Source organism: Stegastes partitus, unplaced genomic scaffold (genome assembly GCF_000690725.1).
Source record: "Stegastes partitus isolate 25-593 unplaced genomic scaffold, Stegastes_partitus-1.0.2 Scaffold641, whole genome shotgun sequence".
Lineage (NCBI taxonomy): Eukaryota > Metazoa > Chordata > Actinopteri > Pomacentridae > Stegastes > Stegastes partitus.
In genome coordinates, this window is record NW_007578372.1 from 150,419 (window position 1) to 222,507 (window position 72,089).

The following is a 72,089-nucleotide window of genomic DNA, read 5'->3' on the forward strand; positions in this document are numbered from 1 at the left end:
TGCTCTCGTGCCATTATGTCGTCAAAATCTTAATTTAAGACAAATAAATGTCATTCCCATCAGCCTCAGGTGGATTTCAGTGCTACGTTTTGGAATGCTAACATACCAAACGTAAAGAGAACATCACACCAACCCACATTTTATTATATCTTCTAGTACATTGGTGTGAGAAGCCTCGCAGATTCACTTTCGGGTCTGCAAACTCTAAACTCCTGTAAACTGGCCAGAACACATCTCTGGCTTGTTTTTGTTGAGACGCTGCAGACGGTCGATCGTTTTCAAGATGTTTACGGAGAAGCCGAGATCTTTAAAGTGTTCATGTCACTGAAGGTGTATCTGCGCTTTGAAATGATAAAGAGCATCAAACCTGGTCTTGTAATACTTTATTGATCTCCTGTTGCTCTCCACTTCCTACAGTTCATATGTCGGTGCGCCGTGTATTCTTAGCCGCCGGAGGGGGGGGGGGAATCTGTCTGCTCCTCAAGGGCACGGCGGGGCAGATGTTCGCAGACGCAAGAATTTGATCATGACCCTCCAAATTAAGCAGCGGTGTCCCCACTGTCTCCCACTTCTCACATTGGTGATTTCAACAGCCAGGGAAGCCGGGACAGTCACGGAATGTCATTAGCCTAATGGACGGGAGCGCAGGATGGCAAGAATGAATGATTGCATTATGGTGCCATTTGCTGCAGACTGTACATTGACATAAATAGTGCAAACAAACAATAACTGTCCATGTGCCCATTCTACTGTATTGCGATGCCTCGCTGTGTGATACATGGGTTCAAGCTGGGGTCTGAGAGAGAGGCAGAGATGCTCTTATGCGCCCTTGTGTCAGATTGAGTGGGGCGGGTGGGGGCTAAGTAGCTGGGAACTGGATTTAGACACAACTCCCCGATCCGCCTGGACCACTCTGCAGGAGGAGAAAAAAAAAAAATAAAAAATGAGCAGATAAGAGAGAGAGGGAGAGAGACAGCGGGAGAGAATGCACAGAGAGGGAGAGAGCACTCAGCTTTTCTCTCTTTCCAAGCCATCTTGTCAAGAATGCTTGAATGGAGCCATTATGAGACCCAGATCCAACTAGTATGGGACAGTTTAAATAACACGGATAAAAACTACTTTTCTAGCCTGACATTTTCTAAAGCAGTGGTTCCAAAAACGAGGGGTTGGACCCCCGCAAGTGGTTGCAAAATTTATCTGAAGGGTTCAGAATATACCTCAAAGATAGGAAGCATGAAAAAAGGGAATTAATCTCGCAGGAATACAAAGTTCTGTTTTCAATAATCTTCTGTTTGTTTGCATGAAATCCAGTATATACAGAGTGACCTCCAAAAAACGCCTGAGACGGAGAAATAACTCTTCGATTAAAGTACTCCCACACAACTGCTTTATTCAGCCTTCTGAACCCCAAAGCCTGCCAGCAGGTTTGAAAGGTGTATTGTCTTTAAAAAAAAATACACAATTTACCACATTAAGGAACTGTAAAAAGAGAAAAAAAACATTTAATTTCCAAGTGTTTGTCATTTCGTCTTCATCCAGCGGTTCAAATCTAAGCTTAATATCGTGATATTTCTTCTTTTCTCTACGTCTTGTTTATAAAAAATGCCCAAAAATAATAGGTTGGGGGAAAAAACTAAGTCTGAAAACCAAACATTTCGGAGCTTCTCTGCACAAGTTAGAAGCTACAACCAACAGTCACGAGACAAACATTTGGAGGCTTTTCGGATGAACTGCAGGCAGTGTAGACACAGATTAGAAATGTAGGTAGCAAAACATCTATAGTATGTAGAGACGCCATTTTTCTTTCTGGTATTGGCATCACCTTTGCACACAAAGTGTTACACGTTAATTCCATTTTTTCTTTTAATTTCTGTAATTTAATGAAGAGAAATAAGAAATTCAACTTTCATCTTTCAATGATTTATCACTTTTAAAGTTATTTTCTTGCCTTTATAATATAGGACAGTCGAGAGACAGAGACAGGATAGTGAGGGAGAAGAATGAGGGAAGGACTTGCAGGAATGGGCCATGAGCAGGATCTATGGCGGCTGCATCGGGGACTATAGTCCCTGTTCATGGGTCGCCAGCTCAACCAGGTGAGCTAAAGCGGCGGCCCCAATTTATCACTTTTTACCTTTATGACACTGCATAGAAGACATTTCTGAGCTCTCTCTGTACTTTTATCCATAGCTGTGCTGTTTCTTTAGAGGTGCAGGACTTTGTATTGTCATGAAAAATGACCAGAAACTTCTTGGAGTTCAGAGGGTTGAAGGTTAAACCCATTTTCGAGCCACTGATCTAAACAATGAAAGTACCTATTCAGTCGTGAGCGCGCTAAAGTCACTTTGCCACTCAGGTCTCGTGCTTTTTTTTCTCCCCCCACTTGCGCTGCTTGATGTTGTTCATCTCGTCTTAACAGACTCTAAATGACCTATTTGTATGAAGGAAATAAGCATATTTGATTTGTCAGTATTTTGAATGAAGTCATTAAGTACCGAAGTCATGGAAATTATGCTAATTGTTATTGATGCTATTCCATGATTGCCAAATAATTACCGATGATATGCTGCTCACATCATCACATTTACATGCTGCTCTCTACATCGGCTCGTTAGCGACGGCGCCGCGATGCCGGGCCTATCAGGATCCGCTCGCGCCACCTGCACACTTTCGGAGTCTGGGAGGGGACGGAGCGTCTGCGGGGTGCCATCACGGCTTTGGCCCAAAAGAGCGCCATCATCGCTGCCTTGTCACGTCGAGTCAGTCCCGCTTCGTCTCTCCCGCTCTCCCTCCGTCCTCCTATTTTCGGTCAGGTGATGCTCGCTGAAAAAGCCCGGCCGTCTGCATCCGGAGCCCTAACGCTCCCTGTCAGCTGGCTGTCCCCGCGGCCACAGCGGAGATTCATCTTTCTGCTGATGTCCCTTCTGTGTGGCAGAGAGTTGCCAGCCCCAGCATTCTTAAAGGCCTGCCATGGCCTGCAGGTAAGTGCGTCAAGGCAACACTGATCTGTTGGTAAACGATCAAAAAAAATTAAAAAAAGGCCAAAATTACCCAACGATCGGCCGTCTGGAATCCGGCGCCGATCCGTCGAGAAAATCCACACGAATGCTCGCACATCATTACAGACGCTGGAATCTTTTAGGTTTCCCTTTTTTGTTTTTCTAATTAATACGCCACGTCTTGGGCACACTCGAGGTAATTAACATTGTTTTTTGCCAGCAACACACAGCAGATGGTGATTGAAAATAGAGGGATGAGTCGCTCAATCAACCACCATTTGTCTGTAGCCATTAATTATCTAGCGAAGAATACATTCAGTCCCCAAAGTTGATAGTTTGGGGGGAAGAAAAATACTGTCCTTCTGTTCCTCATTACTCTTTAACAGCAAAAACTGCTGAAACTAGAATGCCGGATAGGGAGATTGCGATTTTAATAGCGCTGTCATTATCTCCTCCCATAAGGTGGCATACGATAGAAGGCTTGTAGGAAAAAAAATGGCGCCGAACAAAGAAGCGTTTCAATAATTGAAAGCCAAGCAACATCTTGTGGTTCTTTCTGCTTAGATTCATCAAAGACCACTTTCAGAAATGAGAGGAACAAAACGGCCGGTTTTTTCATTCGAGACGACGGGTCCGGAAAGCGCCGCGGGAATTTTTATTTTTTATTTTTTTGCTGGTGATCAAATTAGAGCCAATGGGTCACGTGACTGCTGCGAGAGAGCACCAGCGGCCATGTGACTGAACCAATCATCCCGGGGTTCGTACATGCAATCTGATTGGGATAACAGCCTCCCGCCCGCAGCCAGCGCAGCTATGATATCATGACGGTCCAAAAAACTTCCAGCTCTGGCAAAGTCTCCGCTTCCAGGAGCTCCGACTTCTGCCTGGCAACAGATTAATGGCGCGCAACTCCAGAATATGAAAGGTTAGAAGAGGGACAAAGAGAGAGAGGGAAGGCACAGGAAGAGGAGAGGAGTTTGGGGGATTGAGCAAAGAGAAACCTTGAAGGGACACTGGAGGCAAGAACTCGGCGACACAGCGTCGCATCCCGGCGTCACGTCTTTGATGTTATTTTGTCTTTGCCAATAGCTCCCTAATCCCATGTCTTTGGCACACTTTAATCTTGTTGTTATTCTCTCTGCCAGCCTTTTAGTCAGAGATAATCAGTGTCAGCTAACTTTAATTATTGTGATTGAATCCGTGATAAATGTTGTTGCTTCAATGTCAGTTGTCGTCTATTCATACAGGAGGGGAAATTTGCACTTGTGCTAGCTCGAGAATTAAAAAAAGAAGAACAAGAGAGAGAGAGAGCTTGATAGTAAATTACCAGTAGGATTGCTCATGTTCCACCTCACAGGCTTTAATTAACTAGTCTCAGGTAGTCTAATCTTATTATCGAAGACTGCTTTTCCCACACTCTCACTGACGCTTATATGATATCGAGACGCGACGGGAGGATATCCTCGTGAAAGAGCTGCCAAAACCCGGGCAAGGTTTTTTCAGGTTGTTCTCTAACGCTCGGCCACCAAAAGCGTTTACGCATTCTTGTCACGTGGCGGGGGGGAAACAAAAGGCGGTATAGTAAGTGCCATTTTCAGGGATTTTCAACACGGATCCAAACACAGCAGCCGCCGCTAGATGCCAAGTAAAATACAGAGCTGCACAACTCAGCGGCGGCAACATCTCGGTGTTTGTCCCACAGAGAGCCCCAGCCCCATCAAACCCCATTATCTCCAAGGCTACCACTTACTTCCAACTGGAGTAGAGATAGCTGCTTATCTCCTGGTTAATAATAAAGAAGACACATAACAGATAAAAAAAAAAAAAAGAAGAAGAAGCCATCCTATCGTGATGGAAAGAGAGAGGTGGAAGTGGTGGGGAGGAGGTAAAAAAAAAAAAAAAAGGAGCCGACAGGGAGCGGAGAGATTTCCAGGGACAGTTTCATTCTGTGGAAAGGGCAAGCAGAAGGAGACCTCCCGCTGTAATGCGGCAGCCAAGCCGAAATGAAAGCCAGCCGCTCTCTTCTCCGGGGCTAAACAGCGGCCTTAATAAAAAACACAATCAGACCCCCAACCTTAAACTTTAATGCACATTCTTCCCATATTTCTCTTTGCACCAGGAGTAAAAAAAAATGGTGGAAGCTCCTGGTGTGATCCCAGCTCCCAGGCTAGCATGTAAAAAAAAAAAAAAAAGGGGGGTTGTTACAGTCATAATGAAGCCCCATCGAATATCAAGCCACGCCATCAAGTCGCTGCAGCTCTCCATCGCGTTAATGAAATTGTTCCCCCTAACTTTTTTAATTAACTTGCATACTCATGGTGTGGAGTCAAGTTGTGGACACAGACAAAGACTACAGTGTTCTCTCCCAGGTGATGTGAATTTCAAAGAGGGAAAAGCTGCTCTGAATTAAGCCGAGTTTCTTTATTAGGCGAGAAACTTCAGAGGAGACAGATGTGCTGAGGACGGCCTCGTGTCACTTTTTTTTTTTTTTCTTCCTTCTCCTGCACCAGTCAGCTTTCATTCAACACTTTGATATATATATATATAAGCACAGGAGGAGTGGGATGATAAATTTATTGTGAATCCACATTGTTGTTTTTTTTTTTTTTACAGCATGCATTGTTTTCAGAAGTTTTTAAATCTCCCATTTTGTGTGTGTAAAAAAAAAAAAAAAAAAAAAAAGCTTCAAGGATGTCTCCTTGATAGTAATCAGAGAGAGCACAAATCATAATCATTCGTCGGCGCTGAGTGAAAGTGGTACAACGGTGCTTGATGAAGGGGACATTCATCACAAGGGAAAGGAAGATAATAGGAGATGCCACGAAAAGAAGAAGAAGAAAAAAATAAAAAGGTTGTTGTTTTTTTTTTTTTGTTGGTTTCTTTTTTTTCAAACACATTTCCCTTTATTGGCATGGTGAGGCTGATGAGAATTGCACATAAAAAATAAAATTCACAAGAAAGTCGTACAATAGGTAGAACCACAAAGGCATTGGTAAGGACTTGGCAGAAGGCAACGTGGATAGGACACAAACAGGTAACAACCCATAGCGACCCCCCCCTCCCATCCCATCCCATCCCCAACACACACACACACACACACACACACCTCCAGAAACACACACACACCTGCCTAAAATCACACACAAACACACATACATTTGCCGATAAACATATTGTCCTTCCAAAAGAAACATGATTACCCAACAAACGTTTAAGCAGTGGCAAAGTCCTCAGTGGGTCACGTTATTAAAAAGTCCGCCACAGTTTGAAATCTGAACCAGAAGGTGTTATAATATATTGCTACTCTAGGCAATTTACAAAGCATTTTTTCTTTTTTTTTTCCTTTTTTATTATTATTACAATGATTAAAGCCACATCTATCAAATGGGACACGACACCATTACCCAAACGCTACACAGACAGCAAAAAAAAAAACAAAAAAAAAAGTCTTAAAACACAGGTAAAGGGTTTTTTTTCTTACTTTTCTTCTCTTTTTTTTTCCCTAAATCCTTTCCCTCGACCAATTTTTGCCTCTTTGCATCATAAAAAATTAGCCGTTTTCTTGTCTCCGCAGTCAAACTCCATGAAAGGGAGCCTGTGATCAGAAAAAAAGCTTTTTATACAAAAGATTTTTTTTTCCCCCTCTTCCTGTGATGGAAGCTTGGTTCTCTCATTACTTGGCTCGCGCTTGGAAACGGGATATTAATTGAACCAGAAACCGCAAGGTTACCTTTTATGTCATGTCGACGGCGCTGTGATATCTGGACTGTGAGTCGGGTTTAGGGGGGAGGAGGAAGGTGGTGGTGGCGGCGGCGGTGGTGCTGATGGAAAGTGGCGCGGCATGCGATACATTGTTGAGTAGTTTTTTTTATTTATTTATTTTTTTCTCTCTAGGCTTATAGAATGTCATTTAAAATCTGCCAGTTAAGACAGCTGAGAGGCAGATATCCAAAGTGGTACCGACTGTCATCCTGGAAATAGCCATGCACTACACAACAAACAGGTTCAACTCGACACGTTTTTTTTTTTCTTCTTTTTTTTTTTCTTAAACACACACACAAGGGTGGAAGTTAAAGAGTCGGTCACGTTTGCACAGATGTCACAAGGTAATGCGTGCATTACAATCACAGAGACTCAGTTACATCTTTAAAGGGAAAGAGGGAAGTAAGGGGGGGACGTTGAGTTTTTTTGTTGTTGTTTTTTCTTTTTTTTTTACCGCAAATATGTGAAATGAAAATGCCGAGACACTGGAATGGAGTCATCCTAACTACCAGCGACTGGGTAATGGGTCAAGTCCAAAAATCACACAACAGTAGGAGCTAAAATACAACTCTGAAAAATAATTTATTGCTTTTTATATAGTTTTTTTTTTCTCCTTTCATTTATATTATTATCATTATTATTATTAATCATCTTGTAATTATTGTGAATAATATTAGTAGTATATATATATTTTTGTACATCAAATACAAGATCTTTAAAAAATTCAGGAAGGAAAAAAAAAAAGGAAATTGTAAACTTTTGTTTGGCATTCACATAATAATCAAGCGTGAGTTGGAGCGATGACAACACGTGTTTTACAGTGGTACAAAGAAATTTCCTGCAAAATCATTTTATTGCTTCATGTTCTGCGGTTCCTATGAAGAAAAAATAAAAAAAAATAAAAATAAAAAAAGAAGTTAAGGTTGCAGATCTGACTGATCGTGGAGACAAACGACTAGAATGGCGGATGAGGGGCTGGACTCATTAGCTGAATGTTTCTGATTGTTTCGGAAAGGCATAGAAGGTAATATTATCCCCACCAAAGCATTTATTGTACACCCTGTCCAGTGATTGCAAGTTAAATAACACAAATCGAAGGACACAACATAAATAGCAAATAAATTTCATGAGGTACGCCATGTGAAATGGAGTCCATAAATATTTTTTTTTTCTGATTCAAATATTAAAATAAATAGATAAATACGCGTTTATACTGATTGAAAAGATTCGAATGCAATTTTTTCCTCTCTCACTGAATCAACCAAGAACCATACAAAGCAATGAAATCAAACTGAGTTATATATATATATATATATATATATATATACTATATATATAATGATTGCTTCAGAAATAATTAATAAAAAAATGGGGTAACTTCTTCTTTTTTGTTCTTTTTTTTTTACAATCATGAAAAACACGTTAAAAATGCATTTTACACTGTGTTGTATAAGCAAAAAACACTGATTGAGAAACTTTATAAACAGAGAAAACTATACATGGCTGACTGTTTTTGTTTTTTTTCCCCCAACAAAATAACTTAAAAAAGGACATTTGTTCACATGCTCCCTCAAAATGAGCAATCGGACACATCTTTTTTTTTTTTTTTTTTCTCTTTTTCTTTTTACAATCATAGCATGTCTTCTAAACATCATGTAGGTGTACAATATGTTTACAGTATTGTAATTACTACAGATCGACATTCTGAATTAAGAAATTTTTCTCCTCATTTTTAAAAAAGGCTGCGTTTTACAGTGCATAGCTGTAACAAATAAAGAACTTCGATATGTACATAAAATAAAAATATTCCTTTTTATAGTATTTGTAAATACACAGCTACATTTCTCCTTAAAATGTAGACAACAATGTCACCTTGAGAATTTTTACCTCCGAGATACAACTCCCTATATTTGTAATGTAACACCAGATCCAAACACCAGATTCCAAAGAAAGAAGAAAGAAAATCAACAGCAAAAGAAAAGAAAAAAACAACAAATCTGGCTGAACAAGCTGCATGTTTTCACCCCCAAAGAATTGTGGGTATTGTAGTGCTTGGAGAAAAACAACAACAGAAAAAAAAAATCACGAGTTTTTCTTCTTCTTCTTCTTCTTCTTCTTTCACTGATGTTGTACAGCAGTAGAGTGCACCCAACACGTGCACCAGATTCTGAGGGTTCACTGGCTTTCCCAGAATGCAATGTCTCTTCCCAGCTCTTCAGCAGCTATGTTCATGTAAACTTTATTTTTGATATATTCATTTATATTGATATAGGTCTATAGACTTATTCTTATATACTCTATGACAGAGTGTAAAACTTCTGGTAGTCTCGTCGTCAAAAGAAGCGAGAAACAACAGTGAGGTATCAGAAGTCCCTCTTTGTGACAGACAGCAGGTGCCACTGAACTGGTTACCTTCTCAGGCTGCGCTGGGCCTCCCTCAGCAAGCTGTCAAAATCCATGGAGTCATACTTGCTTTTTGTGGAGGCTGGATCAAAGTCGTCCGAATGGGAGTCTGAAAGGGGCCAAGCAGGATTGTGGTTAGTGTTGGGATTGCTTTGAAAACGCACATAAAACAACAAGCTTCACCTTCTCGGAGGACTTTGTGGTCAGAGAACATTCCCCCCACCGGTCGGCCACGTGTGGCTCCGCCGCCGTTAACCTGACAGCTGCTCAGATCTGCATCTTTCTTGTGTTCGCTGCCGACAGTTTGCTGCCGAATTCCCACAAAATCTCCACAAAGTTAATGCACAACCCCGAGTCAGGCTTAAAGGTAAAATATTACAAGGGGGTTATGCGCCAGACTATTTCATGGTCTGCTGCAGTGAATAGTTGAAAAATGTCCCAACCCCTAACTGCATGTTTCCGTAGCAACCTACAATAGAGTTCAGACAGCCGGGGTAGAATAAAGAGGTTTTTTTTTCTCACGTTGGAGGCACCAGATATGAAACTGCATCCTTGTGTCCGTCCATCTCTCATATGTCCTGTTTTTCTTGATCAGCCCGATAATACATAAAGAGTGTCTTATCTGTGCCAACAGACAGCTTCACAAATTGGGCCCTCAAAGGGCCCAGCAGCAGCACACTCCAAGAGCTTTGAGAAATGGGAATGACCATGGCAGCCGGGAGACGCCAGTTGTGATCTAATGCAATGGCCGAGGGCTGGATTGTGTCACGCTGCACACCTTGAGGGATGAAAAATACCCAGGTGCTCTACTTAAAACTAATGGACAGTGTCTCTGGAAAAAAAGGGGGGGAAAAAAAAAAAAGAGCAGAAGATGGGAAGAGGTTTGGATACGACACTATTAAAAGATGCTCCCTTCCTCTCAATCTCTTTATCCTGCGCTATCAATACGGGGGCGACCGAAATAGCCGGTTCCTGACAAAGAGACGCTGGAATGAAGGCCTTTCCATTTCACTGGACTGATTAGTCAATCTCAGTATAATGTCTATCCTCAAGGCTTTCGGATTAGCAACTGTTTCTCTGTGTGTCATGTACTCTTTTAAAAAGGTTAATGGCTGCAAGCATGTGCTTTGAAAATGTATAGTAACTGCTCCGTTTCTTCAGAGGAGTGCTCTTTTTTCTCTCGAGTGGCCCCTTGACCCTCTTGTAGCGATGCATTCTACATTTCTGACCCCACGCACCGCCGCTAACATGAGTCAATACGTGTCGTCGTTAGAATGGAAGACGGAGATACGTGGCATAATGGTGAATATCTCAAAAACCACCGCCTCTATCATTGTGCAGCTCACACAAGAGGAGAAGTTGCATTTTTCTTTCTTCGCATGTCCAAACTGGTGCATCACGCGAGGAAAAAAAAAAAAAGCCTTGATTTCACTGATAGCGTGCATTATTTATCAAATGCGTCATTCAACCTTCTGCTGTGTCCATTCCAGTTTGGATTTCTGTTAGAGATTTATGTATCTGAGCAGTGTAGGAGCTAAGCATGTTTCCTCAGAGGACTGGCTCGTGATAGATGAATTCAACCTGCACACTCGCAGTCAGAAGTTGGACCAGCGGCGTGTGCAGGTAGCCGCCCCTCCCTCGGTGCGAATGACCGGCCCCGGCGCGCCCACGCCGAGGCTCGACATCGTTTCGGTGCCACAACAGCTGGCAACAGATGGACCCGAACTCTGGAGGGAGGAGGGGGTTTCTGGGACTTAACCTTGCTCCCACCTTCCCTTCCTCTTGTCTCGTCTCCCCGTCTTTCTCCCGCTGCGTCTTTCTCCTCGTAATTTCATCTCTGCTCCTGCCGCCGCTTCTCATTGGTGCACTTAAAGTGATTCCCACACACGGGCGCATGAAAACGCACCCATGCTTTTAAGCGCTATCTCCTCTCACCGCTAATGCCTTGCTTCTCATATCAACAAAGTAGAAACAAGCATCCCATGTCTACATGAGTAATGGAGCCTGCCTCGTTTTCTTTAAGATACGGCGGCGTGGAGGAAATGGCGCTCTATTCTCGGCGTGTTCACACAGCGACCTCTGAACTCTCTTTGCCCTCTTGAGCCACAAATGCCTGGTGGACACATTGGGGGCTGGAGGAGTTGTTATCAGCGCAGAGATGGGGATGTTTTGATCTGGAAGCATCACTCAAGGCTTTTTTTTTTTCTCTATCCACCCCCCCTTCCACTCCCCTCTTTTCACTGACAACTCTTCCAGCCACGCAAATATACCGCATGACTGCAGGGGGCTGATGGAGAGAACAACAAAGCTGCACTTACCCAAGTCTGTGTAATGTGATTTGCAGAACTGCTTTTGTCCGCCAAAGCACAGCTCGAACTGAGGCTCGTTTGACCTGCGTAAGGTGTGTCCGTTCTCAAGGGCGGCGAAGGCGTCACAAGTGTAGCGGTACGTGATGAAGCCAAAATTGTCCCTGGTCAAGAATAGAAAGCGATACGTCAGAGTGCTGCTGTGGGGGGCCTTGTCTTGGATGACGATCATGCTATTTATATGCAAAAGAGAATCAATAAAGGTGTATCTTTGGGGGCTCTGTAGGCCTACAAGTAGATGAATCAGGAGACACTCGGAGACTGCAAAAGCTCCGTCTTTGTCACTTGCTTTAAGTTCAGCAGATTTTTTTATTTTTTTTCTATCCAGAGATTACAAATAAGCGCCTCCGAGCATATAGATGCACATGCAGAGAAAAGCCCGGGGGCCTTACCCGTCGTCCCTCAAGTTCACTGCACATTCTTCTATTTCGCCAAAGACTTCAAAGCGGCGCTTCAACTCTGTCCGGGTGCAGTCGGACCTCAGTCGCCCCACGTACACCACCCGTCTCTCCTCCTGCTCGTTAAAGAGGACAGACAGAGCATGGGGGGGAAGAGATTAAAAGGGGGGGTCTGTTTTTTCCTTTTCCACTCTCTTTCTTCACCAAGCCCTAATGAATTGGTCTTGATCACTCCTGTGGATACTGCCGCTGACTTTGGGCCCCCTGTTTTTGTCCCTCTTCCCCGTCTGTTGTGTTCCTCTGTGATTGGTTCAGCTCGCTTCCTCTTATCTGATTGAGTTGCAGTTTGGAAAGCGCCTTCAATCTGCCTTGGCACTACAATTCCTCTTTCTCTCCGCAACTCATCAACCAGAGGCAGAGTGATTTTTATCAAATGATGCCATGTCTTAAGTTTGGGGCTGCTTCTTCTTTTGTGAAGTCTAAAAATAAAGCTGTGGGGGTGACTCAGCTATATATCAGCAAAAGCCTGTTTCTTTCGTTTCCAGCTCGGGAGACGCGACACGCAGCAACAGCTAGGCTGCTAAACGGAGGGCTGCTAATATAAGGGTATTCATATCCAAGAGAAAGGGAGCATTAAGAGCAGGAGCAGCGAGCCACGGGGCAAAAAAACACGGATTTCCTTGAACCTCAGAGGACGCCGGGGTCATAGTGGAATAATTTAGGAACAAACCGCGGCAGGCTGCAATTATAGCTTTTGAGTAGTTTAATTGCATCTGCTAATCATATAATACAGTCGAGGCCTGGGGCTATAGTGTATCACTGGCGTTATTTATTTATTCATTCATTTACTTGCCATTACTGGGGCAAGTCCATCGAGGCCAGGCGAGTTCTGAGTGCTGTCTCGAGGGCGGCGCTAACGTATATGTAAATCAGTTGCCCACTGCTAATCTCAAAGTTCACCTTTGCCCGCTTGACTCACAGCTGAGAAAAATACAAATTAACTACAGATTACTGTTTTTATGCTCTATCTTTAATGCTTGTTTGGAAAAAATGAGGGAAAAAAAAGAAGCTGAATGAGGGGTTTAGTTGCTGACAGCTGATAAATAGGTGGTCTTTTCTTGACGGCACCCTGCGGACTGCCGGTGTGACGGCGAGAATGAGCAGACACAAGGACGACGCCTTCACACGCCTGGTCTTCCAAACCTCCGTCTGACAGCTTGAGGTTTTTACCGCTCGTAATTGTTCGTCTCTCCATCTCCGAAAACGTACGCACGCCAAGCCGCGTTTGCATTACTGCATCATTTAATGTGTGCTTTATCAACGGGTGGCGGCGGTGGCGTCACCCCTGCTGGAAACCTGAGTAATTTCACACTGAGACAAGGAGAGCGGAGATAAGGGAGAAACGTGATATTCACCGAAATCAGGCTTGAATTTTGAAATAGATACAGAAAAAAAAAAAAAAAGGGAAAAGATCTCACCGGGATCAGTGGCCGTTTTTATCCTCTCCACCCTTCTTGCTCTCCGAGTTTCTGTTTTCCACTATTTTAACATTTTACCCCCGTGGTGTGATTAATAAGAGTCGACAGTGTTTCCAGACGACGGAGACGTTAAAAATACACAACCCAGAGATAAAGAGGAAGGGCCTGTCGCCTGAATCATTCAGGAACTCACTTTGTATGTATTCTTTCAGTGGAGACACACTGTGGCACATGGCGCTGGGCTGGAGGCTGCCTCATCCCAAGTAATCTATGTGTGTCTGTGGGAGATTTCTGTGTGTGCCACAGCAGTGATTACATGTGGTCTTTTATCAGCGCTTGTGCAGGAAGACGCAAAGTCATGCATTGAAATAAAAAAAACAAAACAGGGGCGATGTAGGAGGATAGAGTTGACTCACTATTGCTTTTTGCTTTTGCCTCTCTCTCTGCTCGGCCCGTTCGAACTCCCGCTTCTCGTAGTCCCGTCGGTACTCCTCCCTCTTCAGCCTCTCGTGCTGGTACTCCTCATAGCTGTCGTACCTGCGCAGGAGAAAGAAGGTGGCATCAGTCCCTCTTCTTTAGGAGCTCTCTGTTTTCTCACCGGTGACGGCTCGCAAAGGAAAGGGACGTGTTAATAAAGACGTCTTTTTCGCCACCGCTATGATTATGAAACCCGCGAGCTAGGCCCGCGGGAGTGCCGGCGAGCAGCGCGGTCGGGGAGCCAGGCAGCTGCAACTGTCAGCACAACTTCACATGTCATTACTTTCTGCTTAGTTAGGGCTTCATCAAGAAGGAAAGTGCAACTTTCTCTCCCCTCTCCCCCCCACCACCGCCACCGCCGCCACCACCCAGGACCAGCTCAAGATGTGTCCGTTAAGTTTCCGACTGATGAGCGACTCTCTGGCTTGTCGGGTGTCATTAGGCACGTGGTTGCCAGATCAGCTCGGAGTGCTGGGATGGTGTCAGTCTCCCTCTCTGTGTGTGTTTCTGCACCGTGCCAGTGCTTGTCTGCATAGGAAATGGTCCCCTCTGCAGTGGCTCATGGAAAACTACAGAGGCACTAAGTTGAGTAAGTGTCATTATACAGCGGGGAGCGTCGACTCACGAGTGCGGCGCTTCAGAATGATTCCTGTTGTCACTAGTCCAATAAAACATGATCAATTAAACATATTTGCCCTGAGTGTTTGTCTCGAGGCGTCCCGTGCGACAACGAAGGGAATCACACAGAAATCAAACAGTTTCTGAGAGCTGACAAGAAAAAAAAAAACAACTTTCCACCGCATTGCTAAAACGCACTCTCCCGTGCGCACAGTCATTAATTCTTTACCAATTTTTTTTCTCAGGCGGCTGCTAAAAATAAACATTTGTCCTAACCTGAAGCGTGCGACTAAACAAAGGTTAATAACACATATCAAATTGGAGATTAAATACTTCAATTTGAAACAATCACCTTGGCCTGCGGCTGAGAGGAGATCGAGACTGAGGGTGGGGGCTCTTGTGAGTCCTGGAACGAAAAGCGTTTAAATCGGTGTTGTGACGAGACCTGAGGGAGAAAACAGAGAGATGTTAAATATCAAACACGCAGGAGTTCTGTTCGTCTTACAGTCTAACATTTTCTATACGCTGTTGACTGCTGCCTGCTTGGTGGTGAATTTGTTTTTGGCTTCGAGAGCCTAATTAAACTTTTTTTTGGATATACACAAGACCCATAAAAATGTTAGAAAGTGGGTTAATTAAAAGCATTGCATATTCTCCCCCAGCCCCGTCTTGATCTCACCCCCTGGATGATTTGCTGCAGAACTTTCCTGACACACCTGAGCCAGCATGCACCGACTATCTATGTTGTATGAAGAGGTGGTCAATAGTGAGGGCCCTGGTGGCCTGACTGTGGAGCTTGTTCCCCTACACTCGGTGAGCTTATGATGCTTAATTATTGAAGTGTTGCTGAAGAAGACCTGAATAATGGAGGGAGAGAAGTTTGGGAAGCTCAGCGAAGCAAAGGAATGCCGGTTTGCAAAGATCGAGGATCTTATGCTGTAAATCTTTGAACAGAAAGGAGAATTATTTTGCTAAAATTATGTTTATCTTTTCTCGCATGAAAACATTACAAGCTGTCACTTCTGAAGCCGAATCCCCATCGAGCACTTTCAGGAAGCCTGTCAGCGTCGGATTCTGATCGAATACCTCGAGACTATTACTGGATAATTTGTGAGCAAGTTGGTGTGGAGTGAAGAACCAATGCCTGAACAGAATAAAGTGATTCTATTGGCTCCGTGGAGTAAACTGACCTTTCAGTAATCATGCAAACAAACTGAGTCACTGCAGTGGAGTCCTGCACTGTGAGGCGCTCAATGAACTACAACTGACAAACTCAATTTATTCACATCCTTCTCGGTAACTACAGTTTGCCTCTGTTCTTCTACCAAAAAAAAAAAAAGAAAAGAAAAAAACCAACAGAAACCCCCTTAGCTCTGATCAAAGGGAAGCATGGGAAATGTAGTTCTCACGCAGAGCTATGATGATAGGAGTCTTTTTTGAGAGGGGTTTTGAGACTACATTCCCACAGACTGGATCTAGCTTTCATCTCTGGGGATGTAAAAGAGGAGGGTTTGCCACTCAGTAAAAACAACAGCTGCCGCTTAAAACAATAGCCCCGGCATCAAACAAAAAACGGGAGCATGCAAGGGAGTGAGTGAGGAGGGGGTGAGTGTTAGAAAGACACTCAAATAAAACTCCCTGCCTAGAGATGAAAACTCATACTGTTCAAAAGTCCAGTGCCTCTGGCACCTTTCATGTTCTGGGTTTCTTTTTTTTTTTTCCTTTTTTGTCCATTGTGTGTTGGTTTAGGGAGATTTCACCCAATCTTTTTTTTTTTTTTTTTAAACCCATTTTCAGTTCATATCAAAGCGCCACCAAGTTTAATGGAGTAATTTAAGTAGTTTAACAACAGCAGACATTGTGGTGGGAATCTATTCCAGCATAGAATAGCAGGAGGTCGAGCTCATCCTCAGGATAATTGCCAGCATTAGTTTGTACCGTTCTATTCTAGCCTTATTTTAGCTTATTTATTTTATTCTAGTGTTGGATCATACTTATATCTTATTGCTTTTCTTCTTTTTAGGTGCTGCATTTCTTATGTTATGACTTTTTTCTTTTTTTTTTGTCCGCAATATCTGGCACAAGAATTTCCTTCGGGGTTAATAAAGTTTTATCTTATGTAAAAAGTGAGGCTCTGGTGTCTCAGGACTAGTTCCTGAGCTGTTTGTGTTTGTGGTCACTGTGAAGACTTCAGACTTCAAAGTTGGCCGTCACGGCAGGAGGGGAGATACGGTTTCAAAATGAGGATTTTAGGAAAACTGCATCATTCATCTCATAGTTTTTCCTCTTTTTCAGTTTATATCTAAGTGTCTCCTGCTTTAATAACAATTTGTGGAGGCGAACAACTGCAGACAGTGTTCTGAGTGACCACACAGGAAGGAAGGGTTCAAAGATGGCTGTCACAGGAGGAGGGGGTTTCTGAGAGTTACAGACACACCCTGTTCGATGCTACATGACCGTCTGACATGCAGCTCGGACAGATCATAAATCCTTCTTAACAGTCTCCAGGGTCTATCCTGTCTCACACCAGCTCTGACGACTGATCAGGCCTGTTTTACACTCCTAAGCTAGACCCCCTGCCAGCTCCAAGCCCTGTTTAAACTGCATGCCTGGGGAGCAGCCAAGGTTCAGCCAAAAAGAAGTGGGAGAGAGAGAGCAGACTTACCAGGAGGAGGGGCGTCTGTCAGGTGAGCTGGAGAGAGAGCGCCTGCGGTATCGCGAGGAGGAGCTGCGGGAGCCGGAGTGGGAACGAGAACGGGAGCGGGACCCGCCGCTGGTCCAGCAGAACGGCCTGCTGGGTGACAGGAGGAGGGAGGACGGAGGGGAGACGGAGCCTCGTGAAGGGGAGCAGCTGGATGGTGGGGAACAGGAGGGAGAGCAGGGGGCGCAGTCAAAGAGTAGGTCCAGAGGGGTGCCCTCCCACGGAAAGAGGAAGCGACTCTCGCGGCCCTCGCCCAGCTCCAGCTCGTCGTGGAAGGGCAGAAACCCCTGGTGCAGGTAGCTGGAGCCGGGCAGCCTCTGGGAGTAGTAGTCATCCTCTCCCCCTTGGAGGGACTGAGGAGCTGAAACCTTGTTCGTTTTGCTGCTCGGTTCTCTCTCCTGGCCACCCTGGCTATAGAGGGCGTGTAAGGGGTGGCCAAAGTGCTTGTTGAGTTCTGCTCTGATATCCTGGTCGCACAGGAGCTTCCGGCTGGTGGCAGAAGGATGTTGTTGGTCCCTGTCGGTAGTCGCCTCTTGTGAAGGGATCTGAGTGGTTCGTGTTAGGGTCTGCTCCCCTAACCCCTTGTCCCGGCTCGCTTCTCCGTCCACAGAGACAAGATTCTGCTGCTTAGCAAGAGGACCGGGTGAAGCTGATGATGGAGAACAAGAAGACGATGAAGAGGATGGTGGCATGGCTGAGTCCTTACATTCGACATGCCTGATCTCCACTTTGCCTGCAGTAGGCATGGGAGCAGCAGTGGCACCTGAGGTGAATGTCATTTCCACAGCTGTAGTCATGGTAACAGTGGCTGTGCCCCCATCCTTCTTAGTGCTAGCGGATGCCTGGCAATAGTCATGGTCACTGTAGCCGCGGGGCGTGGCCCGCTTATTGTTGCCAGTGCTGCGATGCTCCTCAAGGCCGCCCCCCACTGCGTGTTGAGTGACGGAGTAAGGGAGGGTGGTGGACGCTTTGCTCAGCTGGGCATAAAGCTCAGTCTGTTCGGGACCCTTCCTGGTGGGGCCCCCGCCTGAGGCACCTGGGGCCGGGGCCAGAGCGCCGGGGCCCAACTCACTCAGCCTGGCTCTTTTGCATGTCAAGGCCGAGGAGGAACATGAAGACAACTTGGTTTTGAGAGATGCTTTGAAAGGATTCTCTTGACTGGCTTTGTGTGGGGGCGTGGTAGGTGGTGTCAGACCTGCACGGGGAGGAAGAGACACAGGTTGGGTGGGTGGGGAGAAATAAAATGAAAACAGAATCATAATGCAAACCTCCCCCCCCTCGCCTCCCTCTCCCCCTTCTCCCCTCACTCAACTATAAACTCCCAGGTCAGTTTATGGGCAGTCGACACAGATACATGCCTGATTAAAATATTCACTTTCACTTGGCCTAATCCTGATCTCTATTTTATTGCAATCTTGACAGATTAATGTAATGCTTGGTGTAACTTAATATGGCGGCGCTGTAATACGGATGACTTGCCATTCTCTTCCTCTCTGACCTTGAAAAGATCCCTTTTCATGAAAAAAAAAAAACATAACATAACCCCGTAGAGGACAAACGCAATGCATCTGATGGGAAAAAAATAAATGTATCACATCTCTGCCCGCCTCACACGAACGTCTGCACGGGACGACGGCCAATTCGTCGGAATAAGACCTTTTTTTTTTTTTTATATCGGCCCGAAAGAACGATCACGACGCCGTGCATGTTTCAAGACGGTCCAGCGCCATCTGTATTTTCTGCAGGAGGATACTGTACAACGTTAGAATGCCTGGCGATGCTGCTGTGGCGAGGTGTCATGGAAGCAAAGGAAATACTGGCGAACGGGTTGACATTCCTCTCAGATGGCATGTCCCAACTGCTTGTGCCCCCCCTATCCCCCTCCCCATCTCGCTCTTCCCTCGCCTCCTACAGATTTACAACCAGACAGATGGCAGTTATATGGGAAGTCCTGAGATGAGCCCACTTTATAGCATTGTTAATGCACTCACACAAACAGCCGCCGCCATTACTCTCATTCTCCCCTTTTCCTTCTCTTCTTCTTTTTTTTTTTTCCTCCTTTAGTTTAGTCTAGTATTCCACCCTTTTTCTCTCTCCTCCTGTCTGCCATCTTCCCCCGGATCAATCCCTCTTTCTCCCTCCTCTGTCTCTCCGCATCTCTTCCTCTTTCTGTCTCGCACAGAACAAATGTGCCCACACACACACACACACACAGGCACGCTCGTCACTAACAGTCTCTCACTGGAGTCAAACTCAGGCACTTTGAAACACCTACGCGCTCCCCTCTTCTTTGCCATTCTTATAATGCACATCATTCTTCCCTTGCCGGTGAATTACACCAAATGACAGTTATTAGTATCAAATCCAGTGTTGGAATATGCACCAGAAAGACAGGCTGACAAAGAGAGCGCGGGAGCCTGATACACAAATGTGCAAGTTTCTGAAATCACTTGCTGTGTTTGGGATGCCTGATCCAACGGCTTATCATCCTACTTATTATCTGGATGTGTCTGTAAGTAGGACTGCAAGCGCCCACTCCCCTCTTCTATCCCCCCCCTCCTTTTTCCTCTTCCTTCCCTTCAGTTGCGATAGTGAGACAGACATATATATGCATAACGCCAATTAAACGGGCTTTGAAAAGCAGAGAGGACAGGGTGAGAGAGAGGGAGTGGATGCAACGCCTAAAGAACTTCTGTTTCACCAATGAAGCGCCATCTGTCCAAAACAATGTGCGCATGGGGTCATAAACTGGGAGCCATTAGCAATGGGGGTGAAATAAATCAGAATTAGATAAATATGTGCCTCTCAGTCAAACTCGCTCGTGATGGATGATCGGCAGACGCTGTTCATGCAGAGAAAACGATGGAACGAGCGAGCGAGATGGAGAGAAAGAGGAGGGTCTTATCATCTTCCTTCTCGTCCAGCTGTAAATTGCGAGGAGACCTCGGAGCGAATAACAACTCCGGGCTTAAAGAGTTGATCCGGCAGTAAGCTATGCAAATAGCAACACAGAGACCACCTCTGTGTCATGAGATACAGTAATTAAAGACAACACAGCAGCGCAGGGTAAATCTATTAGCTTGGCAGAGATTAGGCCTGAACAGTTAGATCCCAGGGGACCTTCCTGCCTCTTGTAGCCTTTGCCGTACCTCCCTGAGAAGGGTCAAGAAAACATGCAACCAAACAGTGCAGCTATTATTTACTGCCGAACATCATCGTGTACACGTCCTGGCAATTAAATTCATTATCGTTTGGAACAGTAATTGCTACTACTACATCTCATCATAAAGGTGTAAAATACTATATTACTGGCAGCAATTCGTGGAAAATTCCATCCGTGCTCCGTCGACCTGCCTCGAAGGTGGAAGGTGGAACCGCCCACCTGGCTAACTTCCATCTGATTATCAGTAACACTGCCATTATCTCTATTGTAGTGGCATGTTACTCTAAATCTGCAAAGGACACGTAACTCCAACCTAAAAGCTTACACCTCCGCTTACCGGGATCTATATCCGTCTGTCTCATAGAGCACGAGACTCAAAAGCTAATCTCTCAGTAGGAAAGGGGCTCAGTAACCCAGAGCTCTCTGGCCTAATGACATTCCTGCTAATATTCAATCCCAAATTTGCACATGATGGTGAAGTCAGGTGAAGGGCTTTATTTGACTCTGCTTGTGAAATGGATGCGGTGGAACAGAACGGACACCCAGATTCGGCCACAGGTCAATAGACTCGCCCACGTGCAGTAAAACGGGAAGAAATATTAACTGTGCTTGATTGCCCCTGAGCTTAAGGAGCCCTGCTCTTTCCCTTCTTTAGGTCTCCACAGGCCTTCCCTCTGACCCTGAAAGCTTATCTACACAAAAGGGTTAAACCGCAATTCAACCAAAGTCAGAGAGGACAGAGGGATACCTCTCGGGGCTTGAATTTCTATCGCCCACAAGAGCTAAGCAGAAGGTGCGGGGGGCAGACGTTAGGTATGGACAAAGATCATTTCCCCTGCTGGTAAATGAATACCCAAATGGGCCAGAGCAACATCACGCAGTGTGAGCGGCTAAAGGGCAGCCATTTTGTTTTTATTGACCTTAGATGATTAATCTCAAGTAAATGTGGGGTAATTACCAACATAATTTGCACAGAGAGAGAAAGGAAGAGACGACCCTCATTACTGCAGCTTCTGCCTGCAAAGAGCTTCTTTCTCATGCAGTTAATCATAACAAAATAACATTACGGGATGATGTCAATAAAGATGCAGAGAAATCTCCCCGGTAGCAACATTTATGAACCAGCATCCTTTGCATACAACATTGGAATTTACTCCCAAGTCAGCTGGTCTAATAGCCTGCATGTATGGCCATTTTCAGTCGGGAAGATCTGGCAAAACCGAATTACGCAGCCAATTAAAACAATACCGCTGCCATTTCAATTTCCCTGCGATGTGTCGGCTAAGTAAGCTGTCAGTCAGAGCGCATTAGGATCTGATAGAGGAAAGGCATATTAACTCTTCGGTAACAAAGCAGGGGGAGTGGTGGAGGGTAGGAGGGGCTCGCTAATAAACCCTGAAGAGATTGGAAAGCCTAATCAATACTCAGGCACATAAAAGCGATCTCCGATGCCTTCACCTTGAACTCTGAACTGTGATGGAACTATCAAGATGCCGCCGTTAACCCATTACTCGCTACAACAGGCTGGTGAGAATTAGCGGCGAGGGTTTGTGGTATTAATACAAATAAAAGTGCGCTCACCTGGGGTTCCAGCAATCTCCACACTTAATGTCCGTTCAATGGTTTTGTTCTCAAACGGTGATCCCTTGTGGTCACTGGAAGACAAAAGAAAAAAAAAAAAAGCACAAAATTTAACTCCACAGGTGAAGGTGGGAGTTTTTTTTAAGCTTTTGTGATCTAAGAAATGGAAATGAGTCACAAAAATGCCTCAACTTGGTTTCTAGTCTGTATAGTTTTCTCTGGCTTTGTCTTTTTTCTCTAGTTTGATGCTCGCTTTTCTTTTTTTTTTCTGCCTAGAATAATGTGGAAAAACTTCTCGCACTTACTTTGGAGACTCTGGGGTCAAAGGAAGTGGCAAGGTGGTTGGTTTGGCTGCAGAACACAAAGGAGCATGGGTAATTATTGATCTAGGTATAACACTCATGGCAGAAGAGAACAGGTCCACATTCTGCAACAATTAATCTAAAATTGGCTCAACAAATGCAATTATTACTACAAAAACACCCATCCCTGGTTAGAAAGTCTTACTATGGACACTATCGTACAAAAGCATAATGTTTTTTTTTTTTTTAGATTGACCCCATTTTAACAATTTACTCTCTTAGGATAGACTGTTCACTCTGTGAGGCAGGATGGAGTGATGGTGTTTCACAGGTGTCTAGACACAGACAGACCGCGCTCAAGACAACAAACAGATCGAAATGGAATAAAAACATACAGAGACGATGCCACAAACAAGACACATGACAGTGGGTGAGCCCCTCCCTAGACAATAAAGTCATAATCGCATGCACCAACAGCAGAGGAGGGGGAAAAAAAAGAAGGAAGAAAGGAGAGTCAAGGAAGCTTGTGCAGTTGCCCGAGGCTCTGGCCGACTTGTGCTCCAGCTAAGAGAACGTGGCTTTAGTAGCACGACGCTAAAGAGCAGCACCCGGGCTCTGAGTCTAAATGTACAGATTCAGCACACTCAGCTCAATCAGCCAAAGATGGTTCAAGGGTTGACTTTGTGAATACAGGATGTACAGTAGCAAGACAAGGCTCGCCCCTTTTCCCACCCCCTCCTTTTTTTTTTTTTTTTTTTTTTTTTCCAAAAAAATACAATTCACTCTCTTTTAAATTTTCAAAGAATGCCTCTGGGACTAGCAAAAAGCATTGGCGAGCAGGCTGTTTGCTGTCATTGTTGTTTATGCCCTCAGAATGACTGTTAGATTCAAATTAGAATAGGGGTTAGTTGTGAAATCAAACTGGGAAGTGGTTAGAGCAGGAGAGGGAGAAGAGAGAGCAGAGATAAGGCCAGTGGGGGGGATGCAGTCATGATTACCTAACAACGGGAGGCCCTGGTCATCGGGGTGCTCGCTGAGTGCCTGCCTGTGTGGGTGCCCTTGCCCTTGTATGATGCAGGGAGGGGTGGGCTCTGCATTGCTAGTGTCTGGGATGAGTGGGCTTGGAGGGCCCTGTGAGAGCACCGCTGCGGGGCTGCCCATGACACGGTCATCATCATCGTCAACAACACCATCATCATCATCATGGTCAACATCCTCCCCATAGCCCCCCTGGTTTGGCCACCCCAGCTCTAGTCCAAAGCCCATGTCTAGCTCTGAGTCTAGCTGGCTAACCCAGCTCTCTAGGTCTAAGGCGAGAGGTGACAACAGGGGCTCTGAGTCGGGCTCTTCAGCCGGACTTACTCCCTGGTTTGTGTGTTCAGTGGTCCCTCTGAGCTCCTCCTCTTTCACCTGAGAAACAGCCTGGGCTGGGCTCTCAGACCTCTTACCTGAGGATCTGCTCTTAGTACTACGTGAAGGGGTAATCTTTGGTGGGAGTATCTGGGCCCGGTATTGAGCGGGCCTCTGCTTGGAGGTGAGCAGCTGGCTGAGTAAAGGGTGCCCCGGCTTCTCATCTCTTTTCTTTATAGTCACTGTGATGTGCCTATGCGGCGCTCGGCTGGCACCACTACTGTTACTACGGCCTTGCCTGCCAAAGCCCTCACTAGCCTGAGTGGCGCCCGCAGCCTCTCGGCAATGCTCACAGCTGTGACTCACCTCTCGGGGAGGGAGGGAATAAGAATGCATATACCTAATAAACCTAGCGGCGGCCAGGCGGCCCACATCGCCTGGCGGCCTTCCTTCTTCACTGGGCGGCCCGTGCTCCAGTTTGGGGCGGGCATGACCGCAGGTGGAGGTTCTGTGGCCAACAGGGATAGAAGCACCCTCCGACTCCTCAACCCCGTCATCGTGAGTGCAACGCTGCCACTTCCCAGCCCCAACACCAGCCATACTACACTCGCCAGCAGCCCGGCTCTCACCTCGCTGGTGATGCTGCTGCGGCGGCTGCTGCTGCTGCTGTTGTTGTTGTTGTTGTTGTTGTTGTTGTTGAGATGGCACAGCTGACTTCTTCTTGGAGGTGGTTGAGGAAGAGGAAGAGGAGTTGGAGGAGAGGGAGGAGAACGAGGAGGTGGATGACGAGGACGGTGAAGAGGAGGAGGAGGAGGCGCCGAGACCGAGGCCACTCTTGTCCCTGCTACTGGCACCCCCCCAGGCGCTCTTGGCTTCACTGGCTTTGGTGTGGAGCAGGATGTCATCGGTGGCTGTTAGGTATTTCAGCAGCTCAGTGCAAGGCCGCCTCACCGGGCGGTTCTGTTGGCTGGAGCCCCCTCTTGCTTTGCCATTCCAGGGGCTCTCCGTCTGTTCAAAACAATAAGACAGAGACAGAATCACTTAGTTTGCCGGAATAAAAAAGTTTGCCTCTGCTCACTGTTGTTAGTACAGTGCAGCTGATCCAATTGTGAGAAATGTTAAGTACTCTATTTGGCACAAAAATAAAAGTCGAAAGAGATGGAGCCAGAGAGAGGCTAAAAGAATGACTCAAACAGCCTGAGCACAGTAGTTGCCCAACTGTCTGGGAGGCGATGGTGGGAGTGCCGTCCGCCCATCATCTTAATTGCGTGGCCCCCCGAGCGCCACCGTGCCACTCTGTACGCACACCATGTCCTCCGGGAGTCCTCATTCGCTCTGCTCCAGAAATGGATGACTCAAAGGCACAGTATGAAAATAGACTCTGTGAAGAAGGTTGATGCACTGCATGTGCAAACATAGTACGCCGAGCACACACAAATCTGTCTGTGTTGTGTTTACCGCACATTATGATCTGATACAGACGCTTTTTGCATTTAAGCGCAGGGTGCTGTGTAACAAATATACTGCCGAGTGGAATATGACACTGAACATACAGTTTTCTGACATAAAATGCAAACAGATATCACATATTTTAATATTCACATTCACAAAGCTATGATACTTACACGGGCTGAAATTAAATCCTAATCAACCCCACCCCTATAGAAAAAAAAACTCTTCTCAGAGCCTTCTAATGAGAACATCAAGTCTGATATTTTGATGTTGTCGTCTCAAGGCATCAATCTCGCCGCAAGAGCGCCTGTCGCTCTTTTTTTTTTTCCTTTTTTTTTTTTATTCAACAGGCACCATACCAAGGCGGATAAGTGGTGGAGCTAATGAGACAACGGTGCCGATGCCTCGCCTGGAAAGCCCAACAGCAATCAGCCTGTTTTCATTACGAGATGGCCCCCTGGGATAGTAGACTGCTAGAGCAGTAGTCTAACATCTTCTAAAGGCGGCCACCAAAACAAGAAAAATGTGAGGAGGGAGGGAGGGAGAGCGAGAAACAAGACAGAGCAAGAACAGAGTGAGGGAGATAAACAAACACTAACAAAAAAAAATGTGTGTGCACGAGTGAAATAAGCAGCAAGGCAGTGCATGTATTTGTGTGTGTGTGTGTGTGTGTGTGTGTGTGTGTGTGTCCCTACCTTGACGACGGCAGGTGGTGGTCTGATCCGGTGGTTGCTGCTGGCTGCATGGTTCTGTGCCTTGCCACCTGTGTATTGATTATAGCTGAGCTGGGAGTTTGCAGGTGCCAGAAGGAGCTTCTTCAGCTGCGAATGGACCCAAACAGAACCAGAGATGTCGGAGGAGGAGGGAGGAAAACGAGCAGAATGTGTTTTATGGATGTACAATCAGAAGATACAGCAGTTAAAAAAGAGAAAATCCCTGACATATTCAAAAGATCAGACTTTTTTTTTTAGCAGTTCATAGCATGTGACATGGCAGGTTTTTTTTTTCTACCTTTGCAGGTGTTTTTGTGTACACACAACCAGGCTTCTTGAATGTGATTGAATAAACACACTCGGGCCTTTGGCTAAAGGTCACTTGGAAGGAACCGGCATGGAATAAAATGGACTATAACGTAGCATAACATAACATTTTAGGTCAAAGCCTTTAAGCGAGAAAAACACCCAGATTGTAAAAATAACAGCGCGACGGTAAGCTGACTTCTCATCGAGAGGTCTGTTTTTCAGGGGGGTTTTTTTGCCAAAAAAAAGACGACTCCGGCAGTGGGGGGATTAGTCGAGACCCACTGAGAGGAGACGAGGTGAGGTGGATTTCTGTTTTCCCTTACTTTCATGATGTGCCGGCTCGATTTCAGGGTCGGTGGCAGAGTGACAACCAGCATTTGGGCCCCACCGCAGTGTTCATATCGTTGAACTGCCGCCATAATTGCTCCGTTATGTAATTAGAACAGAGTGGCGATTTCCCATTGACTTCCTGAATGCAGTGAACTCATTGTGGCGTTGGGAAGTCTTAACAAATGACTTGTTGAAGAGTCTTATCTGGCATGGACTGGCCGGCTGGAGGTCATGTCTGGGGGATAATACACATTTTGACCCTAGCGGTGGAAGAAAGAGCTGTTGATCTTACCAAGGAAGGCTCCTCAGGCTCTGGGGTGCGTGGTGAGCCGTCAGGAGAGGAGGGACAGCTCTGGTCACTGGCATTGGTCACGTCCCCATCTGCCAGGGCCTCAAACGAAGGCAATCCGTCCTCATCCACTGGGATGCTGTCCAGGGTCTCTGTAAGCACTGCCAGCAAGTTGGCCTCATTTTCTTCATCTATCTTCTTAGGAGGGGGAAAAAGGGTGGTGGGGGGGAAGACAGAGACAAAAAATAGAGAGACAGGAAAAATAGGACATTTTAGTCAGGAGAAGTTGCATCTCTTTTTTTTTTTTTACTTTCAGGGAAGTAAAGGTGGTGGGTGGCTGCATGCAGGCTTTCATAGTTAATATAGTGGGAATATTTTTTTTCACTTTTTTTTCTGCAGCAGAGCTCACTCTATTCTGGCAGCCTTTTAAAAAACAAAATTCTCCTCATGTGCATGTGAGTCAAGCCTGTCACTCATATTTTAAGCACGCAGCTTACTGGACCAAAATAATATCTCCCCCAAGAAACCCATTACCAGGGCTGACAAGTAGCAAGTATCCAGGGAGGATGGGAATGGGTTGGGGAGGGTACGGAGGGGTTTGTGTGTGTGTGTGGGGGGGAAACAATGGGCAGAAGTTGACTCTCCTCTCTCCTCACCCGCAGAATCGAGAGACGATTGGATTGCTGACAAGATGTTTGCAAGCAATCCTCAGATAAGGAGAATTACGAGCCACTAATGCTAAATAAACGCGATGTATTTAAAATGTTGGCATGACAGCTGATGTTCGCAACGGGGCGGGAAGTTACCATCAACATTTCATGAGAAATAAAGCTTGTTCTTGCCACTCAGCTCCTCTTTGATGTACCAGAGGAGTTGTGTGCTTGCTGCAGCTGGCTGTTTAATGGTGGAAATTATAACTGTGTGCGAGAAATAAAGAGATGAATATATGGAGAGGGATGGAGAAGGCGAGGGGGAGAGACGCGAGCTGCCAGCTACCAATATGGGAGGTTTCCTGGGGGTAGTAGCATGTATGCAGGATGGAAAAAAAACAGACAGATATTAAAAGAGAGAGGATGCAACTCGTGCACGACTCTGCCTTTTTGCATTGACACACGACAACGGGAACCGCGAGCCCAGGGGACTTTAAGACAGCGGAAAGATAAACAGTATCGTCACCCTGGGACGTTCTGTGGCCAGCCCAACAAGAACAAATCCCTTTATGCACACGGCAGGATTATCATCGCTCGGTGACGGCGTGTGGCCATCATTACGCCGGGGGGGCCAGCAACCTCTCAGATGCCAGCGCTGTACCTCAGAGGGCTCAGAAATCCCACATGCGCACCCTCTTGTTTCTCTCTACCCCACTGATTTTACACAATTACACACCCACCGTGGACGGCGACGCTTCGGAGTCACCAACCAGACGGCGGCAATTTTAATGCATTCCCCCCTTCCAATTTTCATTTAGAGATGACACAGATATCTTGGACGTTCAGTTAGCTGGCTAACAGTGAGGAAAACGTTAATCTGATGCTCATTGAGTAGATTTTCTCCTAACAACATGAACACTCAGTCATTATTAAAAAATGATAAAGGGGACATATTTCACAGAGATAACACTACGTAGACTGGGGCCACGCCGCACTGCCAGGCAAATGCCTTGCAGGAAATTGCTCTGTATGAGGTGGCATGCTGTTTAATTACTTGCAAGGAGCTTCAAAATCCACTGTGCTGGAACCCTGTGCTATTGAAACGCTCACCATTTTCCAGCACCCACAAGTTATTACCTGAGCACTAAGCGGGTGGGTATTAACTGGAGCTGCAGCCATGGCTTAGCCCAAACATACATCCTGCATGTGAAATTGAAATTTAGGATCATTTCAGATCATCACAAATGAGCCTTTAATGAGCCAGCCATCTGTTTAGGTCCATACTCATCAACTATCCAATCAATGCTGCATTTAGGCGAGGCTTTATTCACCTCTCTTCTCTTTAAACCGATAAATCTATACTCTAAAAATTGCAGTCTATGCCGCCGAGTGACGCTGGTTACATTAAAAGTTGAGAGAGCTGTGCAAGCTTCGTTATGTCATGGTTTGGAAAAGGATTGGGGAATTTCTGAGGCTGCAGCAGGCTCAAATGTAGTGATTTCAATCCTGTTTCAAAAACCTCCACCAATTGGCAAGCTCCCACAGGCGCACTGTATCCCCAAAGATAACCCAGAAGGGACTCTCATACTCTGAAAGAGACACTTGTAAAACCCTGAGTCGTGACGATCATGCAGCAGCCGCTGCTGTGGCTGTAGTGGAGGCACTCATAGGCCAAGTGGGGATTTGAGAAACGGTGGTAAAGAGCAAACCTCGGTGATTGTTTCTGCCCTGGAGAGAGAATGATCTAATACCCCCCGTCCAGGAGGGCAAGCTTCTCCATGCCAGCTTAAGGACCACACCTTCCAGAGTTTCTGCACCAAAGTCAATCTAGCACCGATAACTCACTTGCTACTTGTATATTTATAAACAAAATCTCTATGTGGGTGGACTTGAAGAGCTATGGCACCCAAAGGGGATGCCACCCGGATAACCTGGCAAACTGCTGACGGCCATGTCCACTTATATTGATTACTACAGCAGCTGCTGAGAGGAAAAGAGGACAGGAAGAACAAAGAGAGAGGAGAAAAATTGTCTCGGCGGGAGCACTTTCTCGCCCATCCCGCTTAATGGACCTCACCGAATTAAAGAGATCTTAACAATCCTGGGCTAATTGTGGGATCACAATATATTAACCCCGCTCCAATTCTAAAGGGTGCCATTTTGCGGCAGTTTTATTCCAAATGCTTCAATTAGCCATAAAACATGCTGGCAAGTGCTGGCAGAGCTTCTCTCCCCTCCTCCTTCACCCCAGCTTCCCCACATCGGAGAAAAGAAAGCCAACTCCAGTTGTTCATTATTAGGTGAGGCCCTTTTGTTATCAGGCAGGCTGTCTTTGAGATTGTCCTTGCCTTTAACTCTTTTATTGAGTTCTACAGCACAGCATTGTGTTCCAGGAGATACTATTCACACGGCTGATAACGGAAGGTGAAGGTGCTGTTTTAAACAAACACTCACTTCTGAACACCGGGGCAAATAGCCAAATTAAATCTGCTAATTGCTTCTTGAGGATTCCAGGCTCCCGAGCAAATTTGCCAGAGATCAAATTTTAACGAGCTTTTTTCGGGGCAATGCATCATTTACATGTTAAAAGGAACCAAATGTGTTTTGAAAGTGCCAGAATGTACCTGATCGCTGAGTAACTCCAAAATAAAGTTTGAACCGAATAAACAGCCCCACTGTTATCTTTGGTTGAGAGGCAGCGCATGTGACAGACGCGCTGGATGTGGGAAGATAAAACATCTTCCATTAAATGGGTCATCTAGTATTTAAAGTGCTGTTTATTCACACTGCCTGCTTTTTTTATTTTCCGCTCATTCTTTCTGCAAATAGACGAATAGAAACCAGTTAGTGCGAGCAGAAAACACTTAATAAATTGGCCCCAAATTTGTGTGGAGGGGTTAAGTCTGCATCTTGACAATTTAATTGCTTTGCTTCATCTCAATCTTTATTTCTCCCCCCCCCCACCCTCGGCTCCCTGCTCTGTCAGATTTCTAAAGCATTCCCTCGGATGAGGTTAAGCGACCAGCCAGACCTTCTAATCATGGCACAATCAGAAATTGTGGGGGGTATATATGTGTGTGTGTGTGTGCAGCAAGTGGGGAGGTTGGTATCAAGTCATCACATCTCGACTCTGCCAAGAAAAGCAGCCTTGGATTTGATAAACAAATAATGTCATTCTGTGTTATTACCCCCGGCCCCCAGATTTCAGAGGAAATAAATCAAAGTCAGCCTTGCCGTTAAGGCGTTAGTCAGGCCTGACACGTCGGCCGGTCACACAGGCACAACATATGGCAGCGGGGAAGGAGGGAGGTAAGGGAGGCATGGAGGGTGAGGTACGGCGCGATGCACGGCGGAGAGACAAATCATGGCAGCCGCCAGAGACGTCTGGTCATTTAGCATGAGCTTACTGAGATGGAGAGAGGGTGATTATGGCCTATACGGGGCGATGAAACCATACATAACACTGTTAAGTTCCTCTGTGTGTCTGTGTCTGCGAGGCAGCCGTGGCACAGCCTGATGGTGTTCCAAATCATAAAACTAAATGTTAAACCTCCATTGTGGTCAGGGCTGTGAATGGCTCGCGACATGTAGCAGTAAACTGAAGGCTCTTGTCATTTTCCATGTGACTACAGAGTCAATAGAGCATCTCGTTATTCTGAAACAATTTCCCAAGCAAATGATCCCGTGGACTAGATATCGTGCATGTTCTGGACGCAGAAATCTCAGCCCCGGTGGCCATTAGCGTATTTCCTGGACTCCCTCTCTCATCAGTTATCGCAGCTCGAGACTCGACAAACGTCACTATCTTCCGCTTTATAATAATGATTCGAACTGCAAGCTGCTAAATCTTTCACTCCGCAGCTGATTTTTCGGTTTCGTCATCCGTCTTATCTATTATAAAACAACTGGTCTGGATAATCACTTCATCAGGCACGAATTCACCGCTTTGTATCTCCATTTAAACAAAACAGAAAAAAATAGCAGCAGCTCTCCGAATGAAGAAGGAGTTGACTGTTTAGATGCCAGATGCCTGTTTCGGTTTCGAAGCCTGTGCGAGTTATAAATCAGAGAGGAAACGGTCGGGCCCCATCAATGAGGACCAGGATGTGTGAGTGTGTGTGTGTGTGCAGAGATGATGCATCTCCTGGGAGCCATTTGAGACTGTTACAGCACTATCAGATGAGTTGATGGGGGAAAGAGAAAGGAAAAGAGAAAGTGAAAAGAGGAGATATCTGTGTGTGTGTGTGTGTGTGTGTGTGTGTGACAGAGAGAGAGAGAGAGAGAGCGAGCCAAAGAGAACTGTTGTTACACTTCCTGACACAGGCCAGATCCGATTGAGACACCGACCCAAGGGATGTTAGCAGCGCTGTTCTTTCTAGTTCCAGTAGAGAGAGAGAGAAAAAAAAAATCCTTTGACCGGTAACCTTGCAGCTGCTCAAACTAACCACCTGAACTCTGTATCCGCTGAGTTCTGCTGCCTTTGAGCCCCTTTCCGGGGTCAGAAATCACACAAAAGCGCTCGCAACCTGAAAAGATCGCATCCGTCTGCAAAAGCAATCCGCTAACTTCCATCCAAACACGCGTGCCTTCGCATCGACTCGCACACGCTAGTCTCGCACAGCTATCCAAATAACCGCTCGGATCACAGGAGGTTTCGGTGTGTCCTGGTGGAACCTCCCCATCTACAGTCTTGCCCCGAGCTGCTGTTGTTTTCCTCCTCCAGCCGTCCAACAGATGGTCCAAGCAACCGTTTGCTAACACCACCAAATCACACACCATCATAATGATTGGACACTCACTCTTTTGTTTTGGCAGCTACTTCCCAATCGGCTTGGCACGAGGCAACACTGATTGCTGTGATTGCTCTGACTGTGCCTTGCTCTGACGGTCACAGCAGGAGGGGGAGAAAAACAGAGATTTGGAGCCTCGAATAAGGAATATTCAGCTAGATGCAGAGATGGGATGAGGGATGGTGCTTCCCTCTGCTTTTTTCTCCTAATGGCATGCAAATAGCTATTTGCTTAAGTCGGCAGCTCTGAATGTGCACTACTAAGCAAGGGGCCTTTGAACCTACTGTTACACTGCTGATAATGTGCTGGAGGAACACAGGGAGGGGGACAGACTGAGTGCAGAGAGGGACAGAAAAAATAAAAAAAAAGGAGCACACAGACTGTTTCCACTGTCCATCTTGCTGCCACATTTCCTGGCTGGAATGTAAGTCTGTCATCAGCAGTCAAGTGCAGCTATCCATAAAACAATTACATACACAGAGAAGGCTGGTCACTTTGGTTTTGACATTTACATAGATTTGCGAGCAGTGCAGAATGGACCACAATTTCTTGTTTTTCGCGCAGAGGACTCAATGTTATTATCCTCTGCTGACACCACCTTTACACACAACAACACACACACGCGTACATCTGCACAATGCAGCTCCTGACCTTTCAGGCCCTGCCAAGCCCATCGAGGGTTTGTGGCGTTTCATTTGTCATAGTAATGTCTTCCTCGGAACGATGCCAACGCGAGGAGAGCCAGGATACAGTGGACAAGATATAGTGGTCTACAGTGTTTCAATCAATAGACACCTAGAGGTGTGTTTTTGTATCACCGTCCTATTGAAAACCCTCCCGTGCACGTGTTTGTACATATGACAGGGGAACCAATATCACAAATTTATGGTAATTGAAATGGCAGAATCTTTTGGGGGAAATGCAGTCAATTTGATTCTGCAGCAAAAAAGGTCACCCTATTCAATTTGCGCTCAATGCCATACGTGGTGCGACAGGGAAACACCTGAAAGGAAACGATCTTATCGAGGCCTCACAGGCTTCACCACTTACCCCGTTGCATAAAAGCTATTTGCTGATTACTAAATAAACGCATTATCTTTTACCTTGATTTCTGCGTGCGCAAGTGTGTCGCTCCTGGATCCAGGTAGGAGTCTGCCACTGCAGTGTGTACGCCTCTTATCCGTGTCGTGACTTTGTGAGAATGTTATCTGAGCGTTCTTTTTTTTTTTCTCTCGCTCTCTCTCTCTCTCGCACACTTTCAAGTGCGGTATGTGTATGGACTGCACGTGTGGTAGCACTGGTCGAACACGGAGGACTTCACAAGTCTTTACATGTTGTGTTAGTGGTAACGATGCGGGGATCCACCTATCTTTACAAGTAAAGAAATGAAAAACACATCAAAGGAATTGTGCACATAAGTCGATACAATCCCAACTCGTCGACACGAGGCAGGGATACTATGAGAAAGGATGAGGGGGGGCATGAAAGCTCTCGAGAGTCCTTCTTTGTAGCAGCAACACTGAATGTTGAGCTGAATTTCATCTAAATCTAGGATCTATTCTCTGTGGAATACTGATCATGTTGCCTTTAGTATGGACAGGCTTGTGTTTGACAGCTTACATTTAGTTGAGCGTACCCACCACACCTGCACACACCAGCAGACTGTGCAATGTCTGCCAAATGCAGAATGATCAATGGTCGTTGACCACTTGATGACAAGCGTCCAACACTCGAAATCTCTTCCCTAGCTGCCCATCAACTTATTGTACAACAAAGCCTGCAGCAAAATGAAAAGAGGCTTGGCTAGCCGCAGCACGGAATGAAAATGGTCTTCTGGAAAGAGCTGATCAACAAGCAGAGCTGTTGACTTCCTGAGGTCAACAGCACTATCATGGCATATACATGCAGCAGATTTATCCCAGATACGCCACTTCACAGATGCACATACACATATTTTGCAAATCAGCTGCTAAAAAAACACGCCTGCTTCGGGTGCCTATACGTACACCATAATTTTCGCTGAAGTGCTTGCAAGAGCCGATGAGGACCGCATATAAGCCGCAGTCTTTTTTGAGCCCAATCCTGTTTCCTGTGATATTGGCATTCCCTCGAGGCTGGCTTTCTCTTCTAGTCTTATTCTATATGAAATAATATTTTCATACATGCAAGTTTTTGTTCCACAAAAAGCAATGTTTTCTATCCGCAGCGACAAAATGTCTGTAAAAGCTTCTGCTTTCATTTTAGACTCAGGAGCTACTGATTGGGAGCAAGTGAGTCATCCAAGCATCAAGTCACTCATGCATCAGCAGAGCCTCAGAGAGCCTCTTGAACTATTTGAGGCCTGTGCAGACTTAAATGCTTCAGGGGGGGAATAAGCTGGAGCTATAAGCATGCAGTGCACATCATAAAGCTTAGTTAGAATGTGGAGGTTTCTTTCTGCATGGATGACAAAGCTCTAAAAAACTGAGCCTCAGCCCTGACCAGGTAAAACTAGTCCTTGAAAAGGTACAGTACAAGCTTGCAGTGAACATGGGCAAAAGTAAATCATAAAGCACTAGAGAATTAAGCACAGACTCACTCCAAGAGAAGGACAAAAAAAAAAAAGGCCCGTCTTTTTCAAACGAGCACCCATCTGTGAGGCTAGGTGTGGTGCGTGCATCACATTAGTCCTCAGAATCTTGCAGCATTACTGCAGGAATTTGTTTTTAAATTAATTACTAAGAGACCTCATTTGTGCGCTAAATTATTAATTATTGCTCAGAATCAACAAAGTTCTCTGGAAGCTGTGCAGCGAACTCGCACAGACTGACAGAATATGGCAAACGACCAGGGCAGACGGAGGCCCGGCCAAGGCTGCCGCCACTGCTGGGTATACTGGCACGGAGCAGCGCGCACACACCTGGGATCGATTGGCCTTTGCTGGAGAGGGGAAGCAGCCCGTCGTCCAAGACTGACAGTGTTTCACCACGAATCACGGCACGCGCCCGCTGAAGCCCTCTCTCCATCCTCTCTCTATCCGTGTTGTTCGTAATGTTTTCTCACGACCGGCTATTGCTTGCTTTTGTGCACCTCGCCTTGTCGCTCTCTGATCAGTTCATTTCATCTGGCTGCTTACACCGTCCCGCAGTCTCTGCCTCCTTTCATTGCATTAAGAGGAGAGTATAAAAGCATTCTAGGAATCCTCGGTTTTATACCTTCCCTCCCACTCTAAAGCGTACACTATTAAATAATACAAGGAAGGTTGGTCTTATCGCATGGCATCGCTGCAACATGTTGCTGTGTGTGAGAGTATGAGTCGGGCTGGGGGTGGAGAGGGGGTAGGGGGTGGGATTATTGGCTTAGTGTTTTGGCCAGGTTAAAGTGAAACAGCCCTGAAAGGCTCTTAGTGGAGATTACCCCAGGTACTAAAAATAGTCATTCCCACCCAACACACACAGAAGAAACACACAAAAAACAGACAGCGATGAAAGTGTTGTGTCTGGCCAGAAAAAAAAAAGAAAAAAAAGATCTGATCTGTGTATGGTGGTGTCTCAATTACACAAAGACACACACTCGCACGTACACACCGGCCGGCGGCTCCAGTGTGATGGGTATCCACTGGGGGCACACATGGGATCAGCTGGGGCAGGAACACCAAACCATGCCTCAATCAGCAGCAGTGGCCCACTGGGAACAGGCGATGAGTGTGTGTGAGAGAGCTAAACCGGCAGCCAAGCAGCAGCCACCACCAGACCAAAAAGATGTTCCCTTGCTCTTTTTCCAAACATTCCCTGAGGGGACTTTTTTTTTTTTTCCTTCTTTTTTTGGGCCATATCCACTCCTCTGCTTACTATCCTTTTATTTTTTTTTTTCCCTCCCCCTCCCTCGCTCTCCCCTCTTCCTTCCAGCCTTTCTTTCCAGAAGCGACTGTTGGAGGCCAGAATATATTTGTTTAGCCGCTGTTGCTCAGACTTCCCATCAGCCAGGAACAAATGCTTTGCCTTGGGAGCGAAAAAGACAGAGAGAGGAAGGAGGGAGAAGGAGGAAGGGAGCCCACAGTGTTGCGGGGCAGCGGGGTTGAGAGCTCTTGTTGTGGAGTGGATCTGACAGACGCTCCAAGATGACACAGGGCTTGGACAGCCCATGTCTGCATCTCTCTACTATACATCTGCGCCTATTTGTCTGCGCTCCCTCTCATTTGTGTATCTTGAAACAGCATAGCCGCGGGTCTGGAAGCGCGGTTTTTGCCTTCAGCTCGACAGTGATGGAGGATTTCTTCTATCAGACAGTGCAAACAATGTATCAGCACAGTAAAACTGAAGGGAGCTCGAGATAAGGGAAGTATGGTGTATTCTAATAAGACTCACTTGAGAAAATCATATTATACAGTGGAATATGATAATTCATACACCCTTTGCTGGAGCAGTGAACTGGTGCGGGTGGTGTACTCTCAAATGTCAGCATAAATTTGCAAAATAAACGCAACCGGCATTCAGCAGGGAGTAGGAACAGGGACAATAAGGGTCTCTGCTGTCTGTATGTGTGTGCGTGTGCATGTGTGTGTGTGTTGTAGTGTGTGTGTGGGCACGACGATTCCTCTCAGAGGGTCTGTGACTTTGTGCTCGCTGCTGTTTCGGCTCGCAGCAGCCGTATCGCCAACAAGTGTTTGAGCTAATCTATGCTTAGACGTATTCGCGGCGAAGGCTTTGAGGGAGACGTTTCATCGCAGCATGTTTTTATCAAAGCCTGCTAAAGATGACCCAATCAATCTAATCTGCCTTTGCTTAAGAATAAGCGCCGGAGCATCTGTCCAATAAGGCACAAACAAGCAAGACAAAGCGCCATAATGCCTTTTGAAGACTGATGCCATCGCAAACCGCATCCTGTTGGAGCGATAAGAGAGTTTTCATAAGTGACACGCGTGAGCCCACATATGTGCGCTCACGTGCACACCCTCACAGTATGTCCTATACCATATCAGAGTAATGCTTTAAGCCTTGGCATCTTATTTTACTACCTACTAAGCCCACAACCTTTTACTTCCAATCCACCGGCTTTGGCTCACGCTGGCACAAGTCCAAGCTTCTCCTGGACTATATGTTTATCTATTTCACTGCCCATCTGTCTCCGCGCCTCCGTCTGTCTGTCCGTCTTGTCATTCGCTGGCCTTTTCTGTCTCCGCACCTGCCTTTGTTTCACTTTTCTCTATCTGCCCTTGTCTCCCCGTCCCGCCTGTCCATCTATCATCAGCGTATCTCACAACAGGACAGCTATAGCAGCAAAAACATGTCAAAAAGGAGAACTCGCTGCCAATTTTCTTTCATAATGACCGACTCGCAGCCTTCAACAGCTGTAAATGCCTTCATCTGCATACGTGCCGTGTAACCGGGTCGCATCCCCATGTGACCGCCGCCGGGACGTCCACACTGGAATCCCAACGAGCCAGAAACCAAACGAGACGCATATGCAACAATGGCTGAAGCTCGGCATGAAATCTGAGCGGAGACCTGCGGTTAAAAAGATATTGGGTCCCACTTGTATGCTGTTATCTTTGGCAGTACATTGGGAACTTATTGGAGTAACTACCCCTTAACAACTGCAGCCCAAAATAGACCGTGGACTTTCACGGTCGGCCCGTTTTGAAGAGGTGTCAAACATGCTGTGCCGGGAGCGATAGCTGTTATGTGTGCATGTGTGTGTGTGTGTGTTCGCTACAAGAGAGGGGGGTGTGGTGTATCATTCTGGACATTTTATGTCAGGGACAGTGGGGACAGTGGCAGGGAATGGAGCAAAAGGCCAGCCAGGGGACAGCTTGTGATCTTAAGACTGTATGCTGGTTACAGAACAGAACGCACACTTAGAAACAGAATGATAAACACTCGTACACACACACTTAAACTGCTTACACAAGGTGTAAACAATTTCCGTTGTCCCCTTAATGATCAAATAAGACTGTCTGTGAAGTGACGGCAGCGTTTCAGCTGCACTGTATAACCGAGTCCAACCTTGTTTACTCATTTGCTACCGTGTCACATGGAGCCTGAATAAAGGTCCCAGTACACTGAGACTGTAGGTGTTTGTCTTTCTGTCAAAGCTGCAAATCATTTCAACAGTCGACTTGCTTAACTAATGAACGCAGGTTCAAACTTCCAGAGAGCAAATCGCTTCGTGGGGACATTAAAAAGAGCGGCCTCAGCGTGACAGCTGCACCCAGCTGCTGCATGTGCTGCTCAGGACAGCCTTCATAATCTGCTACCTGATTTTTCTTTGAACTCTGGTTTGTTAAGTGGATGCAAAGAGAGGACGGGGGAAATGCCAAAAAAAAAAAAAGAAAAAAGGAAAAAGAATACACTCACAGGCTTTTAAATCTGGCCAGTTATTAACACGTTCTCTAATCTTCAACTTTTGATTGGATGCGTCTCTGTTCTGTGTGGAGGCCAATCAGGGGGGCGCAGGAAGTACAGCTGCAGCCCCAGCCTTCTGATCCTTGCCGAGCAGCAAACTTTCCTCTGTCAGATTAAGTAGGATTAGCTGGGTCCTGCCGTATGATGAACTGAGAACTTCATATGGTGACTAGAAACTTTCCAAAGATGGAAAGAAAAAAAAAAAAACCTTGGTCAGGGAAATGCATTACTCGCTTTGAAACCTCTAGTTTTCACTGCTTAATTAGAAGCCTTTCCATATCCTCAGCATAACACAATAGCTGCTGGCTTGTCGGGTGTGTGAAAACATCACCCGCTCACTGATATGTACAGTATTTGCGTGGCGGCAAACACGTGCTGTGGTGTGCGGGATGCATGTGCGCACGCTGCCACACAAACACAAGCTGTATCCCACGTTGGAAGTCACAGCTTCTTGCTCAGAGCCGGTTCCCTCGTCAGGGTCCTCAGTGGGCGCTAAGTTCCATTGTGTTTTAAAATGACACACATGCACACATACGAGCACGTGCATACGCTCTCATTGGTATTTTTATCCATCCCCAGAGCCACTCGGCGGCTGCAAGCCATATCACTCTCAGACGACAGAGGAGCCACAGTCACACCAGCTAGTACTTAAGGCCCCCCTCCTTATGTGTGTGTGTGTGTGTGTGTGTGTGTGTGTGTGTGTGTTGGGGTGGTCCACAGAGGTAGAATGTGTGGCGATATAAAGAGACTGAAAAGGTGGTGGTGGTAGGGAGGAGGTCAAACGTGGAAAGAATTTAGTCTGTTATCAACTGTTGCCACTGAGGACGCACACACACACACACACACACAGATACACAAGACACACAACAGAGACCCTGGAAATGTGACTACATGACAGGGCCACGGGCACACACATGCACTGCCTTCTCAGACAGGGTTTTTCCTCCTGAGGCGAGGCTAAAGCATCCAATCTCAGTCTTTCTTGTCTATCTCTGGCACTGATAAAGGCTTATAATGAACTGGGGACTGGAACTCAGCCCCAAGACCGATGGCTTTATGGCCCCGGCCAGATCATCACCCTCTGTGGACTTCGTTTGTCACCGGGTGAGAACAGAAACAGAGAGTCAGATGGAAGGAAAGGGGGGAGAAAGAGAGAGAGAGAGAGGAAGAACAAGGAGGGAGGACGGGGAAAAGATTAAAGTTTTACACTCCAACCTTTGAGATTTTGCAATACAGCTGTCATGTCAAGAGTTTACTACCGACGCGTTCCGTCAGATGTGTGCCGCGTTTACCGACTCTGGCCTGAAATAAATGCTCAAAGTTTTGATAAGGCGGCCTACCGTCGCGGCCAGGATCCAAGCGAGGGGACAAAGGTCCTCCCGGGCTTATCGCACTTCACGTTATCTCCTCTTTTGTACTTCGGAGCAACGTAAAAGCATGTTTGTAAACTGGTAACAGTCGTACATTTTGTTTGGCTCGCGTTCAAGAATGCGATAATGTGCCGTGTTTGCTCTGGCATGTTAATATTCCAACTCGCTCCTGACCCCTTTGGAGAGCATAGAATGAAACACGGTGTTGTACAGCATCATAATGCACAGAGAGAGAGAAAAAAAACATGTTGATGAGGGTATTAGTTTTAAACATGACTGCACTTACCTCAAAGAGATTGGATGCTTCATTCCCATACTGAGTGGAAATGATCTCTGATTGGTCACTGTACCATTTGAGGCCACCCAGGAAGCTGTCTGCATCTAAGTCACTGACATCCAGCTCTGAGAGGTCAAGTTCGGGGAGGTCTGGGCAGAGGGGCTGGTCTTCACCAACCAAGGCAGCACACTGGAGGGGAACGAAAACAACAAGGATGGTCAGACAGAAATCACATCTCTTTCAAATGCAAATCAGACAGTGAAGTATCTGAGCCAAGCTGGAAAACAATGGGGGCCTGGAAATCTGGACACGAGTCAAAAGTCTTCTTAAACCTGCAGCTGAGTCCTGAACAAAGGAAATTCGCACATTTGTGTAACATACAAACAGTCACTGGAGCCGAAGCTTCTCATCTCACTGAACACTCTCATGTGACACACTTACCTATAATTAATGTATTACTTTTCTGACTCTATTGACTATTAACGGAGCAGCTGTGCGACTGGCTGCAGGTCAGGCTCGTTTTGCGCAACAACATGCAAACCTGCAACCTGTTCCCACTTAGATTCTGTTCCACCTCCAGTACACTGTGTACACGGCGACTGGTGCTGGCCTCCCTGCTGCTAAATGCTGCCTGTTGACATTTTGTTATTCACCAGCCACTTTTATGTAATCTAGCCAATGTGTACTGTATGTAGCAGATGTTCCTGCTTCCTCCACACACAAATCATCAGCTCTGTTCTCCCCTGCAAGATTGTTGATTGACTGGTGCTGAAAAGGTGCCTTGACGGATTAGAAAAAGGAGCCTACAGCTGTTTTTTTGCAGATATTCTACTATTATGTGCAAACCCTTTTCTTGATGTTGCATGGTACTTGACATTAGGGATAATATATTCATTTTCAGTATGCAACCCCACAGGCAAGAAACCAACAGCTGCAATGAGCAAAAGTCAGGCAGACTGTGTGCTCCTTGCAAGGTGGGCAAACTTTGAGCTCTGTAGTCAGTGGTCATTAAAAGGCAAAAACACCCCAGACTCGAGGCGTGTTTACCGTCTGTGACTGTGCAAATGCAAATCCAAGCCTGAGAAGAGGGCTTTATGGCTGCTGTCTAATAGGCTACACACTCCTAATTTAGTTGACAACACCTCAGCCGATGTATGAACGCCACAGGGTGGCCTTAAGAAAGATATAAGATAGATATCCTGAGGCGAAGCTGGGAGGTATTTGGCCCGCAGACTGAGGAGGGGTGAGAGTCGGGTTCGGCTCAGGGCAAATCTGGGAGACGGATGCTGTGCCAAGTAGGAAAAACCGCCCAGACACCGGTGTCACAGTTCATCTGTCCTCGGAATCGCACCAAACACGAATACACGATGACTTAGACTGTGATGAGACAAATCCGTTCTGTTGCAACGGCAGCAGCGAAGGGGACAGACTCACTGCGTCTTAGGCTTCCCCCTGAGATGATCCAGTCAGACAAGGCACGGCACGAAAGAATGGTAACAGAGCTGTCAGGATGTTCGCAGGCTGGACGTCCTATGCTCAATTATCTTATGGACTTCTTGGTGAACTAATGAAATAGCGCCGCCAGACAGACAATCAGAGTGCACCACAGCGCTCCAGTGATTTACGCACGCATCGCGCATAAAAGCACCTGCTCGGGAGATTATTAGGGGAAGGACTGTGGCTCCTGAATGACAGTTCTCCTGTTTAAAGAGCACGGTTCGAAACGTGTGCACACACGTTCAGAGAATCGAGCAGAGTTTCTAAAATACGCGTGCATTTGTTGGATTGAGTCCGGAAACGCAGTCCTACCTGGAATAAAGTGCAAACGAGAGCGCCTGAATGGAAAACAATCCCGAAATCGGTCGCAAAAACACAGATCCTTACTTTTATGAAATGGAATTTAACGCAGCTCACATAGTCACAGCTGTAGCAGGCAGACTGCAGTCGTATCATACTGAGAGAAGCTCTCCGAGGCATCACCGAGCTCATGAATGCAGACAAGTACCTCTGTGCAGGCAGGTAGACCTGAGCGTCCATAACAAGCTGCACGGACGCGGTGAATTAGGAGGAAAACGGACGAATAAGTGTCCTTTTGATGTGCGTATTATCTGCATGCACTTTAACCAGGTGAGATTAAGCACGACTGGAGCGAATGGGAGCTAATTACTGGTTGAGGACGTTTAAAGAAAGAAAAAAAAATGCTCAGAAAGTAAAAATTAATCGCGCACAAGCATGAAATCAGCGACTCCGGCTGGATGTTTGCTCTCCAGCCGGGGCAGCGCTCCTCCGGCCGGGATGTTGGCACACAGTCGTGGCCGGTAACCGTGAATATTATGATGCTCCTGCGCAACGCCAGATAGCGGTGCCTCAGTGTGGACAACCTTTGCTCTTGGAAAATAACATGCGCTATCCCCCCGACACAGCACATCAAAAAGAAAAAAAAGAGAAAAATAAAAGGATTTATCAGTGGATTTCATGCGTCAGCGAAAATACCTGACTTTGAGACATTTCAGTCATTTCGGCATGAAAAGCTTCTCGGCACCGGGAGCGCGTACAGTCCGCGGTTGGAAAGATATCCGGCTGCTTGCAAGCACTCGCTCCGACTGAACAGAGATCCTACGAGGAAAGCAATGGTCCTGAGCCCCGTGCACGCATTACAGCAACTACATCTTTAAACTGAGGTGGAAAAGGGAGATTCCGCACATTCCCTGCTGCTCGTCATATATCCCCGTGTTTGTACATCCCCTCGCATCCTCAACTGTGTCCAGACGCGCACTAGTACACCGGCATGCCCGGCAGAAGAGGAGGAGGAGGAGGAGGAGGAGGTAGACTTATGTGGAAATCACTGTCTCGGGTAGTCAGTGTTGTCCATCGTTCCAAAGGGTGCAAAAAAAGAAGAAGAAGAAGAAGAAGAAGGTCCAGAGGGCTAGAAACAGGAAAGATTTTTGTTTTTTTTTAGATGCGCTCACCTCTAATTCTCTCCACACCGAGTCCTGGTTACACCTGTCCCACGCCATCCAGCCAACTGAATGACGGTCCGAAAAAATTACCAAAAAAAAAAGGAAAAAAAAAAAAAAGAAAAAAAAAAAGAAAGAAATCAAGTAAAAAAGAAATCCACACACGCTTCCCACTCGCTCTCACACAGGCAACTGCTGCCCCTCGCCGAGAATGAACCGAGGGCACCTGTCTTACAACTGCTTTCCATCACATGACAAAGCTATTAAAAGTAGGCAGGGGAGTGACTCCGCGTCCACACTACTCGCCAGTGACGCGCGGTGAGCAGGCGGGGTCTGGCTGCGCACATAGTAAAATCCTCTCCGTGCACTGCAAAAAATGTCCATCTCAAAACCGTGTCGCGATCTATCCACATATACATCACGTATATTAAAAACGAAACACATTCTGCTCGTAGATTCATTTAAAAATCTGTTAAAACTCAAACACTCGCCAGAAAAGTACCTTAAAGGACTTCGATTTGCTCATGATTTCAGTGTTTTTTCCAAAACTCCTTCTTTAAATTTGTGTAAATTTGTACTCTATAGCCGTTAAACTTTTTATAAAAAAGTGTGAATGTGTCAGTAATTTACCAAATGTGGACAGTTCAGGCTTTACAAAGCTGCAAAAAACGTCTCTATTCCACTGCAAGGACGCGCGTAACAGCTGCACACTGCATCCTTTTACGCACAAATAATAAAGAAAATACATGAATGAGCGTCTGTATAAGCACCACTTCGCACACGTTTGCGTTTTTTTCTCTCACTCTGCTCATGTCAGTTAAAATTTGCATTATTTTTTTGTACCGACAAGCGTCTATTCCTGCTTTACCTCCAATCAGGACTGCTAAATGCCTCCCTGGCGTCTAGAATATCAAAGACGGTAATTCAGCCTTCTGCAAAGTATTTCTTTGTGCATTCAGAGGCAATAAAAAAGGGGACAGGTGGCAGTATCAACCGTGTATATAGTGTCAACAGGACGTGTATATGCAACACAACCTCTGTGAAATAAAAACAAAAGCTTTGTGGACATTTCAAACAGGCTGCTTTGTCTGTTGGGGACACTGACAGGCAGAGGAGGAACTCTCTCTCTCTCTCTCTCACTGCTAAACTGCTCCTTTCTCCCTCTGATTAACATTCTGTATCTGACTTATTGGAATTTTCTTCGCCTTTTTTTTAATGATTTTTGCAATTAGAAAATCACGCTGCTGCATGCGGTTATTTGTCTGTTTGGGCATTATTTCCAGGAAAGAACTGAGTTAACTTCTGCCAATACATTTCTGTAATAAGAAACTCACTCCACGGAATATGCTAACCCCAATCCAATTTTTAGTCTTGTAAGCCTATTAAGTCCACCTGAGCATGCAAGGAGCAATTGTCTCCCTAAATTAGTGAACCACATACAGTAAGTCTCATTAAACACAAAATTGCACAGAAACCCATAAAAAAAAAAAGGAGTTCTGGGCCTGGAAATGTAAATTGTACAAATGATGTGCGCCAGCGTGCGTCCAGCGTGTGCAGTAAGATATTATGCGAGTGTGTGTGTGTGTTGTGTTTATGGGCTATCTGAGGGCATTTGTCCCACTAAATCTATACATCTGCCTCTCCACGCGTGCCCAGAGATGCCACCCAGAAGCCAAACCCCGATCGGAGCAGGTGGCGTGTGCAGTGACCTCACAGAGCCCAGATGGACCAGCACCGCATAGACAGCAATATAGGGGCGACATGGAAGTGGCGTGGAGCTGGGAGGTAGGTGGCTGCGGCAGAGATGAAACGCTCGACGACGGGGGAGAAGTCGAGCAGCCTCTCCGTCTTAACAACAAACACGCTGGTAAAGGCGCCACTGGTCAGACAGAGACTTCACAACTTGACTAATGAATACAAACCTGCCAAAAGAAGAAGAAGAAAAAAGAAATCCTGGCAGGGGATCTACACTCTGCTAAAATGATATTTCTGTGTCTCCTGAAGCAGCATGTGAGTCACAGTCAGAAAGCTTATCTGATTGTACTCTTCATGCCCATTAAGACAACAGAAACTAAATATAGATATAATGTTATGATTTCCTTTCTTGAATGGCCTTTGATTCTTTCTTCTTTTTTTTTCTCTCTGGCAAAAAAAAAAACACTTTCTTGCTGGAGGCTGGATATTTATGTATGCAAGTGGCAGAGATGTGTAGATACAGGAGTCATTTCAAAAGAAAAAAAAAAAAAGAGGGAAGGGAGGGGGGTTCTACAGCCGTACTGAAGTACAGGTAATCTTTGAAATGCCACAGCTTTTTGTTTCAGTAGCTGATAATGAATGTGGTAAGTATGGAAGTGAGGGGGGGAGGTAGGACTGTCACGGACCGGTGCAGAATGAGAAATAGGCAGTGTTTAGTAGCCCACATCGGAAGGAGGTAGTCACAGCGAGGACAAACATCACTGAGCGCTCGATCATTCCCGCTCCCAAGAATGGCCCTGGGTCCTGCTTTCACACCGCCCTTGCATTTAGCCGCTCTTATAGATATCACCTCTCAAGGGGGACTGAATCTATAGGATGGAGTGTGAAAAGTTGTTCGCACCCATTGGATGCGTGGCGTGTTGTCATACGATGGACCCAACTTCTCCCTCCGAGGCTGCAGAAGGTGGAGCGTAAAACCTTGCAAATACACCTCAAATGGAGCCCCCTTTTTTTTTAAACTGCTAAAACAAAGCAATGTGACAACTCTTACATGTCTGGCTGGCAAGCGGAGTCCTCAAAGCCAGAACGGGGCTAATCCACAGATAATTATCTTTGTTTGAATATTCAACGTGGCCTGACTCAGAGCACGGAGCCTCCCATTTGCATTTCTCATCTGAGATTATAATCTATTAAACAGCAGAATTTGTATTGATCCTGCAGTGGAAATTATAGTTTCACAAAAAAACCTAATACTGAGTCTATTTTGACAGTCCATCCATTCTTGAGCGGCTGTGTCTTGTTTTTGCTTTTTCCATAAATTGTGTCACCGGCCCCTCTGAGAGTGTGCTGCTGCACAGTGTGGGGGGATGATTCATATCACTTTGTTGCATGTCATTGCTCCCAACAGAATCCATCCTAGCATCTGGCCATTTTAATACATGGTGGCTGGATTCATACGAATTAATTGAGGGCAGAGGTAAAACAGAGTGCTACATCTATTCATGTATCGTTCAGGACTATAATAAGACAGCTTATGCTTCCTTCTCCGAGTTGTCATTTTGATGTGCCTTCAGATCTTCCGCGCACGGGTCATTTTTTTTTCTCCACTTGGTAAGTCATATTGTTTTCTCCTTATTAGGGGACAGCGGAGGAAGCAATTTTGCAACAGTCAAATGCGCTACAATAACACAGGCTGTAATGCCCTACAGAGCTGTCGACAGGAAATGTAAATGGATACACGGTGCAAGTATGAGGTTCTAATGTGGTGTCAAATGATCTCGCGGCGCTGCTTTAGATGTAAATAAATTATGCGACATAGTAAATCTGGTTCAGGTGTTTAAATATGCAGCAGCTTTTTTAATTGTGTCCCTTTAATTTCCACATGTTAAGATCCGGTACGCTTCCTCAGCCCGCACGAGATAAACAGTGTGACGCCACAAATTACGCCGGCGCTCGCCCTTTGACATACAGTAGGCCCGCGCGCTCTCCCCCTGTGAAGATTTCTACATCGCCTCTCTTTGTAGTGCCCTTCAGAGAACCCGTCGCCTTGCCGCCCTGCGTGCAGGCGTGTAATCCTTTCCATCAATGAACTCCACTGTGTCATTTAGCCACTCTCAGGATGGCGGCTACTTTCCCCGCAGAGAGTCCGGCCCACATTATTAAGGCAAATGGCATGAAGGGGCTAGGGCCAGTTAGCCATGGCTGAGCCTCGGAATTGAAAATAGCATCAGTCCCACGCAGGGACTGGTAAACACAAAAAAGGAGCCTGGGGCGCAACACAGGACCACCCTCCCCTCTCCGTACTCCAGCTCTGTTTTGCTAGAGCTGTGGAGGAGAAAAAAACAGAAGAGAAAAAAAGCCGTGCCCCCTCCCAGTTGAATAATATCACAGTCACATGGCGAAGCGAGTCGAGGTCCCCCGCCGGAGCCGCGCGTCGTCGGCCTGTTATTGGGCTTGTTTGGAAATCACCAGCGAGTCATGCAAGATGCATGTGGAAAGCGGTGGCAGGAAGAGGGTGAACTGTGAGCGCGGGCCTGGTGTGTAATGCATCTTGGTGGAGAACTCTGCTAAACTAGCGCTCTGGGCAGGGACTTGTGAGGCACTTTGTGTTTTGCTTGGGTATAGCACTCACAAGGAATATTAAAATTTATGGACCATGAGGGTTTGGGTTGCAAACACACACACATAAACAAGGCTTGCACACTCCCTGTGCTTAAAATGCTACAAAGCCAAACTTTGAAATTGCTGTAAAATTCCAACAGATGCCACATGCCCGGCGATGTAACTAGAGGAAATGAGATGCACTTGTGTGGAGGGGATGCAGTTAAATCTTCTTCTACTGAAAGGGCACATGAAAATAGTGTTTGTTGTCATGCCGAATATCCAGAAAGGCACTTTTTTGAAGTTTAATATAAGGTTTAAACTTAGTGAGTCAAAAGCCATGGCCTGTAAAAGAAATGATCTCTGCAGCAGAGTCAGAATTACCATTTTGCATCTTGTTGGATCACTGTGTACTGCATGTTAACATATCCAAAAAAATATCATGTTTTTATGAATTTTGCCTTTTAAAAAAATAAAAAAAATAAAAACTCCAAGCAGCAGAATCAAACTGAACTGTAGAATGTGAAAAATGAATTAATGAGATCTCATGACTGGCTACAGGCAAATGTAGGTGCATTTCTCTGCAAACTGCAAAAACCTCCTGTGAGTCACGAAGAGGGCCCAAAGCACAACAGATGTTGCTTGATTTCTAAAATAATAGAGAGGCAGGGCTGAATACCTTGACAGCGCAGTCCTTATGTACTCTTAGCACTGGAAGAGTGCCAGGGAAGAATTAGGTCAGATAAAGTGCATTGTGCCTTGTGGAACTCCACGTTAAAACAGCGCCAGGGGAGAGGGGAGGGGCGGAGGTGGAGGATGTTTGGTGACACACAGGTAGAAATTTCTGGAGCAGCACAACCAGTTTTTTTTTTTTTTTTTTTCTGTGCGTCGTGTATCATGGAAACGTGAGCAGAAACGTTACACCCCTGAGTCCAGACTGCAGCCTAATTATTTTCAGCAATGAAAAGAGAAGGAAAAAAAAGGGGAATGAGAGAGAGAGAGGAAAAAATGCATGTGAATTGCAATTCTTTCATACAGCCTGCATACGGGGTGTATAACCACAAGCCTGAAAAAAATCCTTACAGCACAATAAAACTGATTGTATCATCACATTTTTTCCCCTTACAGGGTGCATTTCTACTACTCTTCACATCACCTCCTAAAAGGAGCATGTACTGCTGGAGTACACAGTGATGAGGAGAAAAAAAAAAAAGAAAAAAAGAAAAGCGGAGCAGGGATGAGAGGAAAGAGAAGGCACAGTCAATACCCATTTTTGCCAAGGCATCCTAGTGAAAAAGAGCAAAGAGACAAAAGCAGCAGATGGATGGAGATGGAGCTAATGCTGAAAGAGAGTGTGACAGGGAGTAACAAAAGCAAGAGGGAGCTGCTGTGAGTGATAGAAAGAGTTGGACAAAGACGGGGCATGAATTAGAGGCAGATATGGAAGGAGGGGAAGGAAGATGGAAGCTAAGTACAGGAAGGAGTGATTGGGGACACGAAGTGTTGACTTTAACAAAGGGTCAGAATGATGGGCGGCTAGCAGCCACCTCGTCATGCTCCGACGCTGTTCCGTCTCTCATCTGGAGATAAACCGCCTCGCCGCCGTCCCCTCCGCCGGGGGACGACCCCCCGCTCGACTCCCAGCGCCGGTCCGACCACGTCCACTATCTCGGTGTCGATCTAATGGTTACCACCTTCCCATCCCCCGCATATTCCGGTCACGCTCTGAGATCTTCCTGCTTACGATGGGTATCTGGCTCGCATGTATTCACTTACAGGAAGGTCTAGGTTTTCACACACAGTCCCTTCCACTGCCAGCGTGACCTCATTGCCCCCTCATGACTTGTCACATTTCGGAAGTAAAATTGAGTTGCAAATGCGTGCTCCTCTCTCTCCCTCTCGTTAGCAACAACAACTGTGGGAGATAATGAGATGCGGATTTGAAGATGACAGAAAGTAATTGGTTTTGATGTGTGTAAAATCGTGATTTTAACTGGACATGATATTCAAATGACTTGGCAGCCGTCCGTCAACATGAAAGCGTGCGTAAGCATATTGCAGATAGTGCTGAGCAACAATGCTGGCTTTTCCTCGTGAGTAGGCAACCTCAGTGTTTTTGGCAACTAAAGCTTTTTTTTTCTTTCTTTTTTTTTCCAGTCAAATGTTGTTATGCCTCAAGCCATTTCCACTGTCTGGAAATAAACAGATTTCCATCACTTATTTTCATGATATCTGATCATCAGTGGTTGAAATCAAGAGCAAGATTAACTGTCAGGCAGTCATTCAATCAGTCAGGCTCCCTCCTGTCCCCTGCAGCCTTCTCCAAGTCCCTTTTATAATCCCTTGTTGTGTGTTTTGTGGTGCTCTGTGTCCACCGGGACTGTCATCACTGCCACAATAAACAGGATTAATCAGCGCTGGCGTTGGGCACTTTGGTCCAGATGACGCGTGTAATTAAGGAGTAATTGGCATGTCATCTGTACATGAGAAAATATGACATGCGCGAGCCAGATGTACTCGATGTGCCGCCCCGCGACAAGCGGCGCTGCGTGTCCTCAAAGGCTTTTTGAAGAGAGATAACTTCACTTTTGCACCGCTGACACTCCGGCTTCCTTAACGTCTTTATTCACCCGGCAAACTCTCGCGCATTGTAATTCACTCGCCTATTCGTTTATTTACATGCTAACACACTTAAACACTAATTTGCTAACTTATTCATTTATTTACATTCTAACCCACTTACTGCCGCTCGCATTCAGCAACTTATTCATTTATCTACATCCGGGATGACACAGTTACTTTCTTGAGTATTCATTTATGCACGTAGGAAGTCACTTACATTCTCGCTTGCTTAATTAAGAGGCCCCCCTCTCTTTTCACTTCACACAAAAGGATGAGTTTATGCAGCTCAATACATAGTGTAGCCGCGCACAATGGTAGATGGCCAAGATGCCCTTACATGTTTAGGGTCATGCCTGCTGCAACAATAGGCCTGAACTGCCCTTATCTCTCCTTGTAAACGTGAAGCTCCGGGATAAGTCAGAGGCCGATTTCATGGCTCATGTGGGAAATGTTGGGATGAATATAACTGTGAGGGTTTTTTTTATTTTTATTATTTGCACCTCATGTTTCCCCGGTTGTAAAGAGAAGAAAAAAAATCACCAGCACGCTTTAAGATGATGCTCCATCTAAGCTCTTATGAAACAAAGACGCATACATATTTATTACTATTCCCTTCTTGTTTAGAGTATCTGCAGCCATTTGTCAGCGTAAATGCAATATTGAATTAGAGTCACATAAGAGGTAACATTCCGAACTTACACTGCATCATCTCTATAAATTCAATTTCTACGCGATTATTAAAGGTGTGCCAAAGCAAATGAACATAATGCGCCATATGTATTTGAGTTTCAAACATAGCAAACAGTACAGAGAAAAGCGTGCAAAGTTTGGGGCGTGCAGCTGGTTGCACCAGGGTTTGCGCTTGGCAGGGAGCAAGGTCAGCCATGCATTTGGCTGGTAACCTCAGATAGCTGCTGGCTAATTTGCTGTATGCCCTCAATCGCAACAGAAAGCCCAGAGCCACGCTGAGGGGAGAGAGGGTGGCCATAACGGCAAAGCAAATGGCTCATAGAGATATCCCAGTTGTTTTTCATCACATCAATTTCACGCCTGTGCCGCCAGTTTTTCAGAAATATGACAAGATGGAGACGGGGAGGGAAGAAGAAGGAAGAAAAAAAAAAAAAGTAGGAGAAAGGGATGAAGGAGATAGTGGAGAGGAAGAAAACAATGAGCTCGGAGGATACATAAAGCTGGCAATGTTAATCTCGACGCCTGTTCCTGGTGCAAGTGATTGCTGTCAGAGCTGTCTCATGAACAAACATGGAGAAAAAAAAAAACCCTCTAAAGCTAATATCTTCACTGACAATGTTGTGATGCAACACAGGAGTTCTTCTGGCAATTCAGTCTGTTCTTTCTGGTGTGTTTGCAGAGAATTTGCTTTAAGTGCAGTCGGACTGACTTCCTTATTACGCTCCAGCCTTCCCACAAGTCCCGTTCCGTAGTATACACATAATTAATATCCTTGCCCTTTGTTAACCTGTGGAATTTTTACCGATGTGGATTTTCTCTTCCCACTGAATTTATCTCGGCGTGAATCAGCGGAGCGCCTCCATTGTTACGTCCTCGCTCCGTCTGTGCCGAGCCTCAGAGGAAAAGTACCCGGACCACACAAAAGTTCCACTGAATTCCAAAAGGTAGCTGCAGCCATCACGAGGCTTTATCTACGGGGCAAACGTGTGTTTATGCAAGCTGTGATAGCAGATATTTAACCCGGGAATTACTTTATGGTCTCAAGACCAAACACATTTTATAACAGTTTGCATAATTCCCGTCTTTCATCTGCTGGAACCTGAATGAAGCCATGCAGCTTTATGGCACAATAGTGACGATAAAGCAGTGCGTTTAAGACGAGAAAAATCCTCCTAAAATTACAGAAAGTGCTTAATTTTGCGTACGTACAACATGTGCTTGGTTAATATATGTGCACTGCAGGAATGATAAAAGCTCACTTTTGGCTGACGGAGATCTTGCTTGTGAAGAGAACAGTCAACAAGACTCCAACTCATTGGAAAATCTTCCATTCAATATAATTAATGACAGTGCATTTTTAATTACCCCTGCGCGGCATAGGCACTACAGCTTTTGTTTATTGAGCCCCACTGATACCCATATTAACAAAGTTAGGTTAATGATAGAGGTATTTTACTTAATAGCATTTTTATTACTCCCGCTAAGAATGAAGCAATTAATTAACAATGGGCGAATTAAGTTCCTCTCCTGTAATGGCCTACCAACACAGGACATCATTACCAATCGTCAAAATAATTCATAAAGCGATGACTCAGGTGGCAGGACGGTGATGGGAAAAAATGAATATTCCCCGGCATACGTCAGATTTTTCATTGTGGAACAGAGTAAATTATGGATACGGTCTGTCGGCGGACATGTTGGTGGTACTGCATGCAGAGTGAGCCGCGGGATCAGAGATGCAGTACGTTAAGTCACAGATGTGACATAGATTTTCATACCCAAAAAAAAAAAAAAAAAAAGTCTCAACGCGCAATACGGGCAGGTGGCTATTATTTGAATAGATAAAGCGGCGAATTAAAGATACACAGAACAACCACAAAAGAAGCAGAGATGGGAAAGTGAGGGAGAGCACTGAATGTTCAAGAAATGACATCGAATAATGGACCTCAAAGACATATATGAAAGCGCATAATCTTTTAAGCTTGCATTTGAAGGTAATCTCCCATTAAAGAACACTAGCTATTTCTTTGTGGAGGAGAAATGCAAAGACAGCAGAACTGATGGGGACTATTGGTGTGACTTTGAATAGAGGAAAAGACTGAAATGGCAAAAGGTGCAATTTCTCAGGCGCCGGACTTCAGTGGTAAATTCTTTCATTCCGAAAGAACTACTAAAACAGTGGCTGCTGAGAAATATAATCCCCCACCCCCAACCTCCCAATACACACACACAAACACACACTGAGCCCAAGTACACATGCAACAAAGAGGGAGAGATTAAAGCATTAATTCAGTGAGAGGGAATAGGATCCTGGCATAAATTTAGAGTGAATGTTTTGGGGTTATCTTCGCTGCCGTTTCTACTCTCTGTACTCCATTGCACTCCACATACAAATGTAAATCAGGGTCACACCCTGTATCCTGTAACATATAAGGCTGTAAACTCTTGTTTTTCTTTGATAAGCTCTGTATCTGTGCTCGTGTGTGTGTGTGTGTGTGTGTGTGTGTGTGTGTGTTTGCAGCGACAACAGGTGCACTCTTGTGTATGAATATGGAAAAATACCAAACCATCCATGTGCATGTGTGTGTGTGTGTTTGTGTGGGAGGGCGTGTCCGTGAGCGCCGGTATTCACATCTCAGACGTTGCGTTTCAAGCTGCACTGCTTGCCCAGAAAACTGCACCAAAGAGAGAGCCTTGTTTGTTTGCTTGTCAGTTCTGGGTGGGATGTACTTTACAAGGCACACCAGCTTTCTCCTGGCTTCACACTGGATACCAGCTGGCGGGCACTGGGGCGCCACAACGCATCGTGCCAGTGTCACAAACGAAGGGGAAAGTGTGCCTCATCATATAGAAAACTATTCTGGCAGCCTCCAGTCCTCATTAAAAATGCACTAACGCTGAACGCTCCCATTAATTTAAGCATGCTGTATTTAGCGAGGGTAGCCTCGTGTACAGTCTATAAAACACAGCAATTAAAGCAGGTACTTTTGGCTTCATCAAGGCCCAGCCGAGCGTAATGGGCCAGAAATGGGAAAAATTCCTTCAGCAGCCAAAGCCTGATTTGAGAACAGCCAGGATGCCGCCTATAGCACAAAGATAGATATGGAACTGGAAGATGACATGATTTAATCTTGCTCCTGCCTGATAATGGAAAGAAAATCTCTTAATGTTCTAGCTACGGTGTTGCAGATAATCATCTCTGAGGTATCAATTCTTATTTCAAGACATCAGTCATCCTAATATAGCACAGAAAATGAGGCTATCATGGCAGAAACATATCTTTAACCCGACACAACACTAATATTTGGGAGCAGGTGCCTCTAAAATAAGTAACGCCGCCGCGAGCGGCAGGTTATTTGCATTGTGTTTCGTAGGCAGCGCGCAGTAAAGAGCGGAGGACGTTCAGCAGCGGCATCTGTCATGACATCATTAGGACTGCTGTATGAACTTCTTATAGCGAGGGGTTCAAGGAGAAGTGTTAGGATGCGAGCCGTCGAAGCATGCTTTCAACTGCAACCCGAGTAGGTTACAACGTGGAGAGATCACATGTGCAGACTCTTTAAGACTTTGATGATTGCTCAAAGGGATGGACAGAATAGCTCGCATCGTACTATCCCATAGCAACAACTTCAGTTTTTCCTTCTCGGGCCTTAAGCCAGCGCGGACATATGAAAGCTCCTGGATTTGTGCCATTGTCTACAGAGCCTCTTAACAAATGAGTCAAATATATGACACAGACATGTTAGTTTTAGGTCTTGAGTTTTATTGGCGCAGCTTTCAGCGGTGAAAGGTGCAGGCTTTGGGTCCATACAAGATTAAAGATTGAGTAAATTATGCATACGGCCCTTTGTACAGTGCTTAAAAGAGAGACACATACATTACAATCAGCGTCACACACAAACACACCTGCACGCTAATAAATAAAGTATAAGGAATCAAAAGTATGACATAGAACGGACATTAAAAAAAGGAAAAGAAAAGATTGCACTTGATGGCTGACAGTCTGTTCAGGGCGCATATTGCTGGCATTGACTCATCCCAAGCATTTGTGATGAGTATTATTAGTAAAGCAGCAGGGTTGGGGGATGGGGAATCGATACTGGCACAGCATTGTTGTAGCATGTAACAGTGGCCACATAACAATTACTAATAAGCAATTATTTTTTCATGCACATGCCAAGCCACAAGGGACATTAGCCACATAAACGGATAATGGAGTTTATAATGAAAGGATACGTCGTCCACAAAGTAGCACGAAACTATCCAAAACGGAAAGGAAAAAAAACACACACACCCTCCGTAGATTTCAGTGCACGCTGGAGTGACTCCCATATAAACAAAGTGTGAGCTACTGTGTCACTTTGTGTTCTTGTGAGTCATCTTGCTAGTAGAGCAGGCCGGGCTATGTAAAGCTGTCCACATTTCCGTACCCTAATAATAATTACCCTCAATTTACCCTCTGCCCCACAGGCATCTGCAGTAAACAGGCCAGGAATATAACCACATCCATGCTAAAATGTGATTTCACATCAGGAGGTGGCCACATGGTATGGAAGATAAATCATTCTCTATATGTATGAGAACTACTGTACAGCCGAGTGGAAGATAAGAAGTCAACTTAGCCCACTGTTGTTTACAAGGCTCCTTTTTTTATGGATTTTATTTATAGCGGATCATGACCTTGAATAAGATTAGTGAGTCAATAACATGAATTCACTAAATTGCAGCCGGTGATAAGACCACACTGCAGAATTGTTTCATAATAAATACTTCCCGTGGATAATGAAACTAGGGCGTGATTATGTTTAACAGTAAAACTGTAATGTCTAACTACTGTATAATGACTAATAGCAGTGTGATTTTAATGACTGCTCCTGCTGCTGCCATGTTCTAATTCAAAAATGATTAGTTCCCCGTCTTGGTGGGAGCGTGATAGTACGAGCACAGCCTCCTAAAAACTACGTTCCTATACAACAAAGACGCATTCTCCATGACGTACTTTCTCTTGGAGTGTGACGCACCACAAAGATGTTTCTAATCAATATATGGCTGCCGTTTCTTTGGTTTCTTTACTACTGTTGCTCCTTTTCAGCCAAGCAATCATATATTCAACAAAGAAAATGGAAAAATAGGGTCTGTTTTCCCAAACCTAACCAAGTAGTTTTGGTATCTACACCTAACCAATGACCCTACATGGAACATGAGCCCCAATCTCCTACATAGGTCTAGTATCAGACTTATGCCACCATCCCTTCTCCAACCTCCTTGCATGTGGCTCTTTGAAACTAGAAACATTTAAGTCATACCGTTACCTGAAGATGATGCATTTCTTTCAAAGCATAACTGAGAAAGCACTTTACTTGCATAGGAACTTAAGTTTGGGGAGATGGGATTGGATAGTACTGTGGTGTGGTTGGTGCTATGGACATCTTTTATGGCTTAAACCATTAAGACCTTGGAAGAACTCCAAACATTTGTCCAGGTATATTCATATGTTGGAACAGGTCTCAGTGGGTTCAGCATCAATTGGCATTTAATTTTTTTTCACTCCTGAAGCTTTAACCTCAGCTTTCAAAACATCACTGATAATGCAGTTTAGTTTAGCTGTATTGGAACATAACTATGGGGAGACAGGGTTTAGACACTCTAAGAGATGGTCCTGATGTTCATACAGTCCCAGTTCACCATAATTAATGAATGAAACCATTTAAAGGCGGCTTCTAAGCATGTGCAGGTACTCGCAGTTCTTGCATGTGTTAAACTTTAATTAGAACTTCATTTTCTTTCACTTCTTAAGCTTCAGCCTCAGCCTAAGCTTTCAAAACATACCCGAAAATACAGTGCAGTTGTACAAGAATTTAATTTTGTGGAGACAGAGTTTGAGAATACTGTTAAGTAACCAAAGTGGTCAATGTTAAAAACATTCTGAGAAGATCTAACATTGCTAATGTTTATACAGTACGAGCTCAACATAATTCATAACTTGACCATTTAAACCTAAGGTGGCTTCTAAACACATGCAGGTATTTGCATTTCTTGCACCAAGTCTTAATGTGTTAAACACTGATCGGCGCTTCATTTGCTTTTATCTCTTAAGCTTCAGCTGTCGGTTCAACTGCTTCAAAGTGCCGACACACAATCGCACAGTTCAGTTTCCCACAGACGCGAAACTTGAAACTAAACTTTTAAATGCACCTGCACTGTAACAGACGCTTCAAGTGACACTTCAGCTACACTGAGTGATTCAGCTTACTGCCAAACAGGTCATATTTTAGGACTTTTCATTTTCATACATTTTTTTTAATCGGTGAGAGACATTTCAGCTTCTAGTGATAATCTAAATGACAGGGTTCTGTTAGAGACAAATGCAAAGCGAAGCAAGTAGAATAACTGAATAATGCCTGTTTCATTATAAATGAGGTTACATAAGGGAAACCTTAAATGTTGTACGTGTCGACCAGCCGTGACATCGGCCTGCCAGTGTGCCAGTTTTTGCACAAATGAGAAATTATTGTGTACAGTTCTGCTGTGGTACAGGTTCTGGGTTTGGGGAATTGAGGTCTGGAAGCATTTGTGAAGGTTTAAAAAAGACAATACATTTGTCTTATGTGTTTTTCAGTTATATGCTCCAACACTACATCTCCTTTGGGACTGCCAAGCTCAAACCACAACTGTTCCTCAACCATTTTCACATTCAGTTGGCCCAGACTGGGGCAAGGCAATTTGGCTCTCGGGCCATCTATACAGTGCCTTGTCTGGGAATGGATTTAGTGATTCTGATCTTTTTTTGTGCCCATGCTCTTTGTCTCCATTGTGAAGACTCAGGGAAAGAGAGAGAGAGAGAGAGGGGGGAAAAAAACAAGTTTGACCGAAGCCCAGTCAATTATCTCCCAGGTGTTTGACTGAAGTGATTGTAAGCGATCGCGGCAGTTCCCACGAGCCCTGGACTGAGACGGGCTGGAATTAGCCAGGAACAAAACCCAATTCAGCAGAAGTGAAGAAACAGCAGTTTTGAATAAAACCAGGCAGAGAATGCAAAAGAAAAGGTTCCCTGCAGAAGATAAAGTCGAATCTTGGCTCCTTTTTTTCCCTCTTCCTCCATTCCCCTGTTACACCCAGCCTATCATATAGCCTAGTCTTTTAAACAAACTGTGGGTCTGGAATTGTGTCTGTGGTGCTTCCAATACCTTATTGTGTGGAGGTTAATTACTGGCAAGGCATGAGAAAATTACATTCTCAAAATAAAGTATTATGATTGGCCCTTCCGCTGGCTATTTTAAGTCATGCGTGGTCTTCATACAAGATAGCTGGGAAACCAGATTTTTAGACTTGTTCGATATCAAGTAACCTCGTTTCAAGTCCTCTATTAAAGCGACTATTCTGACTTGCAAATTACCTTTCTTTCCCAGGCCCCAAACACCATTTCCTCACGAAGATTAAGTTATAGCCTGTACATGAGTGCACACTGTGTTGTAATAACACAGGACACTTTTCTATTGATAGCAGAGAATTTCCTTGTGTCTTCTCACATCTCTCCCTGAGAGAATTCAGTCATGCTGAAGGGCAGCATTTCTGTACAGGGAAGATACTGTGGAGATTGACATTTAGAAATAGAGGGGGAGGAAAGCTCTGGATTTCTCAATCACAACCTGCGGTGGTGGTGGAAGCTAACGTATGTGCTTCCAGCCTAAGCTAGCTGCTGCAGGAGACCAGGCGCATTCCTCCAGTCAATTCTTAACCCTTAAAGAATGGTTAACTGGGCGAGGACTTTAACTCAGCCTCGGTGAAGAGTCTAAGTAGGAGCCTGCTTAGGTTTGCATGAATCTCATGATGGGAGGCCCCAGTTCCCAGGCAATGATTGTGCATTTTCCTCCCTGCTGGAATCTTATTTACTCTCGCCTTCCACATGAGATGGCCACGTCAAGCATGGTTTGCGTCCGCTGCGCTTTCGCTCGGCTGCTCATGCTGCACGCCAGCTCACACACATCAAGGCTAATAAATATGAAGCCCGGGGAAACTGGCTTCTCCTGGTGCGGCAAGGCTGGAGGTATCTGCTGAACTGGCAACCCGGAGTCAAAGATCACATCACGTGCGAGTCAGAGCTGCTTTGGACTGTGATGAGCATGTAATCGCAAACCATGACTCCGGGGGCATCGGGACCGCGGGGCACACGCACCCACCCATGACCAGAAAATGTCATTTAGATTTTCTTTTTAAATAATAGATGAGCAAGTCTTTCTGTTACATTACATTACACTACATGCTAGCTTTTAGCTTTTCTTGGTCTGACACATTTGCTTGCATTCCTATTAATCCATATGACTCACAGCTGACTGGCTAAACGTGCAGCCAGTCGCTCTGCTCGGCTCAGAAGCGAACCGCCCCAAAACAGCCGCCTTCTCCTTCCTCAATCAGATTTCAGGGTGTTCTCACGCAGAGCTGTGGAAAAGCCTCTAAAAAAGAGGGAATGAAGGTGATGAAAGGTCCATATGTCCCGGACAAACACCTTCACACGATGGATTTGCGGTTTGAGAAGCTCCCTTGAACAATGAATGGCAGGGGCAGGCGACACCTCGAGCTGTTGGTGGAGTGTGACATCCTGCAAGAAACGAAGCTCCCTGTTCTCCTAATGACCCTCTCATATTCAACCAAGTCTCTTTCATCAAGCTTATTTGTAGTGTCACCTCCTGCCCTCAGTAGTATCACCCCCCTGCCCCTCAGTTTTCACACATTAGGAAGCTTAATGCCACGGCCCCAGCGATGTGGATGCATTTGCAAATTTACTGTTCATGTGTTGCAAAGATTTTGTCCACGATGACATTTAAAACTGTTCCCCAGCAGTGTCCCATCCCGGGATGCTGAAGCAGTATTCAGGTGGCATGAAACTACATTTACCTGCATTAGAGAGTATTTTTAAAACAATTTGAAGGCTGAGTAGAGGAAAAAAAAAGGTATGAAATAGGCTGTAACAACACCTGCAGAAACAACACAAGCACAGAAACATTCTGTCGAGCTCTGCAGTCAATCTACATTATAGTTTACTTTCCCCGACAGAATGAACCAATATTTGAATATACTGCTGCAGTTAATGATAATAGTTAATTAATACGACCCCTCTTTTTCCGTGCTTTAGTAACACCCTCCGTAATGAGCTTCCATTGATGCCGCGTTAAGCGCGACATCTGCCAGCGATTACTATAGAACAGTGTTGCCAGTTCTGACATCAATGAACTGACAGCAACTCCCACATCCCCGACAAACAAGCGCGAGCTGATCTGCCGAGATTTGTGAATCGACCACAAAAGGCGCAGCGGCAGACTTTCGTTTGTGCCTCTGAGTGACCAAATAAACAGCGCATACATGCACTATGCGAACAGATTAGACGTTTGTCTCCACAAATATGTGCAGTTCCAGTGTTTCTGCGAATTCAATGCAACTGCTGCAAACTGCTCGGCTGATAACGGTGTCAGGCTGCCTCCCGCGACAATGGTACGAAAGGAGCTGAGTTAGTAGACATGCTAATTAGTTTAGCTTAAAACTCTTTCAACTAGTCGACACGGAATGATAATTAAGACTTAATGTATATTAGAATAATCCAATAACTGGCTTTAAAATGCACAACCATGTCTGCATTAATTGCCTGTGTCACCCCTGTTTTGCAAATAGGTTTTTTTGAGGTAGTATAATGGGAGATGGAAACATAATTTTTCATGTTGCAAGCATGAAAAGGCATCTGATGTTCGCGATAAATGACGCCCCCCCGATACGAACCTAAACCATGTCTGTGCTAACAATTTAAAATGAAACACAAAAAGCTTAGTCTAGAAATGACGCGTTAAAATTCCATGACACGGCGTTAAACATTTACCTCACATGACTGATGAGCTGTTTCCACTTCCTTTGTTGTCTTCACCGCCGAACAGCATGAAACATGATCAATACCAACCAGCTGACACGACAGAATAATTACAACTTGTCCAACTGGGAACAGTCCCTGGAGACCTTTATCCATTTTTCCTCTCGTGGATGGCTAAAATCGAGTTTTTAAGGTTATTTAGTGGTTGACAAACAGCTGGTTTTGATCCTCACTTCTTCTTCTGCTCTGTTTTTTTTGTACAGCTATGTTTTACATAGCCTGTACACTATGTAGTCTATTTTTTTAAAAAATGGAAATGAACCTAATTTACAGTCTTTTTAAAAATATTTCAGATTTGATTACCATTAATATGTAAACACAACTACTGACATCATATCATTTATTTCAGTTTCTATGCAACACCGTCTGCCATTACATACAAGTGTCCATTCCTGGTGGTTTACTGAACCCAGTCCATGTTTTCCTCGATTATCTAACTTCAAGTCCTCATCTCCTGAACAGTGAAAGAAATGAGTTACTATAATCCATCATAAGAAGCATTATTGGAACAAAAACAGTTGTGCATTCGTGTCTGAATAAAAACGAGTGAACCAGACTGATGCTTTAGGTGTAGTCGCTTTATAATGACAGCAGCAATTCTCTCTCTCTTTTTTTTAAACTTCTTTTTACTCCGGCACTACTACATCCAGACAATGCCGAAAACCCCCCCTCCTCCGCAACAAATGGACGGACTGATCGAAACCCAAATGAATCTGGAATTGTTGCGGTGGCGCTGGGATTTGTCTCTGAAAATGTAGCTCTGTTACTGAGGGGCGACTGGGTCTCGGAGACAAAAAGAGACAAAAACAGAGCTAATGAATAGAAACTGTCTATAGTTTAATACACAGTGGAAGAAGAAGCAGCAGCAGCAGCCGGGGTGTGTCATCAAGCAAGATGGATTGACAAAGTCGTCGCTGGCTAAAACTCAGGGCTTTCACAGCCAAAAACCCGAAACCTGTTTGTAACATCTTATTTCCAGCATGTACCCAGGGGCCACTTCTGTGTGCCTTAGAAAGCTGTGCTTTGCAGCCACACTAGCGTGAAGCCCCTGATGGCTGGCAGAGCCCTCTGATCTGGCTGCTCACACTCTAGTCCTCACTCTGGGGATCAGGGATAAAGGACCCTTTTCTCTTCCCAACCCCGCTCTTTCCTCTCCTCCTCTTCTCCCTCTCTCCCTCCTCCGACAACATTTGTTTTACCTGCCTGTCTCCTTCCTTTTCTGCTCCTCCTCTCACACCCTCTCCCCCCTCTTTGCTCGCCGCCACTAGCCGCTGAGTGCAGCCAAGGCTTTTGTGTGCAGAGTGGCTCTTTATTGAGTGTCACGCCGGCCGATAATCTCTGTTTAGCGGTTATCGCCCCTCCACACCAGGCCCATTAATTAGGATTAATAGTTGAAGAAGCAACTTTTAAGGATGCACTTGTGCAGCAATGAGGCCGCGGTTATGAGCCGCCACTTGTTTGCACGCGACTTCTGAGCGCGTCTTTCTGTTCGCCCGTCGGTTATTGCTCGGGTGTTTCCCGGCTCGGCTAATCACGGGGAGCTGGTTGTAAGTGACATGTCTGTGGTTTATCTAGTCGATGATGTGGCGGGCGAACAATGGTGCCAGAAACAATGAACTGGGATGGGGGGGGGAGCAGTGTCAACCGAGATTACAAACATCTCAGGGAGAGCCCTTGGGGATGTCAGATCACCATATTGTTGGGCTAATGAGATGGCGACACACTGTACACAAAGGTGTTGTAAAACCCTTTCTCTGTGAAGGCTCGCTCGCTGTGACATTTCAGCCGGGGTCACGCCGAGGGGACGCGCAAACACAAGGTCTCCTGAACAATGTGATCGTGTCGTGAACGTTCCTCAGATGCGGTGGGAGGAAAAACGGCATTGTCAAGTTTGGTGACACAATATGTCTGTTTTGTTGCTATTTCCAGTCGGCGTAATCTCGGCGTAAACATGTCAGCTCCTCAACATGCGCAAGTAATGTGTTCTTTTAAATTCCCGTGCCCATTAAAAGCCACGGGGCTCATTTTCCGTGAGAAGCCCCAGTGAAATAAACTCCAAATATTTGTGCATGGCATCAAAAGGGGCTTACATCGCAGACAGCACGTCCTCAAACAAATATTGGCGAAAATGTTGGGGAGGGATTTTGTTAATTGATGCTGTCCTCTTCCCCTTTTAATCACATAAGCCCTGGATGAATCTTAGTTTAATTCGCTGATAGAATGCCTCTTTTTCCAGCCTTCCTCCAGCTCGTGCTGAAAGCTGAAGGGATCAGGTCTAATCCAAACTTACCCCCCTCTTCTCCTCCTCCTCCTCCCTCCCCGGTGCCTCCCCAGCGTCCCATGGCTGGTCAAGTCTGGGCTGCTCGGGAGAACAGGGGGGAAAGAACAGGGAAGCTGGCAGGCGGAGGTGGGGGACCGTTTGTCGGACCTGGTTATTCCGCTCCGTGGATCCCATCAGGCGAGTCGTGACATGTCTCGTCCGAGGCCACGTCCCACCTGAGTGCCGCGAAGGGGGCCGGGACTCGGCGAAGGGGAAGAGTGTTATAACTGTCTCATCTGGTCACATTCGGTTTGCATCTCTGGAGCAGGTTGTTATATGAAGTCTGCCTGTGCCAAAGTCTTCTTTTGTAAGTGGTCAGCCTACCTCGGCAATATTTTATCAAATATTCTTTTTGTTTGCTTCCACTGTTAAATTAAAATGGTTCAAACTCAGATAAGCTTATCACCCCAAAGGCTTACAGCTGCAGCTCAATTTCCCGTATTCCTCCAATTTCCATATTTTCTCCTCTTCATTCAACTTTTTTTTTTTTTTGTTCTCTGACTCTCCATTTAATAAACTGTGTACCTTTTCCATTTAGAAATCTCTTTATAGTCTCGAATATGAAGATGTCAACTTATGCAGAACCTTTACAGCAACCAGAACCTCTAATTTGGACCATTTTAAGGAGCCCTGCGAGCGCCACGGGAGCCGCGTCTGTGATGTAAGTGGGGAAGCAGCATTAGCTGTTGCATGATTAACGCTTCCATGATTAGCTTGGAGAGCAGTAGGTGGTGAAAATGTCCATCCCCTGCAATGCCCTTCCCCCAGCCTGTGCTTTGAATACCCTACTGATAGCGCTAACTCAAGTTCCCACTGAAAAGCTTCATCTGCTCTGCGTCTCGGCTTTCAGGCGACGACTTCTGCTTGTATGTGTGTAAAACAGTCGCCAGGAGAGGATGAATGGCACGAAAAGGCAGCAGGAGTGGGTCAAGCGGCATCCCATTAAAGAGAGAAGGGCTAAAGATAAGCCCGCGGTGCAACAATTCATGCATGTGACAGCGAGCGCGCCGATTTGTATTGTTTTTCGTCAGCAATCATTCGGCACATGTGCACAAGGCGGCGCGTCTGACGGTGCACATGTATCTATCTTTGTCAGACATTTGCGTGCATGCGTGTGCCTCGCATGTTAACACGTGTGCTCGTATTTACGTCTTTGTTTTGTATTTATACTCGCTTGTCTCGCTGTGACATCCGGACTGGAGCAGGAGCGCAGCCGATTACAGCCGCTAACCCGCCTTACAAGGCTGCTTGCTCCCCGTGTGTCACATTCTCTGAACCCACTAGTTTGACCTTAGTACAGCTGTCTGCCTCATAAACTATATTCCACAGCAGCGCCATTGTTGTTGACCTTTCTTCAAGATTGTGGGGAACCTACTTTTCTATTTACATGCAACACCGATCTCACGACCACAAAAAAGGAAGATAAAAGTTGGCGGCGATGAATCGACGGTTCAAAACTTGATTTGTTTCGCGGTACGCACGGAGCAGAATGGGTTTCATCTCGAATCAAAGCGGTTCGATGATCACAGAGGAGGGTTTGATATGAGAGGAATTAACATGAATGTTGTTCTGATGTGTAAACAGCACTGTCGGGCTGAGCTGTCATGGCGCCTGATGCAGTTTGTGCCAATTTGTGTGTGCCGGCGACATCGTTTAGCAACATGCGACAGCGTCAGGAGGCAGGTTAGCGCTATGTGACTTTGATACCGCTATCGCCAAGTCCACATTCGTTCTCCCACATGACTCCGCAGACAAATCGAGGCCGGCATGTGACAGCGTGTGTGTTCCATATTTAAAGGATACGTCTGAGTTTGTGTGCGACTGTGTGTGTGTGTAAATGTGTTAGAATAGAAAGGGTTCAAGTTGACAAACTGCAGACGCCAACACTACGAGAGTGAGAAAGCAAGAGCTGCTGTTGGGGGGGGAGAGGAGGCTGAACAGAAAGGGTGGAGGAGAGGAGGATGTGGGGGTGAGGTGGGGGAGGGGAGGGGTCTAAATCTGTGAGAAAACGTCTAATCCCTGGATTGCTGAAGCTTCGGAAATCCTGGAAATAGATTAGGAGCTTCGCTGGCCCGGCCGCCTTTAATAAGAAGGCCCGTTTGGCTCCAAAGTCATGGCACAGCACTTGCATAATGTGCAGAGCCGCCACTTCTTGTAATTATCGTTTCCCCTATTTGGAAAATGATTCAATAAACACTGATCCACGGTGTTCGGCGCATACTGACAAGCCGCGGATGGAACACGCAGAAGCCCTGGTACATGTGCGACGCCCGCTCTGGTCTGGCCACTAATCCAAATACAGGAGGAGGATGAGGGGCGCGCTAATCGAATGAGAACTGACCGTATCGACGGGAGAATCTTTGTGCAGTTTCTCTCGCGCCGGACAGCCACTGAGCCGAGGAGGCTCCTGATACATTTAGAAAGGTCCGCCATCAGATAAGAGAAAGTTGCAACGCTACTCCCCGACTTTATCTGCTTTCACACATCAGCAAACTTTGGTCCTTTTTTCTTTCCCCTTTTGGCATTCACTGCCACCAACGTTGTCTCTGATATCTTTTTTCTTTTTTTTTTTTGGAATGAGCAGGCTCGGAGGGCTGCCGGTGGGGAGTGGGTGGGGTCATCTTCATCTATTTGCTCACAGTGGGATTACATTTCCCTCTTCTTCACTGGCTGAGATCCATAAAGTTCTCCTACCAGTGGAAAATGTGGTGAAATAAGGATTTCATCTTGGATTGTGAAACGCAAGCAGCAAATTCCTTCACTATGACAAGTATGAATAAAAACAACCTAAAGAGAAACCATCATGAAATCCTGCTATTTTCTAACCATCAAACCGGAGAACTCCTCCTTCTATATCAAAATCATCAATTTCTTCAATAGTTTGCACAATTTTAATTCACTAACATGTGCAACATTTTGTTTTTATGTGCAATACTTTGATTAAATGTGCAAAGTTTTCATTTTTCAGGTGCAATATTTTAGTTTGATGTGTTATATTTCATGATCATGTGTCATATTACATATTATTTCACTACCAGCATTACTTTTTGATGCTCGTCTTAATTTATCTTACTTATCTTATGTTCAGTAACGGATCACACTCAATCTTTTCTCTTTCTTCTGATTAATGGCATTCTAACTGTGTCACAGTGCACAGAAGACATTTCTGAGCTCTCTCTCCTCACACTCACTGCAGTGCTGACTCCACAGAGGTGCAGGACTCCACATTGCAGCAAAAAATGAGCCCACAGTGAGGAAAAATGAGATATGAGGAGCAAAAAAAAAAAAAAACAAAAGCATCCAGAAACTGGCTGGAGTTCATCTGCAACAATCAAAAAGGGGGCAGCTATCATCTTTGGTCTGGAATTCTCTAACAGGTAAGTTTTACAGAAAACCAGAGATTGTTTAAAGGAAATGACAAACAAATCAGGAGTTTGTGTTTAAATTACTGCACAAAATGAGGTCTGAGCTCGTCATCGTTTTGAGTTTTCAGTTATAAATAAAGCCAGAGCTGCAGGTCTGTCATCTTTGCTTTTCTACTTTTCTACTCGTCATTTTATAGTTTCCTTTGGGATTAATTACCTCATCTTGACTCTGTACAGATTCGTCAAAGCAAATACAACCGATGAACTCGTTCGCATTTGAAAGAAGAGCTCTTGAAGCCGACGTGAACTGTGCGCATGCTATTCTATTCTCTGAGCAGCCTTTCAAAGGGTCAAGGACCAAAAAAATAACTTCACCTTTCTTCAAGTTTGACACGAGGACACGAACCGAGTGACCCGTCCAAAGGGTACGCAACACGCTGTGGTAAGAAACGCCATCGTTTATTATTCCCGTGCACAACAAACATGACAACTTTAAAGTTCTTATTTGCAAATCAGCCGACCCTGTTACTGGACACTGTGTCAGATGCTTGTCAGCCCAAAGCTCACTATCGCTCGCAATTCATTCTCATCTATTGACACATCTAAAGCTCCAGTGGACAAGGCTCCGCTGCCATAATGGGCATGTCAAAATGACAAATATTAGCTCTCTTCTCCCTCAGTCAATTAAGAAAACTAGTCAATGAGGGACTATCAATGACAGGATCCACGATCCAGGGTCCTTTAAAGAAATAAGATTTCGCTCCAGTATAAATAACCGCCTCCCTTCTGTTTTGCTCTCCTGGCTGTGTGCTGTCTCTCGCTTTTTTGCCAAAATGAGGGTAATGTGCTATGAAAGGTATCCCAGATTTCGCACCTTCTGGGGCCCTTGGAGATGGAGCGACCAGCTGTCCATATCACAGCACCCGTGTTCCTGGCTACCCCCGGCCAGAGAGAGCCACAGGCAGCCAGGGAGGGAGATATAGAGTGAGACAAAGGGGGGAGAGAGCCAAGAGGGATAAAAAGAGCTCATCAACTGCTTTTTTTTTTTTTTAAACCTGGCAGAAATAAAATCTCTGTGATAATATGTGGCTATATGCACCGTTTCATTGCGTATATAAATGAATGCGGATGTTTTGGTGCGGAGGTTTACAGTCCAGTCACCTCTCTGAGTCATGAAAACTCTCCTGCTTGCTCTTTCGCTCGCGCACTTGAGAGACGAGCCAGGTTTGCAAAACGCCAGAACAAAAAAAAAACAAAAAAAACTGTGACCTAAGCATCCTGGAAATTAAATCCGGCAATATCATGGATCAGAACAACTCGGGCCCAGCTTGCTACCATCCTGTGACATTACCCTCGCTCAAAAAAAAGTGTCTAAAGTAAGACATCCTTTCAGTTTCTTTGTGAAACTGCCCATAAAGCGCTCCCCCCACCCGCGCCCAAACACCAATCGTAAATGCGAGTGCCATAACGCTACTGTGGTGTACTGCTTTAGGGCGCAATTTTCCATAGACTTGCTCTATATTGCCATCTGAGAGGGTTGGATCAGAATGGTATGGTTTCAGCCGGGGAGCCGGAATATCATTGTAGAACTAATCATAGCGGGGGTTTGGTTTCAGCCAGCTCTTGTATTCATGTCACAGTGTCGTACATCTGCAGAAACCTTCCATGTGTATACTTTTCCGTATCCAAAATGCCAGTGACAAGACAGGAAAGACAAAGAGTTGATTAGCATATAATTACCAAAGAAGGTTGCTAACCCAAGTGTTATTTAAATCGAGGTACACTGCTGCATGCAGGAGTGTCATTTTAAAATCTGCCTTTTTTTTTTAAACAATATTTCCACAGAATATGTAGAAACAAATGCAGCTCAAATGGAATCAAATACACTCCCAAGGAGCTGAAAATCGTTGTTTAATGTGCATCTTAGGGCTGCTTTCTTGCAGAACGTTACTCAGTATGCTCAATGCCATAGCAGCCAGTTAGCTTAGCTTAGCTTAGCAAAATCACTGGAATCAAATGGCTGCCTTGGCTCCGTTCAAAGGCAATGAAACCTGCAGCTCGAAAACTCGCTAATTAATTCAGATATATAGGGGGGTTTTTGTTTTGGTAAATTTGTGCAAAAATCAAACGTACATGCACATAAGAAGTAATTTGCCAGGCAGTTCTTTACCATTAGACTTCCTCGTGTCTGCTTCAATAAAACTAATTAATATGTTATTTTGTGACTTCTTACACAAGAGAGGCCAAATTTCTCATCTTAACTCTGAGCTATAAATGAGCATACTTCCTAAAAAGTCACTTTTTTGTGTGATTTCTTGACATTTTTTGATAACTCCAAGTTGAATACCAATCAAACTTGATTAGAAATGAGATGATAAGGAGAATCCAAGGAGACAATCAGATGCACCAACAAGCACATATCAGCTTTGTTTCACATGAAGGAGGCACAATAATCAGTATAGTTGATATATTGATTTTTGATGATTTTCTGTTGTTTGTTTTGGTGCTGCGAGCTCCGAAACATTATTTTATTGCAATTTAAAGAATGAAAACAGAAGATGTGGCTGAAATTTTAAGAAACAGTGACTCACAGCTTTAGGTTTAAACTTTCTCTTGACTTAACAGATGTTTCAGACTTTAAACAGGTTCTTGGACATGAATGAATCGACCTGTTCATGTGCCCGTTAGACCAACCCAGAACACTAAAATAATCTGAACAAATTTTCGACTGCCAAAACACAAAACATGCACACATATTTGCTGGTATACTCACATGCATGCATCTTAATTGATCCCTTAATTGATTATTGCTAAATTCACTTCTTGTGACTTCAAGTCTTGGTGAGATTCAAACACCAGAGCCTCCCTTTGAGCATAAATAATGGCGCATTAGTTTTCAAAGCGCTGGTTCCTGAAAAGGTTAGCGATTTAAATGGGTGCCGAGGTCACTGGAGGTAGTAGCCCTAAAAGTTTTCACCTGAAGGGAGCGGGGCCATTTATTGATTGAGGAGTGCTCATTGGACTATATCAGTGAATGATTGACTGCATGCTAATCCCGCCCATGAGTGTGGTTCAGTAGCTTCATTTTACCCCTCACTGCTTTCTGGTGGTGATCATTTATGCTTCATTTCTGACAACACATTTTCTATGTGAGAAAATGAGAAAAAGAGGGAGAAAAACCTATTTGCTGCACTTTAAATCATGAGGATTAAGTGTGTAAGTGAGAGAGAGAGAGAGAGAGAGAGCACAATACTATTCCAATCACAAGTGCCAGAAATACTGAGCAAATAAGCCACAGCAATTTATTCCAAAACAACACAAATCTTGTTCTTTTTGTTCAAATGAACGTTGTGGTTTTCAGGCTTGTGAAAAAGAAGACTATAGAACAAACACAGTTAGAAGACAAGGAAGCAATGCCAACATCCCTAATTATATGCTATTCATGTTCCCTCTCATCACCAAAACGAGAGCTGATGTAGCCGTTTTGCGGACGGCTAATTGTGTGAGCAACAGCGCGCGCTGCCAATGCATGACTAACTCTCAGAAGGCTATTGCTCTGCGCGGAGAAAGGGAAAATAAAAATTCAGCACACAAGGATTAAGAGGCCTGGAAAACCTTTAGCATCTACTGTATAGCTCGTTAGCACACGCTCAGAAGCACATCAGCTGCCATAAGCGTCTGTTTGTTTCAATCACCTGGGGCGCTTCCTTCTAAAGGCCAGCGGTTGCCTTTCATATTTGCACTGATTGTGGTGGCTATTTTGATTCCCCGGTGGCTCGGGTCAGACGACCTGCTGCTCATGCCAGTCACACACCCACCCAGAGCCTGATAGAGGAGGAAGCCATTTTGAAGGAGTGGTCAAGTCTGAGTGGAATGAAAAGTGTGGCTCAGGCTCAAGAACTACAATAAAAAAAAGTCAATTTCTAGTATTTATGTTCTTTTCTCGCCCTTGTCCATTTCTGTCCTTGTTGTTGCCCCATCCAAGCTGGCTGCCTGGGGTTAAGTTGGTCGTGCGCACACAACGAGGAGTGCATCTCTGAAGTCAACGTGATCCTCAGGCTGTCTCAGTACCCCTGCAGTGTGACGGGGCACCGGGTCCTGGATCCTAACCCAAGACTGCCAGAGTCTTTAAGTGGCTTTGAGATGGGAGAAGTGATAGAGGCTAAGCCCTTAATAGCCATTTCTCTGTAATCTTTCCTATGAAAGGCTAAACTATGGGGGTATTGATTTGTTTGAAGAGGGGGAAAAAATGGAGGAGCGGGTGAGAAAAGTACTCCATCAGGACGGGACATCTTGAAATGTGACAAAGCTGTTCAGCGGCCGAGGAGATAAGCTCAGATTGAGCCCATTTTATCCGATAAACGCTGCACAGTTTGCTCCGAGAGAGCAAAACAAAGACAAACTCATCAAATCCAAGTTGACAAGACTCACAAACAGTGGTGCTCTTTCTGTCTTGGCTTGCTTTCTGTCTCTGGCCGGTCTGCACTCTAACACGGCGGTGGTCACATCAAAGGTTTTTTTTTTCCTCCTCTTTGCCTCCACTGCGTTGGCTTCCAGCTGTAGTCAGGCGCTCCGGTTAACAGCGCATCCATTGTCACGAAAACTGCACACAAACCCTGGGAGGAGGCCGGGAAGCGAATGTGCCACTGGTGTATGTGGCGGGAATGCTAAAGTATCATAGGTCTGTTTGGAGCAATGTTATTTAGATGAGTGCTTTTCAAATGACGCTAAGCAATGCTCCCCTGCTATATCTCAATGCACACGCCGGCACGCATTTCCCCATAGATACAGCCCTGAAGGATATGGTAATTGAGCTATTATTAGATATGCCAGCGACAGAATTGTTCTCTTTGTAGTTGCAAAGAATACATATTTCTGTGTTTGATGTATTAAGGGAACATACAGTATACCTTCTTGCGTGGGCATGCAGAATAATTTAATAATCATCGTGTAATCCTGTTACATCTGCTTTTATATGCTTGAACTTTTAAGGACAGGATCCCACATCACACTGATAAATTCTGCAACGCCGCAGTCTGGTTTTTTTTTTTTCTTTTCTTTTCGAGGCACAACGTTGGTTCAACTGTCGCCTGAGGGAGGGCAGGTGGTCTTTCTGGGCTCGGCGTTGACGCTCACTTCACCTGGTTCCTCACTGCACAGACTCCGACGATGTTCTGGCCACACTTGACATGACACCTCAGCTATGATTGAGACGGCCAGTGATCTGACAAAGAGTTTGTTTATATGCAGACGATCATGATAAATTAATCTGTTTTATTAACTTATCATGAGCGCAACAAGATGCTTCAAACATCCAGACTGCACAAAAACAATCACATTCATATCTTTTTAGTCAGAAAGTGTGCTTCTCCGTAGCCTTTCCTCTACTGTCTCCTGTCTGTCCAGCAGTCATTAACCCTTGTGTTGAGTTTATCTTCCACACACAAGGTTCTTGACCCCGTCACCACCAGAGGTTACTCATTACCGCATGTGTTTGTGTGCGTCAGGAAGCGATTGTCCCTCTAACAGACTGAAACTCGCCCAGTCAATGGGCTCAAATGAAAGCCAATGAGTGGACTAAGAAGGGAATTAGCAATTAGTCATTTATCATTTACAGCTCGTTCGCTCATACTGTGCAGAGCGTGCGAGGTTGAAATTGATGCGAGATTGGTTAAAAACATAAAAGTGGAGGAGTTTTGTCGCACCGCAGGACGTAAAAGTAAATATTCATAAACCCGGACGAGGCTGCTTATTTTTTTAAT

General features: G+C 45.3%; 1 protein-coding gene across 5 annotated transcripts; it reads right to left on the bottom strand.

The window, feature by feature from the left end:
• Positions 1–8,355: 8,355 nt before the first annotated feature.
• On the bottom strand, positions 8,356–43,354 carry ppargc1a (peroxisome proliferator-activated receptor gamma, coactivator 1 alpha). 5 transcript variants are annotated; one of them, XM_008289870.1, is made up of 13 exons: positions 43,131–43,354; positions 40,171–40,350; positions 26,695–26,886; positions 25,746–25,871; positions 24,228–24,606; positions 22,252–22,297; positions 21,947–22,020; positions 17,167–18,397; positions 14,854–14,946; positions 13,823–13,943; positions 11,923–12,044; positions 11,483–11,634; positions 8,356–9,273 (listed from the first exon to the last, which is right to left on the bottom strand). In XM_008289870.1, the coding sequence occupies exons 1-13, from the start codon at positions 43,176–43,178 to the stop codon at positions 9,170–9,172; spliced, it is 2,868 nt and encodes a 955-aa protein (XP_008288092.1). In that variant the 5' UTR covers positions 43,179–43,354; the 3' UTR covers positions 8,356–9,169. The 5 variants fall into 5 exon arrangements, with proteins under 5 accessions (XP_008288092.1, XP_008288089.1, XP_008288091.1 ...); XM_008289867.1 differs by having other exon boundaries at positions 23,247–24,606; XM_008289869.1 differs by having other exon boundaries at positions 26,695–26,889.
• Between the last annotated feature and the right edge of the window lie 28,735 nt (positions 43,355–72,089).

Bases quoted from the DNA above. Each gene is read 5' to 3' on its own strand.
- ppargc1a (XM_008289866.1), bottom strand. From the start codon at position 43,178: ATGGCGTGGGACAGGTGTAACCAGGACTCGGTGTGGAGAGAATTAGAG. The intron at 25,872-26,694 runs GTAAGATCAACA...GTCCATTCGCAG, and splicing joins AGCCTGAGGAGCCTTCCTTG to CTGAAGAAGCTCCTTCTGGC. The intron at 11,635-11,922 runs GTAAGGCCCCCG...ATTCTTGACCAG, and splicing joins GTGAACTTGAGGGACGACGG to GGACAATTTTGGCTTCATCA.